This window comes from Vigna umbellata, chromosome 10, assembly GCF_029865625.1.
Source record: "Vigna umbellata cultivar VRB3 chromosome 10, Vumbellata_1.0, whole genome shotgun sequence".
Lineage (NCBI taxonomy): Eukaryota > Viridiplantae > Streptophyta > Magnoliopsida > Fabales > Fabaceae > Vigna > Vigna umbellata.
This window is the reverse complement of record NC_142174.1, coordinates 20,947,585-21,018,095: the sequence shown is the minus strand read 5'-3', so window position 1 is coordinate 21,018,095 and position 70,511 is coordinate 20,947,585. Positions and strand designations below refer to the sequence as shown.

General features: G+C 34.7%; 2 protein-coding genes, 1 long non-coding RNA gene and 2 pseudogenes across 4 annotated transcripts; all 5 read left to right on the top strand.

The window, feature by feature from the left end:
* The first annotated feature begins 4,935 nt into the window (after nt 1-4,935).
* Nucleotides 4,936-8,903, top strand: LOC124825342 (uncharacterized). The gene is made up of 5 exons (XM_047297944.2): nt 4,936-5,236; nt 5,350-5,838; nt 6,015-6,174; nt 7,552-8,050; nt 8,134-8,903. Exons 1-5 carry the CDS (start codon nt 4,936-4,938, stop codon nt 8,800-8,802), a joined length of 2,118 nt encoding a protein of 705 aa, XP_047153900.2. The 3' UTR covers nt 8,803-8,903.
* A 10,509-nt stretch (nt 8,904-19,412) lies between these two features.
* LOC148192156 (uncharacterized) lies at nt 19,413-20,107 on the top strand. Its single transcript, XR_015782514.1, has 2 exons — nt 19,413-19,647; nt 19,831-20,107. It is a non-coding gene; the product is annotated as an uncharacterized LOC148192156 (long non-coding RNA).
* Nucleotides 20,108-26,496: 6,389 nt separating this feature from the next.
* Nucleotides 26,497-27,225, top strand: LOC148192155 (uncharacterized; annotated as a pseudogene).
* A 12,629-nt stretch (nt 27,226-39,854) lies between these two features.
* Nucleotides 39,855-41,309, top strand: LOC148192154 (uncharacterized). The gene is made up of 3 exons (XM_088100020.1): nt 39,855-40,300; nt 40,394-40,691; nt 40,797-41,309. The coding sequence occupies exons 1-3, from the start codon at nt 39,855-39,857 to the stop codon at nt 41,307-41,309; spliced, it is 1,257 nt and encodes a 418-aa protein (XP_087956146.1).
* A 7,709-nt stretch (nt 41,310-49,018) lies between these two features.
* LOC124838425 (uncharacterized) lies at nt 49,019-59,625 on the top strand (annotated as a pseudogene). The gene is made up of 6 exons (XR_015782507.1): nt 49,019-49,322; nt 49,433-49,921; nt 50,180-50,317; nt 54,267-54,320; nt 58,224-58,684; nt 58,768-59,625. The product of XR_015782507.1 is annotated as an uncharacterized LOC124838425 (transcript).
* The last annotated feature ends 10,886 nt before the right edge of the window (nt 59,626-70,511 follow it).

The window sequence follows — 70,511 nt, the reverse complement described above, 5'->3', positions numbered from 1 at the left end:
AGTGGTGTTCACACTTTTCTTCTAGTTCTTAACATTATCTTGAGTACTTTTAGTCAAATTTTTTTATATTCTTGATGTCTAAACTCCAAATCGTACGGCGATACCTGTCAAAGATATTCTAACGCTCAAGTCAGTAATTTAGCATATCGATTATCATAATAAAATCTTAAATTCACAATAAATGCAATCATATGCTTTCTTATCTTAGACTTGTATTTATAAGTTTTGATATAAACTCACTAGTAAAAAAGTTGCTTTTTAACTCGCCTTATAGGTTTCGGTTTATGAAAAACCGAAGCCTATTAAAATACGGTGGCATTTTTGTAGTTTGAACGAATTTATACGCCTCGGTTAAAGGGGAACCGAAACATATAAAGAATTTTAACTCGGTTAATCATAAAACCGATGCCTAAAAGTCTACTTTTTCGTCTGACAAAACAGAAATTTGAAGTCCAATCAGAGCCAATGACCTCGGTTGAGTCAGAGCTGGGACGAAACCACGTTTATGCCTCGGTTGAGGCGGGGACGGAGGCATATACCTTTCGTATTTTTCTTCATTTCCCAAATCTCAGAACCCCAATTTCAGAACCCCTTCCCTTCCTCTGCAACCCTTCGTTTCTCCACTCCCGTGCCCCTCCTTTCCTCTCTGCAACCCTTCGTTTCTCCACTCTCGTCTCCCTCCCTTCTTCTCCTACAACCCTTCCTTTCTCCACTCTCCTCTCCCTCAACTCCACCATTCCCTCACCACCCTCTTCTCCCTCCACATCCCCAAAACGACATTGGTTCTTAGGGTTTTGGCACTCAGAGGTGGAGGCTGCTGTAGGACCTTGCGACGTACCCCAAGACGGTGCCCACGGCCAAGAAGAAGAGAGAGCTCGCAACGGTGCGGCGAGAGCCTGTGACGGTGCGGCGAGAGCCCGCGACGGTGAGGCGAGAGAGCCCGCGACGGTGAGGCGAGAGAGCCCGCGACGATGCCGCGAGAGAGCAGCGACGGTACTGCGATGATGGAGCGGCGAGGATGCGGCGGCGGCGGCGTGGTGGCGTTTAGGCGTTGGATCTGCGTTTTTGGTTTTTAGTTCAGTTTCTCTACAGGTGTGGCGAAATGGATCTGCGTTTTTGGTCTCTGATTTTTTGTTTTTCGTTTAGATAGTGTTTCTCGTCCCCTCCATCTGCTTTCTCCGTTTCTCTGTTTCTCTGATTTTGTGTTTTTGGTTGGAAGAGGACATTGGAGTTGCTCTTTCTCTGGCAACGATTCGCAAGGAGGAGGAGTGACCTTGTTTGTGACTCCAAAAACATCAGTGCTTTGTGAAAGGATTGTTAGAAATTTTTTGGAATCTGGCAGAGATCTTGATCTGTGTTGCAACAACGAGAAACCATAAAAATGAGAAACGAACAACTGATCCCGGTTCAGATTAAAAAAATTAAAAAACTATACTGACTCGGTTGTTTGTGAAACTGAAACAGAATTCAAACCCTTCTAACTCGGTTCTAGAACCGAGACAAAATACGTATCTTTTTTATCTCGTTTGTATATGCCTCGGTTATGGAACCGGTGTGTATAACCGAAAATAACCGAGGCCATATCCCTTGAATGTACTAGTGACTTATGATTAACATAACTGTAATCACGGTCCAATGTCTAATAAATAAAACTTACCTATAAATTTGATTAGAAATTGTGTTTAAGCTTTCTTAGGGTTTGTACCAACCGATTGTAGTCCTAATTAGTATGGGGTGTTCAGTTTAACTCTTAAGATTAAAACTTAGTTTTAGTTACAATAGATAACTTCATGTAAGAAAAAATAGAAAAATAAATAATATATAGAGAAAATTATATATATATATATATATATATATATATATATATATATATATATATATATTACTGTTACTACTACTCTTCAAAACATTATTAATTATTATTTTTATTCAAAAAAGAACATAATAAGATAACACTTTCGTAAAAGAAAAAAAACCTGCAGAAAGAATATAACAATTTACTTGTTAGAGGAGAAAGTGGACAGGGAAACTGAAAAATAGAAGAAAGAGACGGGTCACTTAAAATCCTTTTTCTCATGAATGAAGGAAACATAAAAGAAAGAAGTTACATATGTTTTTTGTACTGTAACAACCGAACAGTAAAGATCAAGTATCTAATTAAAGACGGAATGGTCAGGAGAAGATCGAGAATTTGTCCATAAGAAGATTAGCTTTAATTATAGATAACTTAAAATAAAATGTAATTATTATTAATGTGATTGTAATTAGACTGATGAAAAATTCACTGAAATATTTATAAATATAACACTAAAGTAAGAAGGTAGATAATTATATTTAATATTCAAATATCAAATTTAGAATAACTTATTTTTATATTTTGAAGTGTAATATTACTTGTGGAAGTTGATCTCCATCTTACCTCAAAACATTTTCTCTTTTTAAAAATTATACTTTTTTATACAATATAAAAAAACGTTAAATTTACAACCGATTCAAATAATATATATATATATATATATATATATATATATATATATATTTATTTATTGATAATTTATATTAAAATATGAAAGAAATATGATTAAAATGTTAGTATATTATAATATGAAGCGATTTAATTTTTTGGTTTAATACCATTTTAGTCCCTCGATTTGTAGGGTATGTTTAAAATTGTCCTCCCTTTTTTTTTAAAACTAACATTCTACTTTTTTCAAAAACAGTTTAAGTGGATCCTTTTTGCTTACCGCATTAAAAAACTAACGGCAAAGTTACTCTAGTGGCCAAAATTAGATGATGTGTCCAATTAGTCCAATTAGTTGGCAAGTTCAGCCAATAAGAGACTGCCACGTGGCAGTCCCCCTTTGCACTCAAAAGCTTTATCACACTTCTTCATCTTCATCATTAACCAATCACACTGTAATTCAGTTGCCAAGAAACAAAAAAATCAAAGTGAGGGAGAAAAACCTTCAGAGGGTGAATACCAGCTTGGAGTTCATGAGATTGTTGTTCTTCGGTTTCTTTGCTGCTTGAATCAAGTGTCGACGTTAACTGAGAAGAATAATCTAATGTTTGATGAGCGTTTTCGGGATTATTGGCGCTGTTGTTCTCTGATTCCTTCTTCTCCGATATGAAATCCATAATCGCGCGCCAAATCCTAATCCCCTTTCCCCTCTTCCCAAACCCTAATCCCCTTTTCCCCTCTTCCCAAACCCTAATCCCTAATCGCGCATTGCTTCAGAAATAATTTAACGTATTTTTATTTATGTTTATATTCAATTTTGTTTTACTGGGATAAAAAACGTCACTATCTTCCAATCTCAGTGTCTCACCGTTGCCGTAAACCAAGATCGTCGTCGCCCGTACGCCTTCGCTCTCTCCACTACTGCGACGCGCCCCATGTCCCCCCCCCCTTCCGCACTCAAAACAAACAAACAGTTTAGAAATACAGTGCAGGGAGGGGCGACAAATCCCTCAGGGGGCTCCGAGGGGTTGAAGTCAATGTCTTCTAATGGGTTGACGTTGTCGAAAAAGGAGGCGTCAATGTCATAGGAGGGTTTGCATTTGGCGTAGAGAATGGAGGGGTGGTTTAGGGTTTGGCGAAGAGGAGGGAGACGGTGTGCATCGGCGAAGGGAGGAGAGAGAAGCGGGAAGAGGGAAAAAATGAGAATGCCACGTAATAATAAACTGTACAGCTAATTCAGGTTTAGCCAAGTAAGCAACTCTGCCGTTAATCTTTTTAACGCCGTAAGAAAAAAGGACTAACGTGCACCGTTTTTGCGAAAAGTAAGATGTTAGTGAACTTTTGAAAAAAAAGAAGACAACATTGAACATATCTTACAAATCAAGGGACCAAAATAAGTATTAAATCAATTTCTTTAAAGGAGTGTCAACTTATCATTTTCTTTGTTATTTTCTTTTTTATTTTTTATATATTTTTATTCCTTTAAACCACATAATATTTCTATTCTTTGACTATTTTATAAAGTAAATATTGAAGGTAATGATACATAGATATCCAATTTTTATTTAACAAATTTTTAATATCAGTAAAAATATATTTTTTTTAAAATAAAAAATAATTTAAGATCAATTAATTAAAAGAGTATAAATATTAAATTTTTGTTAAGTATTGAAAAGGAGTAGATAAATGATGAGTTATGCATGTAAAATTTTCCTAATATTTATCCGTTACTGCAGTCCTATTTATGTTAGTTTTATGTTCTCTTTTTTATGTTAGTTTTAGAGTTTTTTTTATTTAAATTTTAAGTTTATTATAAATTTGAAATTTTTTAATTAGTTTCTCTATAAATTTTTTGTAATATATTGAATTTTTCAAAATTAAAAATTTTTCAATTGAGTTTCTCCAATTAAATTTTTCTGGTAATTAAGTAATGTAATTAAGTTTTGTTTTTATCATACGTATTTGAATAATATTGTAAAATTTTATAAAATTATAAAAATATAAATATGAAATTGTATGTAATGAAAACTAAGATGACAGAATAATGAAATAATCACGTTATCCAAGTTAACAATAAAATTTAAGAATAAGATGATCAATTTAAAATAATCTAACCATAAGAATTCAATTTAAAAATTTTAAAGTTTTTAGAATTTAATAGATTACAAAAAGATTAATATAATAATTCAATTAAAAGTTTTTAAATCTATTATATAGTTCAAATTTAATTAAACTTCTTTTTTTCATATGTAAAATCTTCTTCTCTTCTTTGTAACACAAATATTTCCTCTTTTTGTTCTTTGCTTTGATACTGTGTGATATCCTTGCCTCCCTTTAAAAGCAACACCAAACACAATTATAAAATTTTGTCTTCCTTTATATATATATATATATATATATATATATATATATATATATATATATATATATATATATATATATATATATTACAAGGCATGGCAAGATAATGTATAATGGAAAACATTGGTGTTGCATCCCGAGGAATAGTTCGTGAAGTGCTCACAAGATACAACTATCAAGAATGGAAAACTCTAATGGAAAACTATTTGAGGGGGGAAAATCTGTGGGAAGTTGAGGAGAGTGATTCTGTTTTTGATGCACAGAGAAACGCAAAGGCTCTGCATATTATTCAACTATCATGTGCACCAAATATTTTAGATCAAATTAAACACTTTCAAACTTCCCACATAGCTTGGAATCACTTGGCTGATGTCTGCAGGTCTGAGTTTAAAGGTCAACTGCATATTCGATACGGTAATAAGTGTTTAGATGCATCTTCAAAATTTTTTTATACAAAGTATATATTTACACATAATATTAACTCAAAAATATTTATTTATGTTTTAACGTGAATGAGACGCACACAGGTGTTATATCCGACAACCTTAGAGAGCACAAAGCTTTATACAAGTTTGTGGAAACTGGTGATTGGGAAGGCACGAGCTCATTCTTGAGGGATCAACCGAATGCCATATTTTGGGCTCCGCCTTCAGGTAGGACGGTTCTTCATGTTGCAACAATAGAAGGACATATGAAAATTGTGGAGGAGTTAGTGTACTTAGGGAAGAAGCAATTAGTAGAAATGCAGGATGAGGATGGTAATACTGCTCTTGCTCTTGCTGCTATTTATGGAGACATTAATATAGCAAGACGTTTTGTAAATGCGGAAGGTGGCGAAGAATTGCTTGCTATACAGAACAAAGAGGGTGAGATCCCTCTTCTTATGGCTGCTAATTCAGGACGCAAAAGAATGACTCGTTACCTTTACCTTAGAACTTCTTCCCATGTCATTGATCAGCAGTCTTCACATAATCGAGTTTTGCTTCTGGAACGATGCATCCAAGCGCATATATTTGGTAAGCAAATGAGCTCCACATCCATATACATCCATATACGGTGTTTCCCTCACTCTCTTCTCCAACCCTCCATCTTCCTCTCCTTCACCATTTCAATGATCCTTTGATTTACGACACACACATATATGTTTAAGAAAAAAGAAGTTAGAAAATGGTTGCATGGTTTCAACTCGAAGATGTGGCTTTGAAATTGCTTAAATCTTACGAAGAACTGCCCATTGAATCCTTACCTATCTTGCACCAATTGGCTCGAATGACTTCTGCACATTTACAGCCCAGTCTTTGGCAGACAATAGTTTACAGTTTGAAAAATGGTAAGATTTTCCTTTTTTTTTTACCTAATGCTTTCTTTTTTCTCTTGCATTAATTAGACAAGTTAGATGCTCTTTTCAACATAAAACAACATATTTTAATCATTTTAACTGTTATATTTCTTACTCACTTATGCAAATATGTACGTAATACAGTAGCTAAAATACTAGTAAAGGAGAAAGTAAAATAAAATTATAGTAGAGAAAACGTATTTTCAAAATAGATGGAAAATAATAATAAAAAAAGGTTAAAGGGTTATCTTCACTTACTTAATTGAGTGGAAAATATAGATAAAACAAATAAATTTGATGAAAAATTGTATTAATCAACAATATTATAAAAATATATTAATTTTACAAAAGAGGTTTATAAGAAATTGATATCGTTATATAAGATTGCTTTATATGATGATAATTTTCTTGAAAAAATATTAAAATTCAAGTTGAAGAATGAAGGAAACATATGGTTGAAGAATAGTTTATAACACCAACAACGTTTAACTATTTAGCACAAAAGACATGCGACTGACTTAAACTTCTTCTTATAGTACTTTTATCAATATATTATATATGTTGATAACAAATGCTACATAAAAATATTCTGAGAGAAATTAACTGTTTGAAAATGATAGTCTGATGCTTTTTTATGAGGTATATAGTTAAAATTGGATAATTTTATAAGAAATAAAAATATTTAAATATGTTATTAATTACATGATGGTATATGTGTCAACCAAGGAATTTTGAATTTACAGACTAATAATATATATAGTAAGATATACAATTTAACTTATGAGTGTAACCAAGTTCTATTCAATCTACCAAGTTGAATATTTGGTTGAATTGATTTAATTTAGTGTGTCTAATTAAAATTAAATTGATAATGTGTTCATGAGTTAAACTGGTTGAGTCAATCTAATTTAATTTCATAATAAACATATAAAATAAACAGGCATGCTCAATTTCATATCTTGTATCCATTTTTGGATCATATTTAGTAAATTTGATTTTTGAAAATTATTTATTTGATGAACTAACTTCAATTTGAAATAATATTTAGTAAATTGTAAAATAAATTTATAATCATTAAATATGGTCAAAGTATATAAACTGATTATGTCGATATGGATTTTAAAACAATGTTTGTTAAGAATTAAAGATGTGATGATATTTTTTATTGTTTGATTTGAATTCCAAATCAAGTTGGATTAGCTTATTAAACTCATAAAAAAAATACAAACTCAAACAAAAATTGATTTAAAATTACATTAATGGTAAATATTCAGATTCATTAATTACAATAAATTCTGTCTACGCAGTCTAACATTCAGGAAGGTTAATTCTGAAATTGTTTGTTGGTTCAAATGATCAAATGTCTAAATATCTTTTGTTAGTAAAACCAAACCATAAGTAATTTTGTGTTCTCTCCCATTGTTTCAGAATCGACAATTATGGATTCATGTGGACTGAAATCTCAAAATAGAGAGAGAGTACTTGGACACAAGAATGAATTTCTACAAATATTATGGTATTATAAAGATATTATTTCGATGTTTAATAGTTCACAACTCAGGGAAGCTTTGGTGTATGATGCCATGTTGGAAGCAGCAAAGCATGGAAATGTTGAGTTCATAAATGATATGAGGGAGGCTAACCATGACGTCTTACGGGCAATGGACAATCATGGAAGAGACATATTTTCGTATGCGGTTCTTCATCGCAAACACAATGTGTTCCAACTCATGCATACTCTCTGTGGAAATAAGGACATAATTAGCTATACAACAGACATGTTTGACAATAACCTATTGCACTTGGCGGCACATTTAGGACCTTTGTCCGATCTGAATCTCAGACCCGGTGCTGCTCTCCAAATGCAAAGAGAAATTCAATGGTTTAAGGTGCATTCATCTTCATTAGTTTTCTCTCTCTCTAGTGCAATATATAGTCCATGCATACATTAACGTGGATGAAATGAGTGCAGGCAGTGGAGGAAGTTGTGCATGTGAAATGTAGAGAAGCCAAAAATGATGAGGGTAAGAAGCCTGAAGAGATGTTTAATGAAACTCACAAGGAGCTGATGAAAGATGGAGAAAAATGGGCAAAGGAAACAGCTGGGACATTTGCAATTGTGGGCGTTCTCGTTATAACTGTCACGTTCGCTGCACTCTTCACTGTCCCTGGGGGTCTCCATGAAGACACTGGAATGCCGACTTTGATAAAGGAAAAACGGTTTACTGTGTTTATTGTAGCTGATGTAATCTCTTTCTTGGCTTCTATCATTACAGTATTGATATATATTGACCTTCAAACATCGCGCTATGCTGCAACAGACTTCCTAGAAAGATTGCCCACCAAGATAATGTCCGGGCTTGGGTTCCTTTCCCTGTCCCTAGTGTCCATGATGATTGCCTTCTGTGCTGCTCTTGGAATAGTTCTACAAAAATCAAGCTTGTACAAGCACCTCTTTGTAGGAGTCATCATATTGGCAGGCATTCCCTTCATTTTACTCATACCCTCACTGCTCAGACTCCTACTTCAGATTTTCCCATTTATAACAAAAAATCCCATCACCATTCACCACAAGTCAACCTTCATCGGAAAATTTTTTCGTAATCTGTTATTGTTGCCTGTCAAAGCATGCCGACATTAAGTATCATTTCAAATTATTAGTTAATGTTTTAATTTTTCTCTATTGTTAGTCACGTTAGATTATGTTGAACGTGTGTGCATTTGTTTAACAGTTTTTTCTGTTTTCCTGCTGCCGATTAGCCATGTTTTTAGGACGTTATTTATTTTAATTACTCATTTAAGTTGAAAGTTTGATATTTTTGCTGCCTTTACAATTTGTTATTTTGCTTTTATTCAATATCTATATCTAAAATCCATTATTATTGAATAAATTTATTATTTTTCCTGCGTGAGTTGATCGTGCTTTCACCAACAAATTGGTATCATGAGTCTAAAGAGGGATACAAAAATCTATAATTTTTTCGGATAATCTCCGAAAAATATACTACCTGCGGATAAAAAAATGTTAAAAAAAACGCGTCACTAAATAATTACTTACAGTTTTTTTAGAAACCACAATTTTCACATATTAGTTCTATGTAAGAGTCTTGTTCGTAGATTTTCTTTTGTACTGCTTACTGTTCGTACTTTCAATTTATTTCTGCAAGATGTTTCCACGCCCTCAACGCTGAATATATAATAATTTAAACTCATTATATATAGTAAGTTAAAATATATGAATATGTTTCTCACATTAAATTTATAAATAAGCTAACAAGGAATAATACTTTTTGTTTCAGTGGATATTCTTGTGGGATCGAGACACTAACCTTTATAATGTGTTCTCCTTATCTCCGAACGCCTGGATTATCGAAGTCGCTCGCTTTCCTTCAGTCTGAGCCGCTCGCTCCTCTACGACCACTCGTTCTTCAGTGGGGACCGCACGGTTGCCTTCTGGACAGAGGGGGAGGTACCTGCAAAGACACTCCGACACTCAAGTTAGACGTCTGTTGCTCACAAATGAATATTATGGTAATTGAGTATTATGAACTCAGTAGAGCGTGAGTAGAATGTAAGTGGAACATACCTGGCTTGTAGCCTTGGTCATGTATTTATAGGTTATCACGAGTCTAATAAAATATAAACAGACTTACCTTAAAATCCGGTTGGTTGCTCATAAACAGCTTTACTAAACAGCTTTACGAATATCTTTAATCAGATATCGCTTTAATTATTTTATCGTCTGCTAGACTATTGACCCAATAATAACTTAAACATTGGCCTAATTATGGGCCAACATTTGTTGTAGCGGTTGGACCGAATGACTTTGAGTGGATGAACCGAACGACCCATATTGCATACCATACACTTTTATTAAAATTATTTTAAATATTAAAATTTAAAAATTACAAGTGTCATTTTATATTACATTTTTAATATTTTTAAAAAAATTATAAGTTTAAAATAGGGAATTTTTTTATAACTAAACATATATAAAATAAAATTAATTTCAAAATTTAGGTAGAGTAATTTGATGTACAAATTAGAAAAAAATTATTTAAATTATAATTATATACAAGTTCTAATTAAGAATATTAATTTGATCTCATTTTGGAGAGTTAACATTGTTTCTCTTAAAATAATGGAACTATATTGAGTCCAAATTTTAAATATAGAAACTAAATTAAATACAAAACACAATCACGTGACATTAACATTAATACAAGAACTCTAGGAATACATACCACGTGACATTAACCCGTTTTCAACCCACAAATATTTAAAAAATATATTTTGTGAATTTTTAAATAAGGTTTAAGTTAAATTACAAGTTAAATAGAACAATTTAGTATATTTGCTACATATTAAAAAGACAAAATGTAATTTTTAAACAAGTTAAAGAAAACAAATACTGAACAACTTTTGAAAAAAAAAATAAAAGATATGAGGAAGAAACACCCAGTAATTGAAGTCTCAATTTAGTCACAGGACTAACCCAAAAATACCTATCAATGTATGAAACAAAGATATAAAAAATTTCTAAGAGAGCGCAAACAGGAACCCTGAACCCAAATTCCGAAAACAAATAATCTCTAAACCGCGATAACCACTAGGGTGTTCAAATATCCAATCTGCATTAATGAACTAAAATCCAAAAAAACTCAAAACAGTCATTTGAATCATAACCCCAAAATCACGTCACCGATCAACAGGGAAGAAATCAAGAAACGAACTCCCAAAACGCGAATAAAAAAGAAACCCCAAAATCAGAGAACAAATAAAATCCTAATTTCAAATCCCAAATCGGAATAAAGCCCCAATCAGAACCAAGAGAGAGAAGAGGGAATGGAGGCTACGCGAGCTGAACCAGAAGGAAGAAGAAAAGAGTCCTCCATGGATTCTATGTATATGTCTAATATCTCTATTAGGGTTAGGTCAAAAGTAATATAACCCTTTTTTTTCTCTTTTTCTTTTAGAAAAAGGTAATTGAAAGGAATCCTAAGTCATTGTTATTAAAATTTCCCTTTTTTAAGAATAAAAAAAAATTAATTTTCAAAAAATATTAATTAAATTTTTATTATTTTTTTCGGGTAACGGGTATCTGCGGGTTGGATAGTATAATACTTGCATCCGACCCGTTTAGAAGCATGTATTAAAATAACCGCTACCCGTTACTTGCGGGTAATAAATATCCGCGGATAGTAACTATCCGTCGCGGATTTTATCCGCGGATATCTTCGGGTGCAAATTTTTTGCCATCCGTAATGACATAACAATATAGGGTTAAATATATTTTTAGTCCCTCAACTATCAAGCGATTTCATTTTTCGTCCCTCTTTCAAACTTTGGTACACTTTGATCCTTGTCCTTAAGGAAACTATAATTTTTCGTCCTAAAAAACTAACATTGTTTAAAATAGACTGAGCTAGCCAAGTCACTTTTCACTTTAATCAAACGTGTCAATCCTCTCTCTTCTTACTTCCTCTTTTGTTTGTTCCTTCAACAGTTGTAGCTCTGATGGCCATAAAGGGTAACTTGACTGACCCTTATAAAACATTATGGAAAATTGGGATTCTAGTTTTGTTGATCCATGTAGCTGGAGAATGGTCACGTGTTTCTCTGATGGCTCCGTTTCTACATTGTCGTGGCAGTGCTGGCATTAGAATGTAAAGAGCTTGCTTGACCAACATTTTATTTTCAAGAGCTTGCTTGATATGCCTCCAAGAAATGGCAAACATTCACAAAGGCCCATTGTTTATTGGTTGTGTGTTCTCGCTTAAGATGATTCCACCCAAACTTTATCAGTTCCTTCCTATGATGGACAAGATCATTCTGAAGATATTTAAGAAGAAATGTAACAAGCTACAATAGTTCTATTCTTAATGGCTCATCAATGCCATATGTTCGACACAATGCCTTTTAGAAATTTGCACTCATGGGTCGCACTCCTGCGTGTGTGTTGCAGTACGAAGCTCTTTGAACGAAAACCTTTTTAAATGACCAAGACGCACCTCTTGTGTGTTGTCACAGTATGATGATGAGCAACCCACTTTTTGCAAATTTGCCATAAAGTTTACTGATAGAACATAAGAGATAAAAAGAAAAGGAATTATAAAAAGAATTATACCCGTTAACATCAAAGAATATCTGTTGGTTGCGTCTATATCGCCACCAAACAAGAAACCCAACTATACTCACAATGACAAATGCAGCACCAGAAATAACAACAATGTTCTTTATTAAAACCACACTATAAAAACCACACTTTTTTTTGCCATTTAGAAATCCTTAAACGCAGAACTAGAAATAATAACAATGTTCTTTATTAATCCCATTTTTGTTTAATGGTTGAGTGGAGTATCCTTTGTCAATATGTGTTCTCTTCTCTGTCTTCTCAGTTCTAGGTTGTGACAACTTGGCAGCTGTTAAACCCTCGACAAGTGTAATCGAATCGTATCAAGTACTAATAAATGGTGAGACCAAATATCGTTTCCCAAGAGACTCACGACACTAAAGAATTATGTGATTACTTAACTAATTAAGACTGTAAAGAACATATTTTGGGGTTTTTGAATGCAAATGCAATAACATAAACATGAATGCAATTTGATAATTGAGGTTAAACAGAAGAAAGAATGGATGAAGTTGATGATATTGTCGTTAGGGTTTAGTTTTCACCTAATTTACTCTCATGCATATATGAATTCATCTTTCTTTATTAATGTTAATGTCACTCTCTAAATTACCTTAAACCCCGATGTCTCGGCAAAGAAAGCCTAATCATAATCACTAGTTTACAATGTCTTGTCTCCCTAGAAATTATTCATGCATTACACAACACAGAAGCTTAAAGGCAACCAACCATCATATCCCTATGTCTAGGCAATACTACTATTGGGAGAGATTCCCCAGATCTCGATTTCCCCGTATGTGTCCATATCGACAAAATTAATAATCATGACATCAAATGAGTTAAACAATGCATGCTTAGAGCAAAGAGGAAAAACTCTAACTATTAATGAAAGAAAGCATATATCTTAAAGATCTTAAAGAACAAATTCAATACATGAGAGTTTACAAAAGTTACATCTTTCCCAACAACAATAAGGTTTAGCCCTCCATCGTCATGGAAAAGCTAGATGAATAATGGAATGAAAGAATGAAAGAGATAGAAAAACCCGAGAAAGAGAAGAGGAGAGCCGTCACCATCTCCAAATCTACCCCCAAGGGGTGAAAAATGTGTTTCTATGCTTAAGCCATCAAAAGATACTAACCCTAGGACATCCAAGTCCTTAAATAGAACAGAAAATGGGTCCAAGCCCAAAACAGATCATAAAAATTACAGAAAATTGGCCCAAAGCCCAATAAAGTGGCGCTCAGTGGTAATTACCGCTTAGCGGTAAGTGCGTTTCTTCTATTTTGCCCCTTAGCTGCAATTTTGCCCCTCAGCGGTGACCGCGGGTCTTCAGAGTGCCGCTTAGCGGTAATTGGCGTTGAGCGGTACTTGCGGCTCTTCTTTAATGCGCTTTTTCTTTATTTTCTGAATCCAACTACTGCCTGTTTCACTTCTTTCACTCAATTCATCTTAAAACCTGCAAAAACAAGGAAAACCGAGCATAAAACCCATCCAACTCTCTTATTTCAAAAACATAAGCAAAAACATGATTCCAAGCTAGTTTCTAAGTCATAAAGGGTATTTTTAATATCAAAATTAAGTATAAAAATAACGGTTTTTCAACCGTTATCACAACCCCAAACTTGAAACTTTGTTTGTCCTCAAGCAAAACAAAACCTGGCTTTAATGAAATAATGATACTACAATGCTCATCATAGAAAGATTAGTCAAGATATAATGATGCTTTAGCCAATCAAGCTTCAACTATGGTGCTCACATAATCAAGATATACACAACAGATGCAAACCTAATGAATAACCAACAACCGAGCAAGAATGCTATCATAAAATGTATGGAAAAATTCCTCACCAAAGACAGTGTTTCACTCAAGCACTCAAAAGTGTTTCACTCAACTTGAAGGTGTATAGTGAGGTGACACTCTTACACTCTACCATCACAATGTCACATGAATCAACTTTGCCTTTCATTTAACCACATATCAAACACACTCACAAGCAAGTTACCGTCACAAGGACTTTTCAAGGCTTGTATTGAGGCTGGGCTAAGAAGAAAATTGGTTTTTCTAGACAACAAAATTCCCTGAGTTAAGAGAGTGCATAATCCATTCATTCACATTAACAATAATCTCTCTTTCTCCCTTTTTTATGTGAGAAACCAATATTCAACTCCTTCCCAAACTTTACTTGCATTGAGCTTAACCTTTTCTTTTCTTTCTTTTCTTCTCTTTTGCTTTTGCCCAATGCTCTTTAATGAATTTCACAAAGTTCTTTTCGGTTTCTCACCACCCCAAACTTGAATCATTCTCCATTACCACAAAACATACTCTACTTAACTCAAAGTAAGGATTTCGAAAAGGGTTTTTCCACTTTTCAAATTTAGGCTCAAGGTGCAAAGGTTAGAGAAAACATTAATCTTTGTTGGGTTCACCTATTGGCATTGGCTCTAAGGAAGAAGAAAATATGGCCTTGATCATATGTAACAAGCAAGCAAGTGGTTCAATCATATAAACTAAGGCAAAATCAATCATGCTTTCAAAGTAATAGCACTTACTCACAAAAACTCTGGAGTTCAAGTCTCACATAGGCTAAATCAAATTCCAACATTTAGATAAACATCCTGCTTAGTATCATAATCACAATCACAAGTCATCATGCATCTGTTTCAAAATATTTTGAGCAACCACCTGTGTATCAGCATCATGCATCATCTCAACATCAATCAGTATAATCAACATCATGAAGCAATACTCATCACAAACATCATAGCATCAACAAACCATTGCACACAAATAAAGTTTTAAGCCAAGTACATCAAACCCTACTCTAAAAACAGAAGCAAATAAATTCAATAATAAAAGAAAAATAATTCTGCTCTAGTGCTGATAGCATCCATCAGTAGATGTTATCTCAGCTCCTCATCAGCTCATGCTATCATCAGAGTCTTCCTCCTCTCCTTCTTCAGCATCTTCAAAATCATCATCCTCATCATCTTCCTCCATAGTTGGAGCTGCAGCTGCTCCATCTCTACTGGCCTGTGCCTGTTCCTCTTGTCATGCTATCTTAGACAATGAGGAAGTGTTGCTCATGCTTATAGGAAAGGAACTTGCTGGAATAGGGTTGATCTGGTTCCTTCTTCTTCCTTTTGAATACTTTAGTCTTGAATCTCTTACCCTATGAGGAGGTCATCCCTACATCAAACACAATTCACAAAACCACAAGACACATCATTAAACATTAGTAAACCACAAACAACACCCTAAAACCATTCCTATCATCGCTGAGGGCAATCAAAGCCCCTTAGTGCAACCTGTACAGCAAAACCAGCAAGCAAAATAGTGAAGAATGCTCTATGAATGTGAAGAATTCAACCCCTAATAGCAATGCTCTCACAAAACACCAAACTTGAATGGAAACTTGATGCAAAAATGAATGGAAGAAAGGTTTTGTGAAGGGGGAAGAAGGGAAGAGTGAAGAGTGAAGAGAATTGTTTGGAGAATGCTTGAGAGTGTGTGTGAAGAGTGAGATCTGAAAGTGCCTACCAAAACATGCCCTAGGGTATGAAAAAGACCTAATGAGCCAAATCCAGTCCACCCAACTCTGTAGTAGTCACGCTCAGCAGTATTTACCGTTGATTGACACTTGCGGCATCAACTCACCTTCTTCCTAGCTTGCCCTAGGTGTCTTTATACTAATGCCTCTCATTCACTCAATGCATTTAATTTCTCACAACACTCCAACATTCAATCCATATAATGCAACTAGAACAAAATCAACACAAACAAACAAAAATAAATTCAATCAACTGGGTTGCCTCCTAGGTAGCGCTTGTTTAATGTCTCGAGCCTGACCCAAAATCCTCCAACACCCTTCAGTAGATGCAAATCTTTCTGACCAACACCCATCAGTAGGTGTATACCCTTTTCATCGACACTCATCAGTAAGTGTATGATAGCATAGTATCCTTCAGTAGATACTCAATCACCTGGCATCCATCAATAGATGTTGTGCTTCTTCTCTTGGTGATCTTGTGCTCCTAGTACAAATTTTTGAATTTTATCGTGATAACACTAAAGAACACTGCACTAGAGCACCCAATTAGCACAAACAGATAAAAAAATGAAGAGATAAAAAGATAGAAAGATAGAAAAAAATAAAAAGATAGAAAGATAGAAGGATAGAAAGACAAAATAAAAACAATAGAAAGCTAGAAAGATAAAAAAAGATAAAAAGGTCGAAAGATAAAAAAGATAAAAAGATGAAAATATAAAAAAAAATAAAAAATAAAAATAAAAATAAAAAGATAAACAGATAAAAAGAAAAAAAATTAAAAAGATAAAAAGAGAAAAAAAATAAAAGAGAAAAAGATAAAACATAAGAAGATAAAAAGAAAATAAAAAAAATAAAAAGATAAAAAAATATAAAAAGATAAAAAGATAGAAGGATGAAAAAATAAAAAGAGAAAAAGATAAAAAGATAAAAAGATAAAAAAAAATAAAAGGAGAGAAGATAGAAAGATAAAAAGAAATAAAAAGATAAAAATTAAAGATAAAGTCTAATGGTTAAGAATCACACAAATAGAATAGTTATACTATGAGTCATCGGCAGCGGCGCCAAAAACTTGTTAAACCCTCGGCAAGTGTAACCGAATCGTATCAAGTAATAATAAATGGTAAGACCAAGTATCGTTTCCCAAGAGACTCACGGCACTAAACAATTATGTGATTACTTAACTAATTAAGACTGTAAAGAACATATTTTGGGGTTTTTGAATGCAAATGCAATAACATAAACAAGAATGCAATTTGATCAATTGAGGTTAAACACAAGAAAGAATGGATGAAGTTGATGATATTGTTGTTGGGGTTTAGATTTCACCTAATTTACTCTCATGCATATATGAATTCATCTTTCTTTATTAATGTTAATGTCACTCTCTAAATTACCTTAAACCCGATCTCTCGGTGAAGAAAGCGTAATCATAATCACTAGTTTCCAATGTCTTGTCTCCCTAGCAATTATTCATGCATTACACAACACAAAAGCTTAAAGGCAACCAACCATCATATCCCTATGTCTAGGCAATACTACTATTGGGAGAGATTCCCCAGATCTAGATTTCTCCATATGTGTCCATATCGACAAAATCAATAATCATGACATCAAATGAGTTAAACAATGCATGCTTAGAGCAAAGAGGAGAAACTCTAACTATTAATGAAAGAAAGCATATATCTTAAAGATCTTAAAGAACAAATTCAATACATGAAAGTTTACAAAAGTTACATCTTTCCCAACAACAATAAGGTTTAGCCCTCTATCGTCATGGAAAAGCTAGATGAATAATGGAATGAAAGAATGAAAGAGATAGAAAAACCCGAGAAAGAGAAGAGGAGAGTCGTCACCATCTCCAAATCTACCCCCAAGGGGTGAAAAGTGTGTTTCTATGCTTAAGCCATCAAAAGATACTAACCCCAGGACATCCAAGTCCTTAAATAGAACAAAAAACGGGTCCAAGGCCAAAACAGATCATAAAAATTACAGAAAATTGGCCCAAAGACCAATAAAGTGGCGCTCAACAATGAGTGCGTTTCTTCTATTTTGCCCCTCAACTGCAATTTTGCCCCTCAACGGTGACTGCAGGTCTTCTAAGTGCTGCTCAGCGGTAATTGGCGTTGAGCGGTACTTGCGACTCTTCTTTTATGCACTTTTTCTTCATTTTCTGAATCCAACTTCTGCCTACTTCACTTCTTTCACACAATTCATCTTAAAACCAGTAAAAATAAAGAAACTCGAGCATAAAACCCATCCAACTCTCTTATTTCAAAAACATAAGTAAAAGCATGATTCCAAGCTAGTTTCTAAGTCATAAAGGGTGTTTTTAATATCAAAATTAAGTATAAAAATAACGGTTTTTCAACCGTTATCAGCAGCCACGCTTCAATTACCTTTTCAAGTAGGTTTCATCATCACTCGTTAGGAAATTTGTGTTCTATATAAATAATAGTGGAGACCCTCTTGGCTGTTCACTTTTGTTTTGTCTTACTATTTCTTGTCTTGTAATGTAGTGGCTGACACAATTTGGGGATTTATGATGCCAAAGTGTAAGGGTTTCTGACTTGTAGTGTTTCTTTTCTTTGCAGATCTAAGTGAACAACAAATGGTGGAGCGGGTGCTAATGGGATGAAGCCACGGTGTTTGATGATGGTAATGGATGTTCTGGACTGTATTTGAGATGATAGACCCACCAAGGGTGATGCGACTGCGACGTGTATGTGGTGGTGGCCAAGGAGGGGAGGTGTTCGACTGCGACGTCGACAGGGGATTTGACGAGGAAGAAGAGTGGAAGATCGAGGGAGAAAGAGAAACTCAGCGCGAAGATGCAAGGAAGGAGACATTGACTCGGTGTGAGAAAAATAAAATGATGTGTCACAACACCGTTAGCCAGCTGAGTCTATTTTTTACGGTGTTAGTTTTGAAGGACAAAAACTTATAGTTTTCTTAAGGACAAGGATCAAAGTGTACCAAAGTTTGAAAGAGGGACGAAAAATAAAATCGTTTGATAGTTCGGGAACTAAAAACATATTTAACCCAACAATAAATAACCTAACACGTGTCAATTTTTTTAAAATAAAAAAAAATAATTAATTAATTAAAAATATTATGAACTTATGTTATATGGATGTTTGATAATTTAATAAAAATGATTTAATTACATCATTTTAAAAAAGTAGAGAACAGTAGAACCGTTGGGTCAGTATTTTAGTTTAGTTGTACGATGATCGTTCGATCATCTTTCCCCTTTTCTTTTGTAGGACCGTTCGGTATAGGTATTTTGTAAACCGTTCGGTCAGGATTGCATCTTTGAACAGTTTTAACTTTCTCGTTATTTCTGTAAGGCCGTTCGGTCATAAGCTCACAACCTATTTCTTGTAAGACTGAGCTGTAATATTATTATATGTGATTATTCTATTGTATGGTTGTATACTGTATTTTTGGGATGTTACAAAAATTAAATATAAACATTAAATATAAACCAAAATATTATTATATAAACTATAAATATTAGAAATACAATTCGTGTTTCTTAAAAATTAAAATAAACGTGCTAACAGGGAATCTGCTCGCAGATCCAGGTTGCGTAACAGGTAATAGAGAGTACCCTATAGTGATTTCTCTGGTTGATTGATCATAATATATCTTACATCCTGGGATTTTTCTAAAGGCCGAGTGTGATGAGTTAGCTCAGCGTGCTGAGGCTTTGAAGGAATAAAATGCTTCTCTCCGGTCAGAAGTGAGACGAATCAGGAGGAGTGATTATGAGCAACTACTCTCCGAGAACACTGCTCTCAAGGTAGTGTCAGTACCATGTTATGTATGACTCCAATTTACCTATCTTAGAAAAGAATAGGTTCAGAGTGATAAATTACATATTTGAAAGTTATTCAGTGAAAAACATAGATATAACTAAACCTCTCCATCACTCTCCTAGAATCCTTTTACGTGTGAATATTGACCATGTTTTTTTGATCTACAGGAAAGACTTGGGGAAGTACCTGCGAATGATGATCATCAAAGGTCTGGGAGGAGTGATCAACATGTGGGTAATGATGCTCAACAGAATGAGCAGACAGAGGCTGTGCAGGGTGGTAACTAGCACCTACCAACCACAGCATGTCACCTTTCACGGAGATAATCTAACTTAATAGCAAGAGCAAGATCTTGTTTCGGATAGCTTGTAGTTCAAATTGTATTAAAGCTGACCATTTATAGTGTTAAGATATGTTTAATGTTATATGATCCTTCATTCCTAATTTGCCTTCATTTTTACTCATTCAAAAACCTGGATTGTATGTAATGTGTGAATTCTGTGTCATACCTTATCTTTAGCTTAAAAGTTAGTGTTCGCATTAAGCAATATAGTTAATGAACGTGAGTTTGCCCATTATATGATCTTCTGTACAAGTAATTTATGGGGAAAATAAAGAAAAGAGAAAATCTCTGAATTCTGTTTCATGACAACTTCGCAACGTAGCCTTTTAGATGATTTTTTGCATTACACACTGAAACTGCTTTTGTTTGGACGAATTAAGAAACTTTAAACAGAATTTATTCCGCAGCATGAGCTAGTGAAATTTCTCAAACAATTGATGTCATACAGCAGCTCAGACAAGAATGTGTCTTTGAGGATGGAAGGTCTCTCATGTTGTAAGCCATTATTCGTATTGCCCCCAAAAAAAAAAGTGTTTGTTTGATTTAACATTAGTCTTATTTAAGAAACTATTCAGGGTAATTTAGTTTGGATACTATAGTTGAGGTCAAGTTGCAATTACTTTATATAAAGTAATTGCAGATGGTGACGTTTCATGGAGAAAGATGTGGTAAACGGTGTTCTACTTAGAAAGATGGTGACATTTTAAAAAAATTAATTTTATTAGAAAAATAAAATTCAACAGACATGTGTCAGTAGATGTGTAAGCATGTAGATGTCTACGTATAACTTCGTTTACCATGTGAAACAAAATTTAATGTTACTGGAAAGACTAAATTCATTGCTTTAAAATCAATTAGCATGTTAATATTTTGTCGTGTTATTGTAATTCATTTAATGTTGTTATATAGAAACTCATCAAACAATGTGATATTAACTTTAGTAATTGTAATATTTTGAAGACCCATTAGCATATATTGAATTCTAAGTTGCTAAAGTCACATATTAACTATACCTATAAGACAATTGGTGCAGATGTAAGGTAAGAGATTATTAGATTTGTGATACCAAAAAGGCTAAAAGTTCAATTAAGCCATTTTTTTAATCTAGTCTTTGTAGTATATATTTTTCGATTAGGGACACGGCATCCAATAAAAGGTCACAAAACTTAGTTAACAAATCTTGTAAAAATAGGTACATGAAATTAGACTATATAAACCTTTAATGGTCTATGCAACAAATAGTTTTGTACTAAAAAAAACATCTACATTGTGAACACGAACAATCATAGCTTGTATGATTTATTCTATAGAATTCTTCATTTTTAGATTATACATCCTACAAATATTAAACTTCACCATGTGTATGAAAAAGATATAAAATTACATATAAAAAACTACATTCATAAAACAACTTAGTGCTTATCACTACTTCATTTCATCGTCATTGAACTTTGAACGATATTGTCATAAATACATTAATCATGATATTCAAATATTTACCAAGGATTTTTTGAGAAATGTAGTGGTATTCATGTGAAAAGACCACAAAACTTAGTTAATACATCTTGTGAAAATAGTACCTGAAATTAGACTATACAAACTTTTTTGGATGCTTTACATAACAAATAGTTTGTATTTTGAAAAATACCTCTGCAGTGCGAACAAAGGAACCATACTTCCTAGTATGTTTTATTCTGAATAGTTATCCATTCTTAGAAATATACATCCTAATTCAAGCATTTAAAAGTAAAAAACTAATTAGAACCAATAATAATAGTAAATAGTTCAAATCTTGGCCGTTAATGTTAAAGATGAATTTAAACTTTAATTTACAAATTAACTATAACTTTTTTATTAATAATAAAAAATATTTTAAATATTAATAATTTTTAGTTTATAGAATCTTAATATAATGATTAATTATTTTTGTTTCTATTAGATATATTATCTTTATTTTATATTTATCTTTTATCTTTAGTTAGTTTGTTATTATTTTTTAATTTGTATTTTGGACTTAGTCCATATTTCTTCTATTATAAATAGAGGACCTTATGTGTATATTCAACACAAGGAAGATTAATCTTATATATAATTTTAACTATATTCAACATGGTATCAGAGTTATGATTAAAGTCTATCCTAGCAATATTTGTTATTTGTTGGACATATTGTTCCACCCGCTATCGAGCTGTTAACGGATCACCCATTAATGTCTAGTCTCACGGTCAAAATGTATATACCTCGGTGTGTGGAATTGTGTTGGAAGTCCCACATCGACTAGAGATAAGACCAATTTAGAATATATAAGTGAGTGCAAACCTCACCTTACAAACCGGTTTTGTGGGGTTGAGTTAGGCTTAAGTCCACTTCTTAACATGGTATCATAGCTTAAGGTTATTTTGAGGAAAAATTTTTGTTGTCTTTACTACTACACTCGTCATTGCCAACGGCGACGCTACCTACCGTTGTTGGTGGCACCATCGTCTACTGCTGTCACTACCAGAATTCTAGTTTCGACTGATAATCACATGGTTTTGATCGGCTCGGCCAGGCGACCACCATGCCACCAATGACACATTCATTATTGATTGGAGAATCTTGGATTTTTATTGTTTTTCTCTCTTGTTCATCCATGGCTTCTCCACTAGTGTCTCTTCTCACCTCCTTTTTTGTAATCATTGTGTTTGACTCGTCCATATATGCCTTTTCTCCTATGGAAAATATGATTTTTGTTAATTTATTTATAGCCGTGGTAGCTCTTCAACAATGACTTCTTTATCCATTGGATGTCAACAATTCATTCTTCAAGGACGATTTGCAAGAAGAGATTTACATGGAGAAACCTCCTAGATTTGTTGCTCAGGGAGAGTCTTATAGGTTCATATTTCGTCTTTTGTGTTGTCTTGCAAATCATTAGCAATTTGGTGTCATTCGAGTGCAGAAGCAGATATTTTCAATAAGTCTTTATGGATTATATTAGTAAGAAGTTTGGTACATACGATTTGTATGCACAGCTTGCGGGGACATGTTAGATATATTATCATTATTTTTTATCTTTAGTTAGTTTGTTATTACTTTTTTTTATTTGTATTTTGGGCGTAGTATTTCTTCTATTATAAATAAAGGACCTTATGTGTATATTCAACACAAGGGAGATTAATCCTATATATAATTTTCACTATATTCAATAGTTTCTAAATTTGATTGTTATTTAAATTTTCTTATAATGTGTAAACTCCATGCAAAGTTACTAGAAATAGTATTCTAAATCCAAAATATTACTTAAGTCAATCAACATTAAATTAGTAGCTTAATTAGTAATTTGGTCTTTAGGTTTATAATTCACTTTTGTTTCTGTATTGTTTTTATACAATTGAGTTACTATATTTTCTAAATAGAGTCAATATGGTTTTTTCCATTATATTAGCATCAACTACGTTAGAAGGTGTGTGTCATTATATTAGGATTTCTTTTTGTTTTTTTTTTGTTCTTCTCCAAACCCTCCAGATCATCCATGGTTGCCAGACATTTATAATAGAGTGTGAGTTTGCCATAATCGCGTGCATCACTCCTCTTCTTCTTTTGTTAGTAACATTTTTTTAAAATTTGTTGAAAAATGAATTTTTTGAAATTCCCTCAATAATTCTATTTCTTCTAAATTTTGTTGCTAAATCTATCATTAATTATATTTTTTGTGAAAATTGAACAATAATTTCAGTAGTAAAACAAACACTAATTTTTCTGCTAAATCTAACAAAATATTTATTACAAATTAATTGGAGATGTGCAAGAAGAAGAAGAAAAGGTGAAGGGTGAGGAGAAGGAAGAATAGAAGGAGGGGAAAAAAGGAGGAGGATTAAGAATAAGAGGATTCAATGACGACACTCACAACAAAAAACATGATGGGAGATGGAGGCGATAACGGTAACAACAATGAAAAAGGTGACAACAATAGTGACAAAGGTGAAGACGATAGTGATGGTGGTGGAGACGACAAAGAAATTAAAAGAGGTGATGACAACATAAATATAGGAGGAAGAGGAGGAGAAAGAGGAGGAGGTGAAGAAGAGGAGGAAGAGCTAGATGCACTGGCGACAAGGGTGACTAAGGAGGGAAAGGATAAGATGGAAAAGAGGAGGAAGAAAAGTTAGAGGTAGAGGCAATAATGACACTGATGATAAAAGAGGAGGAGCATGATTTGGATTGACTTGGGCCAACTTGGTTCGATTCAACTTAGTTTAACATGAGATCAATTCAACTCAACTTGACATTGGCCTTACTCAACAAAGCCCAAATATGTTTTTTAGGTGTAAAGTTAAAATTGGATAATTTTATAAGATGTAAAAATATTCAAATTTATGATATTACATGATAAAAAAATTTAAATGTGCTTTTATATTTATAGTTTTTTTTTCCTAATAAGATAAAATTTAACAATTTTGAATTTAAAAACTTATGATATGGCAGCATATACATAAGAGTGTAACCAAGTTCTATTCAATTGATTAAAAAATACACTATATTACACCGATGATAAAAGTGAATATTGGAAATCATTTAGATACATTCAATCAAATTAGGACAAATTAAGACAACTTAAGACAACAAATAAAGGGTTAGTTTTGAAATTTCTTGTGTTAGTAAAACCAAATCATATTTAATTTTGTTTTCTCTATATTTAATTTGATCTAAATTCCTCCTATTGTCTCAAGAATGGTAATTAGGGGAATATTTGAAAGCAATATATTTGGACAAATTATTGACCATGGAGTTTTACAAATATATGAAGAGATTATATTTGAAGTTTTATAAATACAATGTTGTGAGGTTTAATAGCTAACAACTCAAGGAAGCTTGGGTAGACAATTCCATGTTGATGCAACAAGCATGGAAAATGTTAAGTTCAAAAATTCTATGAGGAGGCTAACAATAACCTCTTATGGGCAATGGACAACCATAACTTGTAGGTACGATGTAACAGATGGAACAATGAAAGAGATTGCAGCACCAAACGGTGGAAGACACTTGAATCGAACAGCCGAGGACCTCTACACCAAACGACAAAGTACTGATGCACCGAAAGGTAGAGGACGCTTGCACCAAACGACCGAGGACCTCTGTACTGATCGGCAGAGTACTGATGCACCGAAAGGTATAGGACGCTTGTACCGAACGGCCGAGGGTGAAGGAGATTTGGAGGGAAATGCATTTGTCAGCAAAGGACATCTGGAAGAAGAAAAAATGAGAAAGGAAACGTGTAAAAGGGTAAGAGCACGTAGGGATAATGTGCTATTAAAGGATTTTGTTTGGTAAGAAGAAGGGCATTCTGGTATGAACCAATTTTTGTTTCCTCTACTGAATTTTGATTCTTTCTCTTTGCATCTGAACCCACTCACTTACCCTTTTCTTCTCTTCTTCTTCAGGTTGAACCTTATACATGGGGAATTCTTGATTGAATAGTCTTGTGAATTTTTCTATTCGATTATTTTGTGGCATTGTTGATTAAGTTGTAAGCCATTTACAAAGAGTTTACTGTTCCATTCTGTTTCAATAAATTTTCCCCGTTACATTTGGTGCTTTAATTGTCGTCAATGGCTGAAAATACTTGGATGAAAGACATGCAAACTCAGCTTACTTCCATCTTGAATTGGATCGAGAAACAACCGGATCGTGATAAAGCCAACTGTGATTTGCTCATTCAATTTCAAACAACTAACAATGACCGTATGGATCAGATGCAGAAATTGTTCGATTCGTTAACGAATGGTGACAATCGGCACATTGATGCTTCGAACTCAACTGGTTCGCCGTTTCTGGTGACTCCCTCCTCTTCTATGTTGTCGGTCCGCAACATATCTTTGGGTTTTCCTCACTTTGATGGCACAACACCAGTGTTAGAATGGATTTTCAAGGATGAGCAGTTTTTTAATTATCATCATACTCTTGATCAAGAGAGAGTTGAGATAGCTTCTATTCATTTTGAGAAGGATGTGATTCTGTGTTTTCAAATGTTACATCGTATGGTGTTCGTTCGCACATGGTCAGATTTGACGAGAGCTTTGGAGAGCCATTCCGGACCATCTCCTTTTGACTCACCTACTACAAAATTGTTCAAACTGTATCAGTCAGGAACAGTTTCAGAGTACTACCTCAAATTCATGGCCCTATCCAATAGATCTAAGGGTCTTACGGATGGTGCAGTGTTAAATTTTTTCTTAAGTGGTTTAAATCGGAATATTAGACGGGATGTAGTAGCTTAATGTCCTACTAATCTTTTGCGTGCTGTGTCTTTGACTAAATTGTATGAAGAAAAGTATGCTCTTGTGGTGCATCATTGTTCTACCACATATATTCATAGATATTCTCCATTGTCATCTACCAATGCAAATCTTACTGCAGCAAAGAATACAGGAAAACAAGCTTTACCTCCGCTTCTTCCCACACCTACCAATCCTTCATTATGCCAGTCTAATGTCAAAAACCTGCGAAGATGCAATTGAGGAGAGAAAAAGGTTTATGTTATTTTTGTGATGAGAAGTTTACTTTCAATCATAAGTGTGCTAATAGACATCTGTTGATGTTACAAGCTAAAGAGGAGGATTTTTATCATGATAATGATATTGAAAATCTACAATTTGTCACTCATACAAATAGTGAAGATGGATTAGAAGATAATCACCATTTATCCTTAAATGTTATGAAGGGAGGCTTAGGTGTTGACAATATCCGTTTTGTTGCTCACATTAACTCTTTGTCACTCACGGTATTAGTTGATGGAGACAGTTCAGATAATTTCTTATAGCCACGAATTGCTAAGTTTCTTAAGTTGGACATAGAACCAGTTCCTTTGTTCAAAGTTATGGTGGGAAATGACAATTATATGAAAGTTGAAGGATTGATTAAAGATTTGCATATTCAAGTTCAAGGGGCTCAATTTGAGTTACCTGTATTTTTGTTACCTATTTCAGGTGCTGATTTGATTTTCGGCGCCAGTTGGTTAAAAACCATAGGATGTTATATTGTGGAATATGATGCTTTGCAATTAAAGTTTTTACATGGAGGGAAATTTATAACTCTACAAGGAACTATTGATTCTTCACCTACGCAGGCATATTTACATCACATAAGAAGAGTGGTGAACACTGATTCTATCGCTGAGGTTTTCAGTATGCAGTTGCTCACAGACAATCCCTCTCAGTCCCCTTTGTTCACTGCCTGAGGATGTTGCCACTAGTAAAAATTGTAGATTCTGACGCCCAATATACGCTTCGGTTATCCAAAAACTGAAGCGTACAAGGTTATACACCTCGGTCACCATCCAACCCGTGGTGGAACAACTATATTGCTTCGGTTAAGACAAAACGGAGGCCTATACACCTCTGCTGCTCAGTCTAATAAGTCTGAAAAGGGTCTGAGAAGTCTGACAACTACCTACTACCTCGGTTTGCTACGAAACCGATGCCTAAACCCCTTCCTATTGCTTCAGTTAGGATGAGATCGAAGCCTATACACCTCTGCTTCTCACCTGAAAAGACCTGAAAAGTCTGACAACTCCCTACTGCCTCGGTTTTTTAGGAAACCGGTGCCTAAACCACGTCCTATTGCTTCGGGCTGCAGGGGAACTGATGCCTAAACAACTGCCACACCTGCTCCAACTTCTGCTACGCCTGCTCCAACTGCTGCTACGCCTGCTCCAGCTTTTACTTGCCTGCTACGCCAGACCTAGGACATCGGTTTGGCACTGAACCGAGGTCTATTAGCCACACGTTCTACACCCTTCTTGCTTTTAACCGATGTTGTATGCGGATATTACCTCGCGTGTGTGAGTAACCGAGGTAGTAGCTCAATTCATATTTTCAAATCTCGCAGAACCTCCATTTACGTCGACAGCTTCTTCCTCATATACGCAGAACCTCCATTTGCGCTTTCGTCCAGCAGTGCCATTCCTTGGCTTGCCGCGCCACCGCTTTGCTGCCAGTTGTCTCGCCTGCCTCCGTCTTGGTAGTGCCTCTACTCGTCGTCGTTCTTGGCCGCGCCTCCTCCCTTCGCCGTCACACCATTGGTGCCTCGCCGCTGCTACCTCCAGCACTATTGCTGCCAGTGGTCTCGCCTGCCTCGGTCTTGCTAGTGCTCGCGCATTCTTGCTCATCCTCGTTCTTGGCTGCGCCTCCTCCCTTCACCGTCGCGCCACCGTTGCCCTGCCGGTGCTTCCTCCGCCACTGCTGCCTCCGCCGGTACTGCCTCCAACGCTGTTTCAATCTTGCTGTCTGCATTGAGGTTGGTTCATTGTTTTTTTTTCTTTTTACTTTACGAATCAAAGTTTACAGATATGTTATACGAATCAAAGTTTACAGATATGTTCTGGCTATAAAAATATATGCAGGTCTATTTCTGTGGTTGGGAATGTTGCAGAAACAGACCTCATTTTAAAAAAAAAAACAAGGATATATGCCTCGGTTCACATCATAACCGAAGTAGAAAGACCCATTATGGCCTCGGTTATGGTCACACCAAAAGCAGAAAGTCTTGCGGATGAGAAAAAAAAAAGTCTACTGCCTCGGTTCCAGCTACAACCGAGGCAGTAGAGTGTGACATACTGCCTTGAACCGAGGCATAAAGTCCTACGAAAAAAAAATAAAAAAACCAAAAACTTTACTGCTTCGGTTAAGGCTGAACCGAGGCAAAATCCTCTCCTTTTATGCCTCAGTTCTCAACCGAGGCCAAAAGTATTAGACTTTTTGCCTCGCCTAAATATGCCTCGTGATGAGTGCATATTTATGCCCACATTTATGCTTTAAAGTTCAAACTTTTGATGGGATAATTGTGTTTAAATGGTTTATTTTAAGTGAATTTGTGATGATTGGAATTATTGGGTTTGGGAAATAAAGAGAAGTAAAAAGTAAGTTTTAGCGCATAAATTATTCTTGGATGTTCTAATGTTTATTTGTGCAGCTGAGAATATAAGTTTAATTGGTCCAAATGGCAATTCAAGGCCCAAAATCAGATTTTATTTGGAAAATAATGTATAGATGGGCCAAACAGGCAACTTTTCCCTTGCACCTCCCAATTTCCCTACATACACCCCTCTTCTCTTAAACAGGCCCAATAGTAAGCCAAACAGTAACCCTATTCTAAATACACCTCCTAAATTTCCCTACCCATACCCCTCCTAAGCTAGACTCCACCAGATCATGCCACGTGTCCAAATCCTCCCCACACAGATCTAGCCAACCATGTGCCGCCACTCAGCCCTAACCCATGAGCATCATCTTCCACCTTCTCCACAGAAACCCTAGCCGCCAATGCCGTCAGCCGCCGTTCCACTTTTGCCGCTCCCGCCAATGCCGCAAGTCGCCGTCACGGCTAGAACATCATCTCCTTCCTTTCTCGCCGGCGCATCAACGGACCACCACGGTGCCTTAACCAAGACGCCGGGACATCACCGTGAAACCGCGAGCCGCCTCTCCATCCGCACCGCCACCATCAATGGAGCACCGTTGGTCTCCTCCGAAGTTGCGATTTCTTCAACCTCTGCCGCGCCGCAACGTCGCGCACCACCATACTTTTGCCGCGCTATCTTCATCTTCTTTCTCGCAAGTTCCAGCTAGCCGCCGCGAATACCAGTCAGGCCGCCATCGTGAAGCTGCCTCCATCTTCCTCGCACAGCACAACCGTCAACGCACACCGCCATCTTCGTCGCTCTACCAGAATCGCGAGACTGCCATCAAACCTGAAATGCAGAAAAACATCCACAGAAACCCCAAAATCGCGCCTTCCTATTCGTGATTCAAGCTTCTTCGCCACCGGACCTGCAACAATCAACCATCACCACCATTCATCTTCTCCTCCATAAGCATTCAAACCTACAGAGAAGGAGTAAAACCTAACGCAAAGAGAGAATAGGCGTGGCGGCATAGAGAAACGAGGCGCAGGCAGAGGCGGAGGGGGAAGCCCTTTCCCCAATTCTGAACCCTAATTTTGGGTAGGGAGGAGCCTGACACGTGTCGAGCTCCCATTGGGCGCGTCCTCCTCTGGTCAAAGCTGGTCAATAAGTCTTCTCTGGTCAAAGTCTGGTCAACTGAGGGGCTTTCTTGCAATTTCAAAAACTCAGAAGGGGCTAAAGTGCAGATAGAGGAAATTTCAGGGCATTTGTGTAATTTTGGAAATTCAGAAAAGCTAAAAGATAAAATTCAGTTGTTGAATTAATTTAATTTGGGAATATCAACTGAAAATATCTTCCAAATAATGTTATAATTATTTAAATCTTTTAGTTATTTGGAAGATATAAGATAAAATATTCTATCAACTGAATACTCAGAGTCCAAGCCCGATTAAGCCTATATAAAGAGACCCAGGGACTTCACTTAATTCATTCATTCTCTCATACTCCTTTCACTTTTCTTTCATCTTGTATTCAACTCCATTCATGGAGAGCTAAGCATATAGGGCTATTCTGCTGTAATTCCATGACGGATTCTGAGGTTACATTCAGTTAATGCAATTGTTTACTTTGATTATTGATTTAAGTTGTTCTCTCTATGTCTTTCATCTCTCTATCTTGTTAAAAGCAAAGATTTTTGCATCATAATGTGTTTGAATCTACATGCATATTGATTATATGAGTTCTAGGGTTTCTAGGTTTAATTGAGAATTTACTTTGATTTAATTTAGGAACTTTCATATGATTAAATGGTTTTTACTATCAATTGAGAATGTACTTTGGTTGGTAGTAATAATTTCAACTATAATCAATTGAGAATTTACTTTGATTGATTAACTTTTAACTTGTTAGGAGATTTAAGAATAGACATGATTAAACACAATAGAATTTGATTGAGAATGTACTTTGGTTGAATTTATTGTGAATAATCTAGAAAGGTTTTGCATTTGATTGAGAATTTACTTTGGTTAAATGCATGATCGCCCTCAAATTAATTAAGAATGTACTTTAATTAATTTGAAACTTAAACAATAATCAATTAAACAATTATCCGTGAATAACCGATGATGAATCTATCTTGGAAAAGCAGTGGAATTAGCCTATTTAATCATAACTGTTTTTAAGTTTATTATTTGTTCTTTAAACATTCTCCAAACATCATTTTTATTCATAAGCATTGCATAGCATAAGAGTCAGATATTCAAAAGCAATTCTGTGTTCGTTGGGAGATGACTCAGGGTTACTTTAGCCCTATCTACCTTCTTTAATACTACTTGGCAATACTGAAGTTGCCTTGAAAAGTAGTATTAATTTGATAGCTTCAATGACAGCCTATCAAATTTGGCGCCGTTGTCGGGGAATACGGTTAGTATTTTGATTATTTTGATTCTTATTTTTATTTTTAATTTTTTTTATTTTTTTTATTTTTTATTTTTATTTTTTTTATTTATTTTTTTTTAATTTTTTTTATCTTTATTTTTTTTATTTAACGCACATACATTTAATTTAATTTGAGTTATTTTGTAGCCTTTAGTCATTCTTGTTTTAGCAAAAATCTTTTTTCTTATTTTTATTAAGAATTTCTCTTGAGAAATACTTGAGGCTAGTTTGAATACACTCTGGCTAGGAAAGACTTGGTACGTAAGTTGTCCGTTGTGACGCACCTCTCTTTCCTGGGAGTGGACCCAACAAGTCTCTCTTATCTCTTATTTGAAATCTTTATCTAAAGCAAGAACAAAAGAAAAAAAAAAGTAATAGAGAAACAACTTCCAGCAGATTGCGTAGTGCATGACCAGAGCTAACCCGGGAGAATTTTATCAAATTAACCTGGAAGTTGAAAGGAATTTGCGTAAGCTGCGGAAACGATTGAAATTTAGGTGTTCTACTGAGGGAACACTTCCTACATCTGAAGTTATTCCACCTTCATTATCTCCAATCACAAATATATCATCCAATCCTTTACCTGATCCTAACCCAAACAATATGGCACAAAGAACCATCAGACAGTTAGCCACCTCCCACAATACAGCTATCCGAAGTAACATTGAATACCCTAATGAGGAGGGGGAGTTGAGACCTGACCTGTTAAATGCCTTACCAAAGTTCAATGGGTTATCAAGGGAGAATCCACACAAGCACTTGAGACAATTTCACATGTTGTGTGAAAACTTTAGATCTCCGAGGATCACAATAGAGAGCCTTAAAATGAGAGCTTTTCCTTTTACTCTTCAAGGCGCAGCTCAAGATTGGTGGTATTATCTCTCTGCACGGATTACAAATTGGGAAACTATTGAAAGACTCTTTCTTGAGAAGTATTTTCCTGCATCCAGATTATTAGCTATCCGTAGAGAAATTCAAGATATAAGACAGAGAGATAGAGAGAATCTTAGTGAATATTGGGAAAGATTCAAGAAACTATGTTCTTCATGCCCTCAACTCCAAATGGAAGATTTTATTCTAAGCTTTTATGAAAGCTTAAGTCCTACTGATAGGTCATGGGCAGATGCTGCAAGCGGAGGATCTTTCTTAGACAGGTCACCAGAAGATGGTATAGATCTAATAGAAAGGAAGGCATTAGACAATCAACAATATGGAACAAGAGAAAATTCAGTGACTTTGTTGAAGGGAGTGCATGAAATTGATAATGGTGCAGTTGATGGAAAGAGGATAGATGAAAGATTGAATAAGCTAGAAAGCAAACTCGACGAGATTGCAAGTTTGTTTAAAACCTCAGCTCCACAAATTGCTAAGAAGTGTGGAATTTGCATTTCAACTAACCATTATACTGACGAATGTCCTAGCTTGGTGGAAACCACTGTGGAAAACTCATCTCAAGCTTTTGCTGCAAACATGATTGGAGGAAATAGACCATACCAGAATTATCATGATTCGTCCTCCAATAGATATCAGCAGAACAAGCAACCTTATGTTCCACCTCAACAAAGGCAGCAATCTCAGCCTGAAATATCAATGCAAGATTTCATGAAAACAATACTTGAGCAAAATTCAGAAATCAAGAAATCAATTGTAGAGTTGACTCAGAGGGTGGAAAAATTAGAGGCTAAGGAGTCAAATAAACTACCTGCACAAACAGTGATCAACCCGCAAAATGTAAGTGCTATTACTTTAAGAACAGGTAAGCAAGTAGAAAGCCCTGAAGGAGCCCAAGAGGATGAAGATAAGGAGAAAGAAGGAGCGCAAAATTGATGACAATGGAGGACCGAGTGAACCATCACCTGAGACTACCACTGATAAATCCAAGTTAGTATCTTCTAACTCTTCTTCTAAAAATTCGTCTTCATCTTATTCTCCACCTCCTCCATATCCAAATCGGTTGAAGCCGATAAACAAAAAAATGGAGGAATTAGATCAAGAGATCTTAAATACTTTCAAAAAGGTGGAGATCAATATTCCCTTGCTAGATGTTGTTCAACAAATCCCTAAATACGCCAAGTTTTTGAAAGAAATTTGTACAAATAGAAGGCCTTTTAGGGATAATGAGGTTGTGAATTTGGGAAGGAATGTGTCAAGCTTGATTAAGAAGCATATTGAAATACCGCGAAAATGCAAAGATCCAGGTATGTTTTTTGTTCCATGTGTTATTGGAAATTCAAAGTTTGACAATGCCATGCTAGATTTAGGGGCTTCCATAAATGTAATGCCTTTATCAGTGTTTACTTCTCTATCTCTGGGACCTCTTAAGACTACTGGTGTGGTCATTCAACTGGCCAACCGTAGCACAGTTAACCCTGCAGGTGTGCTTGAGGACGTCCTTGTCCAAGTAGACAAATTAATTTTTCCTACAGATTTTTATATCTTGGACATGAAGGATGATGAAGGAATCAGTCCAACAACTATTATCTTGGGAAGACCCTTCATGATGACAACACGAACCAAGATAGATGTGCATGCAGGATCATTGACAATGGAGATAGGAGACGAGAAGGTGCGGTTCAACGTGTTGGAAGCTGGGAAGCACCAGATTAAAGATCATTCTTTGTTTTGTATAGACTTATCAAGTGATGTTGTAAACAATTTTTCTTTTTCAAATATGTCGTCCCTAATTTTGGACGAAAAAGGAAACTGTAAAGCAGGTGATATTGAGGACGCAGTATTAATAGATGATATCTCTGTGGCGTCCGAGTGTGATGTTGAGGTGGCTGAGAATACCTTAGGCAGTAAGATATTGCCATCTGTGGTACAGCCACCCGTTTTGGAGAAGGATGCTAAACCAGTGAGACAACCTCAAGGAAGACTAAATCCTCAACTGATGGTGGATGTAAAGAAGAAGGACAAGTTGACTCCTATTCAAGACAGAGGTGGGTCACATAATGTAGTAGTTAACCATCTTAGTAGGATTGAAAAGGGAAAAGATAACATTCCTATCCAGGATGACTTTTCCAATGAAGTCCTACTAGCATTCCTTCCACCATGAAGGAGGTAAGTCTCCTCATACTTTTTCTTTGCATTTTATAAGGCATACATTGAGGACAATGCATAGTTTAAGTGTGGGGAAACAAAATTAATTTTGTTCCCTATTTTGTTTGTCTATTTTGTTTGTTTTTAATAAATATTTGCATTGGATTTGAGAGTTTGAATCAGTAATTGGAATGATCATGAATTTAAAAAAAATGAGTCATGTTGATATGAGTGGATTGCTTTTATGATTTGCTGATTGAGTTGACTTAAGAATTTCCTGATTAAATCTTTTGTGAAAGAAATTTGAACCATGTGAGTTTTGAACTTAATGTTAAGGATGGACCACCATGTGCCATACCTATTTTTCTAGTGTGAATTGTCCATGTTTTGTTGATACTCTAATAGTTAGCTTGATTCTGTGTTGTGCAACTAAGGAGAATATGCATGATTTGATATGATTGAGGCATTTCTTGTTTTATCTACTTGGCCAAATAAACTTGTCCCAACATTAATCCATTGGAACCCTCTTTGAGCCTTAAGCCTATTTTTCTTGTTCCCAGTCATTCTCAAATGAGAAAAGAAGAAAAATCATATGTTCCTTACCTTAGGAAAGAAGAAGGAGTAATGGATTCTGTTAGAAGTAAAGTGATGAATAAGTGTGTGGGTGAGTACCTCACCCACAAAACAATAAAAAGGGTAAAAAGGAAGATGAAAAGTTGAAGTTTTAAAAGAAAAAAAAATCTTCCTTAAAACAGCAAGAAATAGAGTTATTTTTAAAATCAAAGGTCATTACTCTTTCTATATCAATTTCAAAAGCTCAGAAATCCCAAGTAAAATTCCTACCTTTGCCTTGGCCTTAATACAACCTTTCAAAAGTCCGCATGATCAGTAATTGCATGTTTTCTGAAGTGTGTAAATGTTAGAGTCTTGCTAAATATCAATGGTGTCTACTTACATGGGTATTTTGAGTGTAAACACAAGCCAAAAACACTTGAGAGAGTTGAGGAGAAATATATACATGTTGACTTGAGTGTTGTCTTTCATATTTGATTTTCTTGGAAATTCAAAAAGGTTAACTCATGTGTGAAGAATAAAGTGATTCTATTTGCATGTTCATGACAAAGTAATGCCTAAATGATAGATCAATGTCTGGTGATGCTCATTCTTTTGATCCAAATGCAAATATGAAATAAAATGGCTTAGAACAAAGTCTTGGAATTAATCAATTTTGCCTAGGAGTGCAAAAGGATAAGTGTGGGGGTGTCATGAGTGCATATTTATGCCCACATTTATCCTTTAAAGTTCAAACTTTTGATGGGATAATTGTGTTTAAATGGTTTATTTTAAGTGAATTTGTGATGATTGGAATTATTGGGTTTGGGAAATAAAGAGACGTAAAAAGTAAGTTTTAGCGCATAAATTATTCTTGGATGTTCTAATGTTTATTTGTGCAGCTGAGAATATAAGTTTAATTGGTCTAAATGGCAATTCAAGGCCCAAAATCAGATTTTATTTGAAAAATAATGTATAGATGGGCCAAACAGGCAACTTTTACCCTTGCACCTCCCAATTTCCCTACATACACCCCTCTTCTCTTAAACATGCCCAATACTAAGCCAAACAGTAACCCTATTCTAAATACACCTCCTAAATTTCCCTACTCATACCCCTCCTAAGCTAGACTCCACCAGATCATGCCACATGTCCAAATCCTCCCCACACAGATCTAGCCAACCGTGTGCCGCCACTCAGCCCTAACCCATGAGCATCATCTTCCACCTTCTCCACAGAAACACTAGCCGCCAGTGCCGTCAGCCGCCGTTCCGCTTTCGCCGCTCCCGCCAATGCCGCAAGTCGCCGCCACGGCCAGAACATCATCTCCTTCCTTTCTCGTCGGCGCATCAACGGACCACCACGGTGCCTCAACCAAGACGTCGCGACATCACCGTGAAACCGCGAGCCGCCTCTCCATCCGCGCCGCCACCATCAACGGAGCACCGTTCGTCTCCTCCGAAGTTGCGATTTCTTCAACCTCTGTCGCGCCGCAACGTCGTGCACCACCATACTTTTGCCGCGCTATCTTCATCTTCTTTCTCGCAAGTTCCAGCTAGCCGCCGCGAATACCAGTCAGGCCGCCATCGTGAAGCTGCCTCCATCTTCCTCGCACAGCACAACCGTCAATGCACACCGCCATCTTCGTCGCTCTACCAGAATCGTGAGACTGCCATCAAACCTGAAATGCAGAAAAACATCCACAGAAACCCCAAAATCGCGCCTTCCTATTCGCGATTCAAGCTTCTTCGCCACCGGACCTACAACAATCAATCATCACCATCGTTCATCTTCTCCTCCGTAAGCATTCAAACTTGCAGAGAAGGAGTAAAACCTAACCCAAAGAGAGAATAGGCGTGGCGGCACAGAGAAACGCGGCGCAGGCAAAGGCGGAGGGGGAAGCCCTTTCCCCAATTCTGAACCCTAATTTTGGGTAGGGAGGAGCCTGACACGTGTCGAGCTCCCATTGGGCGCGTCCTCCTCTGGTCAAAGCTGGTCAATAAGTCTTCTCTGGTCAAAGTCTGGTCAACTGAGGGGCTTTCTTGCAATTTTAGAAACTCAGAAGGGGCTAAAGTGTAGATAGAGGAAATTTCAGGGCATTTGTGCAATTTTGGAAATTCAGAAAAGCTAAAAGATGAAATTCAGTTGTTGAATTAATTTAATTTGGGAATATCAACTGAAAATATCTTCCAAATAATGTTATAATTATTTAAATCTTTTAGTTATTTGGAAGATATAAGATAAAATATTCTATCAACTGAATACTCAGAGTCCAAGCTCGATTAAGCCTATATAAAGAGACCCAGGGACTTCACTTAATTCATTCATTCTCTCATACTCCTTTCACTTTTCTTTCATCTTGTATTCAACTCCATTCATGGAGAGCTAAGCATCTAGGGCTATTCTGCTGTAATTCCATGACGGATTCTGAGGTTACGTTCAGTTAATGCAATTGTTTACTTTGATTATTGATTTAAGTTGTTCTCTCTATGTCTTTCATCTCTCTATCTTGTTAAAAGCAAAGATTTTTGCATCATAATGTGTTTGAATCTACATGCATATTGATTATATGAGTTCTAGGGTTTCTAGGTTTAATTGAGAATTTACTTTGATTTAATTTAGGAACTTTCATATGATTAAATGGTTTTTACTATCAATTGAGAATGTACTTTGGTTGGTAGTAATAATTTCAACTATAATCAATTGAGAATTTACTTTGATTGATTAACTTTTAACTTGTTAGGAGATTTAAGAATAGACATGATTAAACACAATAGAATTTGATTGAGAATGTACTTTGGTTGAATTTATTGTGAATAATCTAGAAAGGTTTTGCATTTGATTGAGAATTTACTTTGGTTAAATGCATGATCGCCCTCAAATTAATTAAGAATGTACTTTAATTAATTTGAAACTTAAACAATAATCAATTAAACAATTATCCGTGAATAACCGATGATGAATCTATCTTGGAAAAGCAGTGGAATTAGCCTATTTAATCATAACTGTTTTTAAGTTTATTATTTGTTCTTTAAACATTCTCCAAACATCATTTTTATTCATAAGCATTGCATAGCATAAGAGTCAGATATTCAAAAGCAATTCCGTGTTCGTTGGGAGATGACTCAGGGTTACTTTAGCCCTATCTACCTTCTTGAATACTACTTGGCAATACTGAAGTTGCCTTGAAAGGTAGTATTAATTTGATAGCTTCAACGACAGCCTATCACCTCGGTTCAAAAACCGCTGCCTATAGACAAAAATAACCGCTGTCGTTTCCCCTAACTATACTAGTGTGCGCCAGATTTGGCATTGTTGTTACGCACATAGAGTTCGGTTTTTGATGTCCCTACATCCTTGCTACCTCCTTGCTGCCAGGATCATTCTATTCCTTTTATGGAAGGCTCTCAACCTGTCAAGGTTAAACCCTATCGCTACCCACATAGTCAAAAAGCTGAAATTGAAACATTGGTGCAAGGCATGCTTGAGGAAGGCATAAGCCAACCAAGCAAAAGTCCATTTTCTTCTCCAATTATTTTGGTTAAGAAGAAAGATGGCTCATGGAGAGTATGTACTAATTATTGAGCCCTCAATGCAATTACGATTAAAGATAATTTTCCCATTCCCACGGTGGATGAACTTATTGATGAGTTATTTGGAGCAATTTTCTTTTCCAAGCTGGACTTAAGATTGGTTTATCACCAAATCTTGTTGAGTCTTGATGATAGATATAAAACTGCTATCTGGACCCACCATGGACATTATGAATGGCTTGTAATGCCATTTAGGTTAACTAATGCCCCGAATTCCTTTCAAAGTCTTATGGATGAAATTTTCAAAGAATATTTGCGAAAATTTGTGTTAGTCTTTTTTTATGACATTTTGGTGTTTAGTGCCACATTGGAAGATCACTTGTATCATTTGGAATTAGTCTTGAAAACACTTCAACAACAGCAATTATACGCCAAACTCTCAAAATGCTCATTTGGGTGAGGGAAATTGATTATTTGGGCCATACTTTATCCAGTACTGGTGTTCCTATGGACACTTCTAAATTAGAGGCTGTAAAACAGTGGCCTTTACCTATAACAGTCAAACAGTTGAGGGGATTTTTAGGCCTCACGGGTTATTATAAGAGATTCGTTAAGGGTTATGCCTCAATAGTTGCATCCTTAACAGATTTATTAAAAAAAGATTCATTTCAGTGGACTCAAAATGCATCTCTAACATTTGACAAGTTGAAGAATGCTTTGACCTCTGCTCCTATGCTTGCCATTCCCAATTTCAAAGAACCATTTGTTTTGGAAACTGATGCTTCAGGGTCAGGAATTGGCGCTGTTCTTAGTCGATCTCAACATCCTATTGCTTACTTTTCAAAGAAACTTTTTCCTCGAATGCATAAACAATTTGTTTATATAAGAGAATTTTATGCCATCACCGAGGTCTTGGCTAAGTTTAGACATTACTTGTTGGGCCATAAGTTCATCATTAAAACCGATCAGAAAAGTTTGAAAGAATTGCTCGAACAACAGCTGCAGACTCTAGAGCAGCAGTAGTGACTTCCTAAGTTTTTAGGCTATGATTTTACTATACATTATAAGCCGGGAAAAGAGAACATTCTAGCTAATGATTTGTCTAGAAGTTGTTTATTGGCCTGGTCTGAGTCAAAATTTAAATGGCTGGAACAAATTGCTCAGATGACAATGGCAGATACAAAATTGAGTAAGTTGATGATGCAGTATAACCAAGGCACTTTACCTACTCAAAAGTTTGTCGTTAAAGATGGCCTACTTTTTAAAAGTGGTAGATTAATGATATCGGCAGACATGACATTGAAGAATCAAATCTTGTAGGAGTTTCATGATTCTAAAGTGGGGGGTCACGTTGGCACCACTAAGATGATAGCTAGAATCTGTAATCAGTTTTATTGGCCAAAGATGCAGGACGATATCAAGCAATATATCAAACAATGCAGTATTTGTCAACAAGCTAAAGTGGATCAAGCTTTGCCTTCTAGGTTATTACAACCTTTGTCAATACCTCAACAGATTTGGGAGGACATAGTTATGGATTTCATTACACATTTACCTCCTTCACATGGTTTTTCTACAATCATGGTGGTAATTGATATAGTTTCCAAGTTTGGTCACTTCATTCCCTTGAAAGTTGATTATAATAGCAAGACAGTGGAAAACACTTTTATTAATAATGTGGCAAAGATTCATGGTTTCCCTAGAACCATTGTCTCAGATAGAGATAGGATTTTTATCATCTCTTTTTGGCAGCACCTATTCAAAGCTCAAGGCACTACGTTGGCAATGAGATCGGCATATCACCCTCAAAGTGATGGTCAAACTGAGATTCTTAACAAGACCTTGGAGATGTATTTGCGGTGCTATGTTTTTTAGAGTCCCAAGCTATGGTATTCTATGCTTCTGTGGGCACAATATTGTTATAATTCTTCTTACCATCATAGTATTAAAACGAGTCCTTTTAAAGTTGTTTTTGGTCGGGAACCCCCTGTGGTTATTCCTTATGAAGTTATTGTTAAAGATCCGCCTACTGTTCAAGATTCCCTACTCACTCTGGACAAACTGCTGCAACAACTCAAGCACAATCTCATGAGAGCTCAAACTTACATGAAAATTCGAGCGGATAAAAAAAGAAGAGAGCTACAACTACAAATTGATGATCTTGCATTAGTGAAACTACAACCGTATCGACAAAACTCTGTGGCTCTTAGAAAGAATCCAAAACTGAGCATGGGTTCTTTGGTCCATTTGAAGTAATGGAGAAGATAGGTTCAGTGGCTTACAAGTTAAAACTCCCCCCCGACAGCTAGAATTCACTCTATTTTTCACATCTCTTTACTCAAAAAGTTTGTGGGAAATCCATCTCCACCATACTTACCCTTACCTTTGACCACTAATGAGTTTGGACCTGTCATAAGCTCGATGAAAGTGATAGATACACGAGTCCTGCAGCGCAACTCCAAGGCAATACCACAAGTGTTGATTCAATGGCACTCTATTGAACCTCCGAAAGCCACTTGGCAGGATCTTCATGATTTTCAACAAGCTTATCCTCACTTCAACCTTGAGGACAATGTTGCTCATCACGGGGAAGGTATTGTAACAGATGGAACAGTGAAAGAGATTGCAGCACCGAACGGTGGAGGACACTTGAACCGAACGGTCGAGGACCTCTGCACCGAACGACAAAGTACTGATGCACCGAAAGGAAGAGGACGCTTGCACCGAACGACCGAGGACCTCTGTACCGATCGGCAGAGTACTGATGCACCGAAAGGTAGAGGACGCTTGCACCGAACAACCGAGGATGATGAAGGAGATTTGGAGGGAAATGCATCTGTCAGCAAGGGACACATGTAAATGGGTGCGAGCACGTAGGGAGAATGTGCTATTAAAGGATTTTGTTCGGTGAGAAGAAGGGCATTCTGGTATAAACTAATTTTTGTTTCCTCTGCTAAATTATGATTCTCTCTCTTTGCATCTGAACCCATTCACTTACCTTTTTCTTCTCTTCTTCTTCTTCAGGTTGAACCTTATACATGGGGAATTCTTGATTGAATAGTCTTATGAAATTTTCTATTTGATTATTTTGTGGCATTGTTGATTAAGTTGTAAGCCATTTACAGAGATTTTACTATTGCATTCTGTTTCAATAAATTTTCCCCATTACATACGACTATGTAGTATGTTTTATGAAATAATCTCACGCTTTAGGAAATAGAGGAAATTCAAAGAATTTTGGACAAAACTAACTTTGGCATGGTTGAGAGCAATCTTGAGGCTTGAGCCATAAAAAAAACCCACATTGGAGGAAAACCTCAAACACTAAACTCGAGGCTAAGTCATGAAGACTCCTTCTCAAAGAAGTTATATAAAGGGATACAACACCAAAAGCACAAGGCTTGAACCATAAAAAAAATCCAGAAGGAAACCTCTGCAGCTAGAGCCACATTTTCGCAGTTGAAGCCACACCCTAGAAAGTTTATAAAAATATAGGGTTACTCTTGTTGTTAGAGACTTCTAACTTTAGAGAAAGACTTTTGGAGATTTCCCAATACATTTTCCTTTATATTGAAACAATATTATTAGAGGTTTAAGTAATGATAGGTCTTCCTTGTATTGTATTCTTAATATATATTATGAGGAGCTAACTCTCTTAGAGTGTTGAAGTAAAGATGTAACCCTTTGGAACTCTCTTCCATTGATATTGTTTTATCTATCAAAGTATGCTTTTACTACATGTTTGTGAATTAGTTTATATTCATTGTTGGATGAATTGCGTCTTATTTATCTAGCTTAAAATTGAGTGGGAATTGGTTCCAAGTTGTGGTCCAACTAATTTGCCTCCTACTTTTAGATGCTAGGATTAGATATAATTAATACAACTGATCCATTCAAACAGTTATTGAGGAATTATACTGAAGTTTGGTGATCTTAGGCTCTAGGTGCCAAGAATAGACCTAAAGTTACATTTAAAGAGAACTCCCACGACATGATTATCGACGTCTTTATAGATTGTAACTAAACCTTTACAAGAGAGAGACAATGTAGTGCAATCTAACTTAAACACACCTTTATCAACTTGAATTCAACCATTTTTAATCTTAAACTGTTTTACAATGTGTTATTTTGTTACATTAATTCTTTTTTCACACTTAGACACCTTTTTACTAGTTTATTCAAAGTCAAGCTAGTTTAGAACTTATTGCATTATGCCAAATCTCCGTGAATACGATACTTGTACTACAAACTACCTTGTATACTTGCTGGAAGAATTGATTACTTTGGAGCATAAACAATTGATAATAAAGATTGAATAAATAAAGAATTACTTTAGGTAACCCTTTTACCAAAAAAACATATATACATGTCATACTAGCATATAAATAACATAAACCAAACTCTAAACCTAATAGTACCCCTATGACTTCTACAAAAAGTTGTTATCCTGTTATATATGCCTTTTAGCACTTCTATCGTTGATGCAAGTGTCATACTAAAGATAGGATCAAATTGTAGAGTTGGTCTTCTTTTTTATTGCTCATGTAACATGTTTTTGGTTGCCGTTGTGATTTCTTAGATCCATTTCTTCACCTATTATTCCTACATATATGCACATATACTAACAAAATCAAAATGAAATAAGGTGTAATAGACCTTTGCCTCACTATAAATAAACAATTGATAACCTAAGAATTTTTCAGCAAGTGATATTTCATCAATCCAACTATCTTCCCAAATTTTTATTTTTGTTCCATTTCCATATAGTTGAACAAAACAAGTAGTAAAGCTGGTGCAGATCGCGTGTACTTATGGTTACGTTCATGTTAAGAGCCTCAACAACTCAATTAACATACTTTATAAGTATATTTAATTTGAATTCAGAGGACAGAAGAAGCTCACCAGATTCTGAAAATCAGAAGCCATTAAACTAATATTTGACTTCTTCCTGTCTTTGCAATTCTACTGTTTAGCCAACCAAAAGGGAAGAGAGAATTTACAGTAACTTTAAGTCTTGGTGAATCGATGAGAAGACAATAATATAACAGTTAAATTATAGGAAAAAGAGAGACATTAAACTGATATAATGTGTTTCTGGTACAATAATGCTTTATTTGTTTTGAGAGAAAGGAATTAATACAAGATATAGAAACGATTTTATATCCTTTAATAATAAAGATATGATACAAGAATAAACAAAAACACTCTTAGTAATACATATATACTTTGTGTACTACTTATTATATAAGATATGTTCCTTATTTCTATTATTAAAACAATAACATATGCAAATATCAATTATATTAGAGTATCTCATACCTTTAGCGTGCTTTCATTCTTTGCCCAACTTCTCTCCAGGAAAAGATATTCAGAAAGCCACATTGACCAACCAATAACCTGCACATTTTAACTTAGCAAATAGAACAACATTAACACAAATGTTGATATTATCAATGAAGCAAAAAAAAATGCAAGTAGGTTCAAAAGCTTCCATGTCCAATCAGGCCTGAAGCAGACATAAATCATGTGATAAACCAAACCACCAAACAGAATCCCATCCCATTATTATCAATAGATACAAACAATAAAGCCCCATTTCATAATTCATTCCAATTTAAATCTAAGAATATCACATTTATGGTGAAATAAACCTATAAGTAGGCCCCAACTATGAGTACTTTTTTCCTAGTAAGATAATATTAAACATTTCAGAATGACAAATGAAACATGCAACTGATTCCAATTCATATGTAAATTCCAGTATTAATTTTCTTGTGATGAATGTGAAAGAGGTCATACTAAATAAGACAATCACAATCACCTGAGCTAAAACCCATCCAACAAGCCAATCAATGTCACTTCTGTGATTGGATATGGCAACATTCACTGTTGAAACCAGTGACACATCCTGCACTAGTTCTATTTTAAACAAAAGAAAGGCTTAATTCATATATATACATATAATACCCCATTATGTGACAGGGCATAGATCAAGCAGTACAAAATTTAATAAGAGAGAACGGTTCCTGAACGTATGGAAGAGGCACCAATAGCAAAATGAAGAGACTTGAAGGACTGTACCAAGTATAGGAAGATCCAGTCAAGTATTTCTATGTGGTGTTGAATTTGCATCGCAAGCCTTAACAAAGATAGGTTCCACCACAAAAGCATATATTGACAAAAAAATAAGGTTAAAGTCCAATTATTTGAATGGAAAGAAAACCAGCCCGTGTCATAGGCAAGGAAACCAACACTACAACCATATACTACACTAAGAACAGCGTCTGCACCAATGTAAAGGAAATAAAACTGCAGCAACAATTTTATTAGTGAAAAAGTGAATGCACAACTTTAATGAAGGAGGTTCTTAATTCCATTCGTGAATTCCAATCCAAGGTATACATCAATTCCATATATAACCTTCATTATTTTACCAATTAAATAAATCCTAAAGAATGAAGTAGGTACAATACAAAGTAATTGACATATCATTTTATTCAAGGTATATGATTAAGTGTATATATATTCAGCACTAAAAGATTCTTTAGTCATGATTAATGTGCAGCTTTGGCCTACACCGAGAGAATTAGCACTTAGCAAGAAAAGAAAACTAAACACAGTATGATTAATGTTCATCATGTAATCTAACCTCTATGGCTCGGTCAAGGATGATCACAGCTTATTTCTCTCTCTCCTTCTTCATACTTCTTCAATTCACAGTCGCCTTTGCATCTTCTTCCAACCTAATTCTTGAAATCTAATTTACAAGAAGAGAAGGGATATGTGACTGTGAAGAAAGAAGAAGAAAAAAAATAAACCATAAAAAAAGAGTAACAGAGAGATAGCGAGAGATGAGAACCTCCTAAACGCTCTTGTTCTGCAGCGTGCAGCGTGCGGCATGCGGCGTGGTGGCAGGTCGAATATGAAATTGCTGGAAGAGAAGAGGAAGTGAAGAACGGCAGGAAGTGAAGAACAGCAGGAAGTGAAGAACAACAGGAAGTGAAGAACAGTAGGAAGTGAAGAAGAATAAGACGAGGGGTTTGTTTCACGAAAAAAAACAGAAGTGAAGAAAAAAAGAGAGAAAGCAGCTTAGGGGCTTGAGGGAAGTAAATACATTTTAAAAAAATAAAAATGTAAAACTTAGTTGCGGTTTTTGTAAATTTGCCGAAAATTCAAGGGGTTGTTTTCTAAAACCGCCGAAGATTTAAGGAGTTTAAAAACCCCGAAAATAAATCCCTATTACATGATATTATTTTTGTAGTATAGTGTTTGATTCTATCGGATCAATAGTTTAATGAATGTGAATTTTAGACATATATTGTGATGCTAGGAATATATTTTAGTATATCAATTACTTATAACACTTGAATATAATGTTGCACAATTTGTTGGATATGTGAGGAATCAATATTTAAGAAACAGATCTTATGAATTGGTATAAATGAATTTTGTGTGTTGCATTAATATTGGGAATTTCAGATGTTATATGTTTATATTCATTCAGATTGCATATGAGTGAGATAGATGAATTCAATCCCAACTTCTCATATTAAATTTTTTCTAACTTATTTACTATTATTATTTTACTATCACGCAACTTAGTATAAATTATCAAAATCTTTTATCAATCAGATTTAATATCCTTATATATATGTTGTTTGAGATAAAATTATCTATTTAATTGAAGTTGTTCCTCGTGGGATCGACACTTTCACTTAAAAATCATTATATTACAGTTGACTATTGGTATGTTTGCCAAAAGATTCCACGGTAGCTTTGTTAAAGGAAAAGGAGGATTTGGAAATAAAAATGGAAAAGTAAAAGGAAAAACAAAATGAAGGGAGGATAAAAAAGATGAATCAAATCACAATCCCCGAAATTTACTAATGATTTTTATCAAAAATACAAAAGAATGGTACGAAGAAGACTAGTAAAATAGATTGAATGAAGATGAGGTGAAGAAGTTTAACAAAGAAAATAATTGTTAATGAAAAAAATGAGTTTGACTGAAGAGACAAGTATAAACAAAAGATATGGATATGGATGAATGAAATAAGTATAAATTTTTTTATTAATATAAATAAAATAAATGACTATGAGAGAATTTATATTTAAAATCAATGAAGAAAATTGAGTAAAATATTTGTTATCTTTAAATTTTGACCATTAAATTAAAAACATTATGCAGGTTTTATTCAATTCATAAATATTAAAAATAATTTACATCTTTTTAAGTTTTGGAAACAATTAACTCTTTGCATTATGTATATTGGTATCATAATTTAGTAAACTCTAATATTTATGAGTTAATTTTACAAATTTTTTTATCAACTAAATAAATGTATTTAATATAACAAAATTTGGGTTATAATTTTACAATTTGTTGTAGTAGGGCTTTGTAGTTATACACGTGTATCATGCACATGGTTGTTATTAGGAATTTCTTCCATGTCTCTTGGAAGCAAGATATAGGAAAGTTATGAGGATCGTTGTCGAAACAAAAGTGACTCAAGCATCTCAAGACAAGTATCTCTTGGACATTACACTAATATGTTAAGGAATAATTCAGTGAAAATTCTTATTGCTCCAATTATTAAATATATCATGACTTTATTGAAATATATGGAAATATATTGAAAACATTTCTATTATCTGTATGGATGTATCCACTAAAAAAAATTCTAAAATAGGAACTTCTGATAACTAGTATGCGGATTACAATTAAAAATAAAAAACTGTTAAGATTAAAACTTAATTTTAGGATTACAATAGGTAACTTTATGTAAGAAAAAATAGAAAAATAAATAATATATAGAGAAATTTTCATATATATCAGTACAGTTAGGACTACTCTACAAAACATTAATTATTAACTATTCTTTTATTAAAAAAGAACATAATAAAATAACACTTTCGTAAAAGAGAAAAAAACATGCAGAAAGAATATAACTTTTTATTTGTTAGAGGAGAATGTGGACAGGGAAACTAAACACGTGAAACATAGAGAAAGAGATAGGTCATGTAAAATCTTTTTTCTCGTGAAGGAAACATAAAAAAAAGAAGTTATATATGTTTTTATAACGGTAAACATCAAATGTTTGAAGACAGAACAGTAGAAGATAGAAGATCATACTTTTAGTTTTAATCATAAATAATTTAAGAAAAAGTATAATTAGATTATCATTAATTAAATATTTTTTTCAAAATTTATAAATATAAATTTAACATAAAAAAAAAAATGATTGTATTTAATATATACTTAATATTTAAATTATTAAATTCTAACGGACTTTAGTATTAGAAACATTTCCTGTAAGTGTGCTCCAAATCAGATTGGACAAATAACTACAAATATTGATAGTAAAAAACATTTGGATACTTTAAACTCTGATATTATCTGTGGAAGTTCACTTTGATCCTCCGTCCCAAACAGTTTCTTATTTTAAAAAATATACTTTTTTACATAATATAAAACAAAATACGTTAACTGTACAACTTATTCAAATAATATAACATATATATATATAAATTAAAATACCAAAGAAATATGATTAAAATGTTAGTATATTATAGTATGAAGTAGTTTAATTTCAACTTATTTTCTTTGTTATTTTCTTTTCTATTGTGACTATTTTATAAAGTAAAATTTAAGGTAATGATATATAGATATCCAACTTTTTATTCAACACATTTTTATTACCAGTAAAAATATATTTTTATTTTAAAATAAAAATAATTTAAGATGAATTAATTAAAAGAATATAAATATTAAATTTTTATTAAGTATTGAAAAGGATCAAATAAATATGATGAGTTATGCATGTAAAGTTTTTCAAATATTTATCCCTTATACTGCAGTCGTATTTATGTTAGTTTTATGTTCTCTTTCTTATGCTAGTTTTAGAGTTTTTTTAATTAAATTTTAAGTTTATTATAAATTTGAAAATTTTTAATTAAGTTTCTCTAAAATTTTTGTAGTTTATTGAATTTTTAAAAATTTAAAATTCTTCAATTGAGTTTCTCCGATTAAATTTTTCTGGTAATTAAGTAATGTAACTAAGTTTTGCTTTTATCCTACGTAATTTTATAATATTGTAATTTTATAAAATTATAAAAATATAAATATGAAATTATATGTAATGAAAACTAAGATGACAGAATAATAAAATAATCATGTTATCCAAGTTAACAATAAAATTTAAGAATAGGATGACCAAATTAAAATAATGTAACAATAAGAATTCAATTTAAAATTTTAAAGTTTTTAGAATTTAATAAAATCCAAAAAATTTAATATAATAATTCAATTAAAAGTTTTTAAGTCTATTATATAGTTCAAATTTAATTAAACTTTTTTTTTCATATGTAAATCTTCTTCTCTTCTTTGTAACACACTTTTACTCCATGCCAATAATATTTCCTCCTTTTGTTCTTTGCTTTGATACTATGTAATATTCTTGCCTCCCATTAAAAGCAACACCACATGTTTTTGTATATATATATATATATATATATATATATATATATATATATATGTGAAGCAAAGCAAGACAAGACAAAACCTTGTAATGGAATGTATTGGTGTTGCATCCCGTGGAATAGTTCATGAAGTGCTCACAAGATATAACTATCAGCAATGGGAAACTCTAATGAAAAGCTATCTGAGGGGGGAAAATTTGTGGGAAGTTGTGGGTTATGCTTCGACACCCATTGATGCACAAAGAGACGCAAAGGCTCTGCATATTATTCAACTATCATGTGCACCAATAATTTTCGAACAAATTAAACACCTCCAAACCGCCCACGAAGCTTGGAATCACTTGGCCGAAGTTTACAGATCTGAGTTTAAAGTCCAACCGCATATTCGACACGGTAAGTGTTTAGATGCATCTTCAAATTTTCTTTATATAAATTATATATTTACACGTAATACTAACTCAAATATTTATTTATGTTTTAATGTGAATTGGACGCACATATAGGTGTTGTATCTGACAACGTTAGTGAGCACAAAGATTTATACAAGTTTGTGAAAAACGGTGATTGGGAAGGTACGAGCTCATACTTGAGGGATCAACCGAATGCCATATTTTGGGCTCCGCCTTCAGGTAGGACGGTTCTTCATGTTGCAACAATAGAAGGACATATCACAATTGTGGCTGGGTTAGTGTACCTAGGTAAGAAGCAATTAGTAGAAATGAAGGATGAGGATGGTAATACTGCTCTTGCTCTTGCTGCTATTTATGGAGACATTGATATAGCAAAGTTCTTTATAAATGCGCAAGGTGGTGAAAACCTACTTGCTATAGAGAACAAAGAGGGTGAGATCCCTCTTCTTCTGGCCGCTAATTCAGGACGCAAAAGAATGACTCGTTACCTTTACTTTAGAACTTCTTCCGATGTCATTGTTGAGCAGTCTCAATGCAATCGAGTTTTGCTTCTGGAACGATGCATCCAAGCGCATATATTTGGTAAGCAAATCAACCACAATACATCCATATACACTGCTTCCCTCGTTTTCTTCTCAAATCAATGCTCTTTTGATGTACCTTATATATATATACATATACATATATACATATATACATATATACATATATATATATATATATATATATATATATATATATATATATATATATATATATTGGAATACTAGTTTGCAGTTGGTAGCATGTTTAAGAAAAAAGAAGTTAATTCTGAAATGGTTGCATGGTTTGAACTCGCAGATGTAGCTTTGATATTGCTTAAATCTTACGGGGAACTGCCCATTCAATCCTTACGCGTCTTGCAAGAATTGGCTCGAATGCCTTCTGCATATTCACAGGCCAGCCGTTGGCAGACAATAGTTTACAGTTTGAAAACTGGTAAGATTTTCCTCTTTTTTATCTATTGCTTTCTTTTTGCTCTTGCATTAATTAGCCACTCAATTATGTTTTTTTTGTTTGGAAGAAAAGATTCAATCCATAGAAAATTTACTTTTCATAATCTCTTTAATAACTGATGAAACATTATTTATCAATAAATTAGAATGGTGTATTTAAAAATGAAAAATTATAATTGAATAGTATTCTAACTCAGTATGCAAATATGTATGTAATACATAAGCTAAAATACTTGTAAAGGAGAAAGTAAAATAAAATTATGGTAGAGAAAACGTGTTTTCAAAATAGATGGAAAATAATAATAAAAAAAAGGTAAAGGGGTTATCTTCACTTACTTAAATGAGAGAAAGACATACATAAAATAAATGAGGTTTATCAGAAATTGATATCGTGATATACTTGCTTTATGTGTTGATAATATTCTTTAAAAAAAAATATTGAAATTGAACTTGAAGAATGAGATAAATAAATTAAGATTTCAAATAAATCCTTAAGCCCCTCTTAACTTGAATAGATTTGACGGAGAGTGATTGATGAATTTGAGGGGATTTGAAGGTAAATTTTTTGTTATTTATTTAAGTGAATTTTGGAGGTAAGTGAGAGTGGATTTAGAAGTAAAATTTGTGAGAATTAGTGTAGAATTTGATTTATGTGACAAATTAAAAAAATTTACTTTAAAATCCACTCTCACTTATCTCCAAAATACACTCAAATAAATAATAAAAATTTTACCTTAAAATCCTCTCACATCACTCAATTACTCTCTCCCAAATCTATTCAAGTGAACAAGGGCTAAAAAAAACGGAGGAAACATATGGTTAAAGAATAGTTTATAAGAACAACAACGCTTAACTATTAAGTGATAAAATAGCAATATAAAATTGACCTAAACATGTTATATTAACATCATAATAACACATTCAGATAAAAAAACAACTGAAATAAAAACGAAAGAATAATGTGCATACTTCCAGCCATTGTAGCTTTAAAATCCAAACACAACTTTGTTTTCTAAACTTTAACTCACTCAAACTCAATGGTGTGTTTTCTAAATAGAGGAGTAGGCTTAATGATCAAAGTTGAGTAACTCATTTCCTTATATAAAATCTGGCCATCACATGATTCAAAAATAAATACGTGGAAATAAAATTAGTAATTGCTTCATAACCTCTATGCAGTTAAAAAGATAAAAATAACGGCTTAATGAACCACTTTATGTTCCTTAAAAATAGGAACTGAAAGGTATAATATTTAACATATTGCTAACATTCTCACACTTGGTCCATTTACCCAATTATTAACCACAACAAGTGACAAAATATATGAGTCATGGCGATAGGTCCTCTAATAGTGAGTGTTATCTTCCATGTACCACAATATATTTCTCTCAACATTAGCTCTCAACTTAAAATTCTTTGGTGGCATGCTTTTAGTTAAAGGATCAACAATCATCAACTCAGTGCTAATGTGTTCAATGACCACTTTCTTTTCCTTAACATGTTCTCTGATGGCTAAGTATTTGATGTCAATGTGCTTACTTTGACATTTACTTTTATTGTTCTTAGCCATAAACACCGCAACAAAGTTGTCACAATTCAACTTTAATGGCCTAAAAATAGAATCTACAACTCTAAGCCCAAAAATGAAACTCTTTAACAATACACCATGCGAGGTAGTCTCAAAAAAGGAAACGAACTCAGCATCCATAGTAGAAGTAGTAGTTAAGGTCTGCTTGGCAGTTCTCCAAGATAAAAGCTTCATCGGCTAACATAAAAATATAACCAGCACTAGTAAAAAAGAAGGATTTTAACTCGCACATTTGACATTGGTTTAACCGAAGAAAAAAATGGCACGGTGACATTTTTGTAATTATCACAAACGTATATGCCTCGGTTCAAAAAGAACTAATGCCTAAAACTGGTGCGGTGTCATTTTGTAATTATCACAAACGTATATGCCTCGGTTCAAAAAGAACTGATGTCTAAAATTGGTGGCATTTCTGTAATTATCGCAAAAGTCTATTACCTAGGTTGTTTAAAGAACTGAGGCATAAAAGAGCTTAAATATTTATCTTTTATTTTTTATTTTTTTGAGAGGGTTTAGGCATCAGTTCTTTATAGAACCGAGGCTGTAGACCCTTATAGCCTGAGTTAAAAAATTAATCGAGATAATAACATGTGTTTAGGTTTAAATTTCACAAAAGACAGAAGTTGTGTCGCTCTCTCTTTTCTCCCATTTTCTTTCGTTGGCAAGATGGAGGTGCGGCGAAGACGCGATAGAGACGCGGCGGGGGCGCATGGGCGCGATGGTCATTCTCGTTCTTCTTCTTCTTCTCTCCGTTTTGATTCGCAGCAAAGGAGGAAGCTTCCTCCCGTCCTCTTTCTCTAATTTCGATTGGGATATTTTATGTTCGATTGAATCTCTGCAGGAGTGGTGGTATTTGATTGATTCTCTGTAGGTGGTGGTGAGAGCGCGTCGTTCTCGTTCTTTGTTCTTCACAGTTGGGAATCTTTGATGATGGGGGTGTGAGATGGAGTAGTGGGCGTTGATGGATTGCGGCCAAGGGCTAACAACTCACTTGGCGAATGGTGAAAAAAAAAGTAAATAAAAAATAAAAAACCCCTCTACTTCTTCGGTTGGATTTGAACCAAGGCAAAAACATACACCTGCAGCTTAGATTTGCTAGCTTTTATTTCCATGAACTCATTATTTTGAAGAACTTTAGTGCATTTAAAGTTTTAAATTCTTTGTAATTTCTAGGGAGAAACTACAAAGAATTTAAAATTAGTAATTGCTTCATAACCTCTATGCAGTTAAAAAGATAAAAATAACGGCTTAATGAACCACTTTATGTTCCTTAAAAATAGGAACTGAAAGGTATAATATTTAACATATTGCTAACATAAAGAAAAAAGGAACAGGGTTCAGTGACGGGTAGAAACCCTTTTTCTATCTTTATTAATTAATAAAGATGCAAACTTTAAAGACCCAATTATCCACCACAATAATTCAATAGAGAAAAACCCTTTTTCATTCCTTCATCAAGCAACAACACAATACAAAATGGTAGTAAGCCGAAAGGATCCCGAACAAGGACGAGTCGCTATAGAAATTGGTGAAGAAGCACAAGCCCAGAAAATAGTCTCTCATCAACAGGTTAATTTCATAATGCTACGGGAAATCCTACAGGTTTCGATGAGCAACCAGTTGTCACTGTAGGTCAAACACTAGACCTTCATGCTGGGAAGCCGACACAGAAGCGAAGAAGAAAAACTTTAAACGAAATGGTTCATCGTTGACCCGCGAATCTAATGATGATATGGTTAATTTTATTAGCTTTTAAAAGTTAAAATCTCCTTTTAACATTACAAGAAAATTATATTCATGTTTTACGTTAATTTGGTAATATGTGTTTGGATTAAATGATTCAAAAGAACAAAATTCATAAATCTAAAAAATCCAAACTAACAAAATTATGCAAGGCAGAGGATAAACATATGCTCTATTACCAAATGATAAAATAACAGTATAAAATAGACCTAACATGTTATATTAACATCATAATAAGACATTCAGATCAAAAACAGCGGAAGCAAAAACGATACCATTGCAGTTTTAAAATCCAAACAGAGCTTTGTTTTCTAAATCTTAACTCACTCAAATTTGATGATGTGTTTACTGAATAAAGAAATAAACTTAGTGATCAAAACTGAAAATAATTCATTTCCTTATACAAAATCTAGCCATCACAGATTAAAAATAAATGAGCTTTATGTAAAAACAAAATTAGTAACTGTTCTATAACTTTAAAAAGATAAAAATAATGACTTAATTACTGCTTTATGTTTGTTGAAAATAGAACCCAAAATGCTATAATATTTAAGCACAAAAGATATGCGACTACTTAAACTTCTTATTGTGGTTCTTTCAGGTACTTTAGTCGATTTGATTTTGACAATTATGCACATGTTTGAAAAGTTGGTGGGTAAGTATTGCTTTATCTCATTCATTCATCTTCTTGCGTTTATCACATATTTGCATAGGATCGCATACATGTAATAAACATGTATCTATAAGTAATTTAAACGAATTTAGACGCGTCTCTGTGTCCAAATTAGTCATTAGTTAATTAAAAACCAATTTTGACACTAATTCATATTAAAAATGACTTTAATAATTAATGTTTCTTTACCACTTTATAGTTTAATTCACCATTAAATTATAATTTTTATTTATAATAAAGACTATATTAAATATTAATAATTTTAAGTTTATATATTGGTATAAAAATTAATCACTGTAGTGATTAATTATTTTTTGTCTTTAAAACTGTTTACTATTTAAAGATTTTTTTTCTGTTGTAAAGTGCATTGTGTTTAATCTTTATAAAATGAATAAATTTTGGTTTTAATTTAGTAAAATATTTCTTAATCTTAATTTTTTCAAAATCTGAAATAATTATTTTCTATCTTAAAATTTATTTTAAAGTACACAAATAATATTTATTTTAAAGATTTACAATTGTTTTTAAAGAAACCACCTTGTTACATTTTATCATGGCCATTAAAAGGTGCTACTTGCTATTGTTAGGTCACATTTGACTAATATGTATGTTGATAAGACATGCTACATAACAATATTCTAAAAAAAATTAACTGTTTGAAAATGAAAGTCTGATGCTTTGTTTTATGAGGTATAAACTTAAAATTGGATAATTTTATAAGAAATAAAAATATTTAAATCATTAGTTATTTCATGATGCTGTGTTCATCAACCAAACAATTTTGAATTTAGATTTAGAGACACCAGTACATTTAAAGGAAACGGCACCGGTTAAATTCGCTAATAGGCACCGGTTTTTGAACCGAAGCATATTCAGACGAGGTAAAAAGTGATCAACTTTATGCCTCGGTTCTGGAACGAGACAAAAAACGCTACGATTCGGCCTCGGTTATCAGATAACCGAGATTGTTCTTGTCCTTCAACTGCCTCGGTTGGAGGCTAAACCGAGGCAGTAGGGTCTTTTTTTTATTTTTTTTTTTGGTTATGCATTACCAGTAGGGTTTTTGAACAAGGAGAGAACTCAAGGAGAGAACTCAGATTAAGCAAAACCCTCACCCCTTTTTGTAGATCTGAACACATTTGCTTGCACATTAACACAGAAAAGTTAATACAGGCAACATCTCTGACCCTAATTTTACCCCAATCTCAGATTCAAAGAAGCAAGTAAAACAAAATCTCAGATTCGAAAAACCCTAATCTGACCCTAATTTTACCCAATCTGACCCTAATCTCAGATTCACACCACCACCATCAACATCAGAAAAACCCTAATCTAACCACCACCTCCACCACTATCACCGCCGCCACCATTGACGCACCACCACCGCTGCTCTTCCCTCCAGAGGCGACACACTCGCAGGAGATTTTGGAGACCGAGAGAGCGACGGAGCGAGCCAGCGAGAGAGTGACGGAGCGAGACCGAGGGGGGAGAGGCGCGAGAGCGAGGGAGGCGAGGTGAGGGGAGGGAGGCGCGAGAGCGAGGGAGGCGAGGCGAGGGGAGGGAGGCGCGAGAGCGAGGGACGCGAGGTGAGGGGAGGGAGGCGCGAGAGCAGGGAGGCGAGGTGAGGGGAGGGAGGCGCGAGAGCAGGGAGGCGAGGTGAGGGGAGGGAGGCGCGAGAGCGAGAGGGAGGCGAGGTGAGGGGAGGGAGGCGCGAGAGCGAGAGGGAGGCGAGGTGAGGGGAGGGAGGCGCGAGAGCGAGAGGGAGGCGAGGTGAGGGGAGGGAGGCGGGAGAGCGAGAGGGAGGCGAGGTGAGGGGGAGGCGCGAGAGCGTGGGAAGTGAGAGTGAGGGTAGGTTTTCGTTCAGGGGAAAATATTTGGGGAAATAAGAGGGTTATATGCCTCGGTCCTTCTGGCCCGAGGCAGTAGAGGCTGATACGCCTCGGTCCCTCCTACCAACCGATGCAGTATACCTCTTTTTGGCACCGGTTTTTTTTAACCGTGTCAGAAACCACTAATTAGGCACCGGTTGCCTTCACAACCGAAGTAGTAACCCTTTTTGGCACCGGTCAAGTCTGAACCGAGGCCTATAAGGTCTCGTTAATTACAAAACTGCCACCGTGTCTGAATAGACAGCGGTTTGGTGTAAACCGAGGCCTATTCTGCGAGTTTAAAAGCCCATTTTGTACTAGTGAGACTAATATATAGTAATATACACAATTTAACTTATGAGTGTAACCAAGGTTTATTCAACATACCAAGTTGAATATTTGGTTGAATTGATTTAATTTAGTGCGTCTAATTAAAATTAAATTGAGTTAAACTGGTTGAGTCATCTAATTTAATTTCAAAATAAACATATAAAATAAACACGCATGCCCAATTTCATATCTTGCATGCATTTTGGATCACATTTAGTAAACTTGATTTTTTCTAATTATTTATTTGATTAACTAACTTCAATCAAATATAGGTTTGAAATAATATTTTGTAAGTTGTAAAATAAATTTATAAGCATTAAATTTGATCGAAGTTTATAAAATAAAATATAATTAATTTATGTGGATATGGATTTTAAATAATGTTTGTTAAGAATTAAAGATGTGACGATATTTTTTTATTGTTTGATTTGAATTTCAAATCAAGTTGATTAGCATATTAAACTCTCAAAAAAATAGAAAGAAATGTAACAATAGATTTAAAATTACATTTGAGTCTTTATTTCATAGGTGGATTTTGATTCTTTCTGAAACCAAAATTACATTTGAGTCTTTATTTCAAAGGTGGATTTTGATTCTTTCTAAAACCAAGTCTTATTTTTCTGACTCATTTAATAGGAATTTTTTAAAAAATTCCACCTCCCAAGGCCCGTATAAAATGGATTGGAACAAGTTTAGAACAAGGTTAATCTCTAAAACTAATTTTTTTTTTATTTTTAATGTATTTTCAATTATTCCTTACATTTGTTTTTGCAATATCTATCCAACAAATTTCAAATTTTAGAAGATATTTTATTAATATTTTTTATTTAAATATAAATATTGATTTTTATAAAAAGTTATTCAAAATAGTTAAAAATATAATATATGTTGAGTTTGTTTAAACTTAAAAATAAAATAATTTTGAAAAAAAATATTGTTCAAAATAAGTTATTTTTATAAGTTCAGAAATTACTTATATTTAGATATAATTTTAAAAGCATATTTTCTTTTAATTCTTTTGTACTTTAAAAGTTTTTATGAATTTATTTTGATAAACTATTTAAAATAGATTAATATAAATAATTTTTCATCTTAATTTTAGTTTTGATATCTAAAATATAATAACCATATTTTAGTTTAAAAGTAAATTGTAAAAAAATCAAATAAGTTAATATAATATAAACATTTTTGTCATTAATAAAATTAAATAAAAATACACATAATTTTGTAAAATTAAAACAAATAAAAAACTAAATGTTAATACAATTGTATAATTTGACTCCATGATGATTAAGTTACAACATCATGTTCGGATTTAACGCCGTTTGTTCGGATTTAACGGAAGGGATTTCATTGATGCAAATTTTATTAAGTGAGGACGTAATTGACACATTTTTTAAAGGATGAACTAATTTGACATTTTCGTACGAAATTGGGGACAAATTAGGATATTAAGCCTTAAAAGAAAAACTAATGAGATATGCAGCCAATATTTGATCTTTTGAGGTTTTTTAATAAATTTTATTTTTATCCTATGGACATTTTTTTATTCCAAGTCAGTCATTTAGACTAAGATCAAAAATTAATTCTGAAATTGTTTGTTGGTTGAAATGATCAAATTTCTAAATATCTTTTGTTAAGTAAAACCAAACCATAAATAATTTTGATTTCCCTCCCATTGTTTCAGAATCGACAATTATGGATTCATGTGGACTGGAACCCAATAATAGAGAGAGTGTATTTGGACACAAGAATGAATTTCTACAAATCTTAAGGTATTATAAAGATAATGTTGCGAAGTTGAATAGTGCAGAACTCAGGAAAGGTTCGGTGTATGATGCCATGTTGGAAGCAGCAAAGCATGGAAATGTTGAGTTCATAAATGATATGAGGGAGGCTAACCATGATCTCTTATGGGCAATGGACAATCATGGAAGAGACATATTTTCGTATGCCATTCTTCATCGCAAACACACTGTGTTCCAACTTATGCATTATCTCTGTGGAAATAAGGATATAATTAACTATTCAACAGACAAGTTTGGCAATAACCTATTGCACTTGGCGGCACACTTAGGACCTTTGTCTGATCTGAATCGCAGACCCGGTGCTGCTCTACAAATGCAAAGAGAAATTCAATGGTTTGAGGTACATTAATCTTCATTAGTTTTCTCTCTCTCTAGTGCAATATATAGTCCATGCTTGCATTAACGTGGATGAAATGAGTGCAGGCGGTGGAGGAGCTTGTGCATGTCAAAAGCAGAGAAGCCAAAAATGATGATGGTAAGAAGCCTGAAGAGATATTTCTTGAAACACACAAGGAGCTGATGAAAGAAGGAGAAAAATGGGCAAAGGAAACAGCTGGGACATTTGCAATTGTGGGTGGTCTCGTTATAACTATCATGTTCGCTGCAGTCTTCACTGTCCCACCATCAAGAGACTGGAATACCGCTTCTGATAAAGAAAAAACGGTTTACTGTGTTTATTGTAGCTGATGTAATCTCTCTCTTGGCGTCTATCATTACAGTATTGATATACATTGACCTGCAAACATCGCGTTATGCTCCGACAGACTTCCTAAAAAGATTGCCCATCAAGATAATGTCAGGGCTTGGGTTCCTTTGCCTCTCTCTAGTGTCCATGATGATTGCCTTCTGTGCTGCGCTTGGAATAGTTCTACAAAAATCAAGCTTGTACAAGCACGTCTTTATAGGAGTCGTCATATTGACAGGCATTCCCTTCATTTTACTCGTACCCTCACAACTCAGACTCCTACTTCAGATTTTCCAATTTATATCATCAAATCCTATCACCGGTCACCAAAAGTCAACCTTCGTCGGAAGAATTTTTCGTAAGCTGTTGTCGTTACCTATCAAAGCATGCCGACTGTTGAAGATATAATTTAGATTTAAATTATTGTTGTACTTAATTAGGAATAAGTTTTAAATATTTAAAGTTGTTTTATGTTTTAAGTTGTTTTATGTTTTTATATTATTTCCTATTTAAATATAAACATTTTAATATTGCTTATAAAGTATGTATATCTGAGAAGAAAAAATATGAATGAAAGGATTGTATTTTATTCCCGATGAATTGTTTAACATGGTATCATATGTTTTTTAATTCCGGGAATATCTATCTTCATCTCCGCCCTGTTTCCAATCCCTAAATTCCCAATTTCGCCATGGCCAACCCATCCTTCAAAGCCCTCAATTCTTCTTCTGATGGTGACTCATCTCCCTCTCCTCAAGCTAATGTTGTGTATGAAGGTATTCTAGGTAAAACTCTTGCTTTCTCTGCTCACTCTAGGAATTCTACTTGGATAATTGATACTGGCGCATCAAATCATATGATTCATGATGCTTCTATGTTACAACATTGTTTCCCATGCAGTAAGTCCATCATAACCACTGCTAATGGTGGTTCTGCCTCCATTACTGGTTAGGGTACCATTACTCTATCAAAACTCTCACTCTTCATTCAGTTCTTGTCGTTCCTTCTCTTGATTTCAATCTTTTATCTGTTAGTCAACTTACATCACAACTTAACTGCAGTGTGATTTTTTGGCCCACATTTTGTGTTTTTCAGGACGTCCAGACCAAGGTGATTCTTGGCTATGGTGTTAGACGTGGTAATCTTTACTTCTTAGATGCCTTTGAGGGTGGTACTGACTTGCATTGCAGAGCATCTACTACTAACACTCCAGATTCTTCTCATTCTGCTGCTTGGCTTTGGCATAAAAGACTCGGACACCTTTCCTTTGGTTATCTACAAAAATTATTTCCCCATTTATTTTCAAATTGTCATTCCTCTAAATTTCAATGTTCTACTTGTGAAATGGCTAAAAGCCATCGCATTCCCTTTTACCCCAGTATGAATAAAAGTTGTATTCCCTTTCAAGTCATTCATTCTGACATTTGGGGCCCAGCTAAAGTCCCTTCGTTTTCTCATTCTTATTATTATGTCTCCTTTATTGATGAGTGTATTAGAATGATGTGGGTCTCTTTGCTTAAACATAAAAATGACGTCTTCCATGTTTTTCAAAAATTTCACCGTATGGTTCAAACACAATTTAATACTTCCATACAAATTTTTCAATCTGATAATGGCCTCGAATATAAGAATGGATCCTTTTCTGAATTCTTCACCTCTAATGGAATAAAACATCAAACTTCTTGTACATATACACCTCAACAAAATGGACTTGTTGAGAGAAAAAATAGACAATTGTTGGAGGTTGTACGGGCTTCATTATTTGGCATGAATGTCCCTTCCCATTATTGGGGTGAGGCTGTCCTCTCTGCGGCCTATCTTATAAATCGAACTCCTTCTAGTGTTTTAGGTTTTCTCACCCCTCAAAAGAAGCTTGAAACTTTCTTTTCTATTCCACATGTCATGAATATTGAACCTCGAGTTTTTGGTTGCACTGCCTATGTTCATGTTCCAAAAAATTACGTGGTAAACTTGATCCTTGTGCTAAAAAATGTATCTTTGTCGGCTATTCTGACGTCCAAAAAGGATATCGTTGCTTTGACCCTCAAACTCACAAAATGCATGTAACACTTGAAGTATCCTTTAGGGAGTCTGAACCTTTCTATTCAGGGGGAGTCACCTCTTCTTCTTCTCAGGGGGAGATTCGTCATATTGGAGAAGAATAATTATGCTTACCTTTACCTGTGACTCCTACTCCAACATCTTCTCTTATTATGGACTCTCCACCAAATCAAAATCCTTCTCCTGAAGTCTCCACCAGTCTTCCAGGTACAGATCTTCTCAATGCAAGTCATTCTTCACAAAATGAGGCACCAAGTCTACCTTACATACAAGAATCACCTGATGTGGACAGTTCTGAAACACATCCCGAACCTACTACTGAGGTAACTTCTGTCCCTATTGAAAACTCTTCCATCCTGATAATAGTTGAAAAACTGTTATTTTCATGCTTAAAATTGACACTAAAAGCAATCTTTATACTTAGAAACTAGCTTGAAATCATGCTTTTATTCATATTTTCAGAAATAAGAGAGCTGGACAGGTTTATGCTTGATTTTAGTGTTTTTGTGCAGGTTTTAAGGTGAATTTGGTGAAAGAAGTGAAGAAGGAGAGAGATGGAATCAGAAAAGACATCAAAAAGTGCAAAAGGAGAAGCCGCAACTGCCGCTCAGCGGCAGTTTACCGCTGAGCGGCACTCAAGAGATCACGGTGGATCCGCTGAGGGGCAAAATGGCCGTTGAGGGGAAGAAACTACTCATGCACTTACCGCTGAGCGGCACACTTATGGGCTTGGGCCTAAATTTTCTGTAATTTTAGAATAGTATATAAGCTTTAGGACGTCCTAGGGTTTGTATCTTTGGCAGAAACGAAGCAAACACTCTCTCTTCCACCCCTTTGAAGGAGGATCTTGGATGCTCAGGCTACCTCTTCACCTTTCTAGGGTTTTATCCTTCATTCTTTCATTATTGTTCATCTAGGTTCACCATGAATATGGTGAACTAAACCTCGTATGTTTGTTGGGGAATCAATGTAATCTTTTGAAGCTCTCATATATGGAATTTGTGCTTACATCTTAATCTAAGACCTATGCTTTGTTTCATCATTAGTTAGGGTTTTTCCTCTTTGCTCAATGCTTGCTTTGTTTAACTCATTCAATGCATGATTATTGGTTTTGTCGATACGGCAGCGTACGGGGAAGTCTAGATCCGGGGAATTATTCCCAATAGTATATTGGTTGTCGTTAAGCTCCTGTGCTAAAAGAACTAATTATTAGGAATGCTAGGAATCGTATGAACTCGTAATTAAGGATAGGCCTTCTTGACAAGGTAATTTAGAGAGTGACATTAACAATGATGAATTGAATGTTGAATTCCTAAAATATATGAGAGTGGAAAAGATGAAGTTGATCCCCAACAACATATTCATTCATATATTTCATTGAAAGTGCTTGTATTTTGTTTTGCCATTGATCAACCTCATGCATACATGTTTATTTTCGTCTTTTGCATAGTAAACTCCAATTATTTCGTTCTTAAGTCTTAGCTAATCAACGAACCACACAACTAAACTAGGCCGTGAGTCCTTTGGGAGAACGATACTTGGTCTTACCGAGTTTATTACTTGAAACGATTCGGTCATACTTGCCGATTGTTCAACAAGTTTGTGACATCATATTTTGGTGATCATAAATTTGTCATCAAGTTTTTGGCGCCGTTGCCGGGGACTCTTGGTTTAACTGGTTAATTTGTGTGATTATTGATTATCTTTGACTTTAATTTTGAATTTCTGTTTTTATTTTTTCGGTTTTTATTTTATTTTATTTTATTTTATTTTATTCTCTGAATCTTATATCTTCTCCTATATCTTTTTGTGCTAACCAAATATTCTAGGGTTTTGTTTTCTTGTGTATGCAGGAGGCAATTCGAACTAGGAGCAAGATAACTGCAGAACCTCTTCTTGAAGGTTTAGACGAGAGTAGACGGAGGAGAAGAATCCGAACATCTAGAGAACTTTTGCCTCGTCCGGAAACTCTGTTGCAACCATCACCACAAGGTTCTGATCATAGCACAGAAAATATGGAGAACAACAACATCAGAAGAACTCTTGCTGATTATACCAATATAGCTGGACCTCAGCACTTTAACAGTATAGCTAGACCTAGAGTCAATGCAGCTAATATGGAGGTCAAACCAGCGTTGATCCAACTGGTGAAAAGCAACCAATTCAATGGGTTATCTCATGAAAGCCCATATGAGCACCTCACTACATTCAATGAGATTTGCAATACAGTGAAGATTAATGGGGTGCCAGATGAAGCGATCAAACTTAGCTTGTTTCCTTTCTCATTGGGAGGCAATGCTAAGCTTTGGTTGAATTCTTTCCCAGAAGGAAGTTTCACAGAGTGGGAAGCAGTGGTAACAAAGTTTTTAAACAAGTACTTCCCACAATCAAAGGTGACAAAAGGCAAGTAAGAGATTTCTTCATTTAGGCAAGGCATGGAAGAATCACTGGGGCATGCATGGGACAGATACAAAAGCTTGCTAAGAAAAACACCCATGCATGGATTCAAAGAAGAGGAAGTAGTCCTAACCTTCCTTGGAGGTCTTGGTTCACAAACCAAGATGATGCTTAATGCCTCAGCAGGAGGAAACATTAAATGGAAAACTCCAGAGGAAGCAATAGAAATTATTGAAAATATGGCTACTAGTGACAACGAACTCAATATGGGAAGAGGATATATGAATCAGAAGGAGTTGTTGCAATCAAATGATGCTTTGCTTATTCAAAATAGAATTATTTCTCAATAGCTGGAAGAAGTAATTATGAAGCTTTCTTAAATACCACAAGAAATACAACAGGTCTCAATGGTTCAAGGGCAACAACAAAAATGGCAAATGCAATCTACTCCATCTAAGAAGACAACAAAACTTGAAGAGACTTTCCAAAGATTCTTGAAGACGAATGCATCTTATTGTCAAAATGTGGATGCTGCATTTAAAAATATGGAGAGCTATGTTGAGCGAATAGTTGATAAGATGAAACATGAAAATCTCAGAAAGGAGTGTAAAACTGTTGTGACCAGAAGTGGTAGAGTGTTAGAGGAGAGAAGAAAAGAAAGAGAGGAGAAAAAAAAATGAGAGTGAGAGTGAAAAAGAAACATGTGAGTGGAAAGAAAGAGTTGAGAGAGAGAAAAAGAAAAAAGAAGAAGACGAAAGGAGAGAAAAAAAAGAGAGAGAAGAGAGGGAGGAGAGACAAAACGAAAAAAAGGGTGAAAAGCCACTTCCTTATCCAAAGAGTTATTCAAGGAAGGAGAAAGAAAAGCAGTTGGAAAGATTCATGGAGTTGTTTAAGAAGCTGGAGATCACTATACCATTCTCTGAAGCATTGCAACAGATGCCAACATATGCAAAGTTTTTGAAGGAACTTCTTACAAAGAAAAACAAGTACATTGAAAAGGAAACTATCAATGTACAGGGTAACTACAGTGCAATCATACAAAAACTACCTCCTAAACTTAAAGATCCAGAAAGCTTCACTATTCCATGCACCGTAGGAGATTTGAAAGTTGGAAGAGCATTGATTGATTTGGGAGCTAGCATTAATTTAATGCCGCTATCCATGTGTAGAACAATTCAGGGTTTGGAAATCAAACCAACCAGAATGGCTCTTCAACTGGCGGACAGGTCTCTTAAATATCCATATGGAGTGGTTGAAGATGTTCTAGTGAAGGTTGATAAATTCATATTCCCAGTGGATTTTATTGTGATGGAGATGGAAGGGAATAGTGATGTTCCTCTTATTCTTGGGAGACCTTTTATGAAGACTGCTAGAGTTTTAATTGATGTAGAGAATGGTAAGCTTAAATTGAGAGTTGATGATGAAGAAGTCACTTTTGACGTATCCAAGGCCGTGACATATCCAAATGATGACAAAGCATGTTTTCAATTTGATGAATTGGATGAAGTTTGTATGGTGCAAGAAAAGATGGTGCGAAATATTTCTCCACTAGAGAAAACTCTCATTGATGCATGTGAAGATTTAGATGAAGAAGAAGAGAAATTGATTGATGAATGTCTGATGGACTTGGAAACATTGAAAAAGAGTCCAGAGGAAGATCCAATATTCGAAATAATTGATAAGGAAGAAGAAGTCAAAGCAGAGAAGCCAGAATTAAAAAGATTGCCATCACATCTGAAATATGTTTTTCTAGAAAAAGATGAAACAAAGCCAGTCATCATTAATAACTCATTATCTCTACAAGAAGAAGAACAGTTGATAGAAATTTTGAAAGCTAACAAGGAAGCAATTGGGTGGTCAATATCAGATCTTAAAGGTATTAGCCCAACTTATTGCATGCACAAGATTTTTATGGAAGAAAATTATAAACTAAGTGCTCAACCACAGAGAAGGTTAAATCCTGTTATGAAGGAGGCGGTTAGAAAAGAAGTATTGAAACTGCTAGAAGCTGGTATCATCTATCCAATCTCTGATAGTGAATGGGTGAGTCCAGTACAGGTGGTTCCAAAGAAAGGTGGGATGACAGTAATTTATAATGATAAGAATGAACTCATTCCTACTAGGATAGTTATTGGCTGGCGTATGTGCATTGACTACAGGAAGCTAAATAAAGCCACTAGGAAAGATCATTTTCTTCTTCCTTTCATGGATCAGATGTTAGAAAGGTTATCAGGTCAGGCTTTCTATTGTTTTCTAGATGGATATTCTGGATACAATCAAATTGTGGTAGATCCAAAAGATCAGGAGAAGACGACCTTTACTTGTCCTTTTGGTATCATTGCATATAGAAAGATGCCATTTGGATTGTGTAATGCCCCAACTACATTTCAAAGGTGTATGCAGGCAATTTTTGCAGATCTCTTGGAAAAATGCATTGAAGTATTCATGGATGATTTCTTAGTTTTTGGAAATTCTTTCCAAAGATGTTTGGCTAATCTGAACATTGTTCTCAAAAGATGTGTTCAGACAAATCTTGTTCTTAACTGGGAGAAATTTCATTTCATGGTAACTGAAGGAATTGTACTGGGGCATAAAATCTCTGCTAAAGGAATTGAGGTAGATAAAGCTAAAGTAGAAGTCATTGAGAAGCTGCCTCCACCAACAAATGTAAGGGGGATTAGGAGTTTTCTTGGTCATGCTGGGTTCTATAGAAGATTCATCAAAGATTTCTCAAAAATTGCTAAACCATTGAGTAATCTTTTGATGAAGGATACTCCTTTTGTGATGAATGAAGATTGTTTGAAAGCTTTGGACACATTGAAGAATAAACTAGTGTCCGCTCCAGTAATTGTAGCGCCAGATTGGAATCAGAATTTTGAATTAATGTGTGATGCAAGTGATTATGCCATAGGAGTTGTCCTTGGCCAGAGAAAAGAACAAAAGTTTCACCCAATTTATTATGCTAGCAAAGTTCTGAATGATGCTCAATTGAATTATGCTACCACAGAAAAAGAATTCCTGGCTATTGTGTATGCTTTAGAGAAATTTAGACCTTATCTCATTGGGTCTAAGGGGATTGTCTATACAGATCATGCAGCTATCAAATATTTGTTGACAAAGTCAGATTCTAAGCCACGTCTGATTAGATGGGTACTACTGTTCCAAGAATTTGATGTAGAAATCCGTGATAAGAAAGGAAGTGAGAACTTGATTGGTGATCATTTGTCACGGTTAGTCAACAATGAAGTCACTAGCAAGGAATCCGAAATCTGGGAATCTTTCTCAGATGAAACACTCATGTATATTCAGCAGAGGCCCTGGTTTGCTGATATGGCTAATTTCAAAGCTGCAAGGGTCATGCCAGAAGACTTAACTTGGTAACAAAGAAGGAAATTTTTGCATGATGCCAAGCAGTTTGTTTGGGATGATCCTTATTTATTCAAGATTGGAGCAGATAATCTTCTGAGGAGATGTGTGACAAATGAAGAAGCAGAAGGAATTCTCTGGCATTGTCATGATTCACCTTATGAAGGACATTTTAATGGAGAAAGAACAGCAGCAAAAGTCCTTCAATCAGGGTTTTATTGGCCAACTTTGTTTAAAGATGCCCATAATCATGCTAGAAATTGTGATAAATGTCAAAGAGCAGGGACGATCACTAAACTTCATGAGATGCCATTACAAGGCATTTTAGAGGTTGAGGTTTTTGATTGCTGGGGTATTGACTTTGTTGGACCCTTCCCTCCATCTTTCAACAATGAATATATTCTGGTAGCAGTGGATTATGTGAGTAAATGGGTGGAAGCATTAGCTTGTCCTAAAAATGATGCTAGCACGGTAATTAAATTCTTGAAGAGGCAGATATTCTCACGTTTTGGCACTCCAAGAGTGTTGATTAGTGATGGAGGATCTCATTTTTGCAATTATCAGCTAGAGAACGTACTCAAACACTATGGAGTGAAACATAAGGTAGCTGCACCTTATAATCCACAAACCAATGGACAAGCTGAGGTGTCTAACAGGGAGATAAAAAGGATCCTGGAAAAAACAGTGACTTCATCAAGAAAGGATTGGTCCCTCAAATTGGATGATGCTCTTTGGGCTTATAGGACAGCAATGAAGACGTCTATGGGATTATCACCATTTCAATTAGTCTATGGGAAAGCATGCCATTTGCTAGTAGAATTGGAGCATAGAGCGTTATGGGCTTTGAAATTCTTGAATTTTGATCCTTATGAAACTCAATGCACACGCAGAAGGCAGACTTTGGAGCTTGAAGAAATGCGATTACACGCATATGATTCATCCAAGGCTTACAAAGATAAGATCAAATTTTATCATGACAGAAAGTTGGTGAATAGAGTTTTCAATCCAGGACAACAGGTACTATTGTTCAATTCAAGATTGAAGATATTTCTTGTGAAGCTGAAGTCAAAATGGTCAGGACCATTTGTGATAAAAGAAGTGCATCCGCATGGAGCAATTGAAATATTTAATCCAGCTGCTGATGATCCACAGAGAAGTTGGGTGGTGAATGGTAAACGTCTCAAGCCCTATCTAGGGGGAAAGGTGCAACAATTTGCCACAATGATGTTGTTGGTTGATCCTTGAAAGTTTGGGTCAGGCTCGTGACGTTAAACAAGCGCTTACTGGGAGGCAACCCAGTGTTCTGTATGTATTTTATGCTTTTAGATTAGGGTTTGATGTACTCTATTGGAAACTTATTTGTTATGATGGTTTGCTATTAACTGTGATTGTGTGATCAGTAATGTTGAATGATGCTTATTGATTGATTGATGTTGAGATGATGTGCACATTAAATGCTTATACAGGTGATTCACAAGCTTTGTGAACAAATGCAGGATATTATGATTGTGATTGTGAAATTAAGCAGGATGTGTATGTCAAATGTGAATGAGCTTATATGTGAGGTTTTGAGCTCCAGAGTTGTTATTGATTGAATGCTACTACTTTGGAAACATGAATGATTTTGCCCAGGTTTTCTATGATTGAATCAATTGCTTGTTTTGCATCATGTGATCAAGGCCGTTTGTTGGAACCCTTTTTATTGGCCAAATTCATAAAGTTAGCCCACTAAAAGAGAACACTTTGTGTTCTATCCTTTGAACCCTTAGCCTTGAACATAAATTGAAAACCCTTATTGAAAAATTGTACCTTGAGTTAAGTAGAAGATCTTGTGTGGTATTGTTAAATGTTCAAGTTTGGGATTGTTGGGAAAACATGAAAAAGGAAAAGCATTGAGCTAAGAGCTAAAAAGTAAGAATATGCAAAGAAAAAGATTAAGGATGATGTACTCTATTGGAAACCTGGTTTGTTATGATGGTTTGCTATTGACTGTGATTGTGTGATAAGTAATGCTTGATGATGCTTTGAGATTGATTGATGTGAAGATGTGCACATAAAATGCTTATACAGGTGATTCACAAGCTTTGTGAACAAATGCAAGATATTATGATTGTGATTGTGAGATTAAGCAGGATGTGTATGTCAAATGTGAATGAGCTTATATGTGAGGTTTTGAGCTCCAGACTTTTTATTGATTGAATGTTATTACTTTGAAAGCATGAATGATTTTGCCTAGGTTTTCTATGATTGAATCAATTGCTTGGTTTGCATCATGTGATCAAGGCCGTTTGTTGGAACCCTTTTTATTGGCCAAATTCATAAAGTTAGCCCACTAAAAGAGAACACTTTGTGTTCTATCCTTTGAACCCTTAGCCTTGAACATAAATTGAAAACCCTTGTTGAAAAGCTTTACCTTGAGTTAAGTAGAAAATCTTGTGTGGTATTGTTAAATGTTCAAGTTTGGGGTTGTTGGGAAAGCATGAAAAAGGAAAAGCATTGAGCTAAGAGCTAAGAATTAAGAATATGAATATGCAAAGAAAAAGAAAAAGAAAAGAAAAAGAAAAGCTCAATGCAAAAGAAAGTTGGGAAAAATAAGAATAATTGTGTTGTTATGATTCTCTTAACTCAAGGATTTTGTGATCTAGAAACATCAATTTTCTTGTTAGCCCAGCCACATTATAAGCCATTGAAAAGTCCTTGTGATGATGCATGCTTGTGAATGTTTTTGATTGTGGTAAAATGAAAGGCAAAGTTGATTCATGTGACATTGTGATAGTAGAGTGAATGAGTGAGTACCTCTTATACACTTGTGTGTGAGTGAAACACTTTACCTAGTGAGGAAATATTCCGTGAACACATCAACATCCATGCTTAATTGATTGATCATTCATAAAAAAATAACATTTGTTGGAATTTAAATGACTTTGTGAACACTAAAGCATGTGCACATCTTGATTGAACTCTTGGTCATAAGTTTGATTGAAGTTTTTACTTATCTTGAAAAAGAGGATTTTTGAATGAGTGAACCATCATATGAATTGGTTGAAGATTGAGTTACATCTTGTTTGCTTGAGGACAAGCAAAGTTCTAAGTTTGGGGTTGTGATAACAGTTGAAAAACTGTAATTTTCATGCTTAAAATTGACACTAAAAGCAACCTTTATACTTAGAAAATAGCTTGAAATCATGCTTTTATTCACTTTTTCAGAAATAAGAGAGCTGGACAGGTTTATGCTTGATTTCAGTGTTTTTGTGCAGGTTTTAAGATGAATTTGGTGAAAGAAGTGAAGAAGGAGAGAGATGGAATCAGAAAAGACATCAAAAAGTGCAAAAGGAGAAGCCGCAACTACCGTTGAGCGGCACTCAAGAGATCACGGTGGATCCGCTGAGGGGCAAAATGGCCGCTGAGGGGAAGAAACTACTCACGCACTTACCGCTGAGTCGTACTTTACCGCTGAGCGACACACTTATGGGCTTGGGCCTAAATTTTATGTAATTTTAGAATAGTATATAAGCTTTAGGATGTCCTAGGGTTTGTATCTTTGACAGAAACGAAGCAAACACTCTCTCTTCCAGCCCTTTGAAGGAGGATCTTGGATGCTCAGGCTACCTCTTCACCTTTCTAGGGTTTTATCCTTCATTCTTTCATTATTGTTCAT

Coding starts and splice junctions, on each gene's coding strand:
- LOC124825342 (XM_047297944.2), top strand. CDS start 4,936: ATGGAAAACATTGGTGTTGCATCCCGAGGAATAGTTCGTGAAGTGCTC. Junction 5,839..6,014: donor CATCCAAGCGCATATATTTG/GTAAGCAAATGA, acceptor TTCAACTCGAAG/ATGTGGCTTTGAAATTGCTT. Junction 8,051..8,133: donor GAGAAATTCAATGGTTTAAG/GTGCATTCATCT, acceptor AAATGAGTGCAG/GCAGTGGAGGAAGTTGTGCA.
- LOC148192154 (XM_088100020.1), top strand. CDS start 39,855: ATGCAGGACGATATCAAGCAATATATCAAACAATGCAGTATTTGTCAA. Junction 40,301..40,393: donor CTTAACAAGACCTTGGAGAT/GTATTTGCGGTG, acceptor TTACCATCATAG/TATTAAAACGAGTCCTTTTA. Junction 40,692..40,796: donor AACTGAGCATGGGTTCTTTG/GTCCATTTGAAG, acceptor TTACTCAAAAAG/TTTGTGGGAAATCCATCTCC.